The following is a 58604-nucleotide window of genomic DNA, read 5'->3' as shown; positions in this document are numbered from 1 at the left end:
TTTTATAGAGTATTGTATTTGCTTTATGTTTTTGGACATCGACGAAAAAACGTATTCAGGTAAGCCATTTTGTATCAGCTGAGATAACGCTCAGATTTTTTTTCTCGACCCAATATTACAACCTGTTGCTTACCATAGACACCCACACAAAAATACTTCAATATGTGCACTCTTTTGTGTTTTATTTACATAGCGCATAACGCGAATATGGTCCAATTTCAATGTCTAGGAGGAGTGACAATTTGCATTTGTATTAACAAACTTCGGAGATGAAAATAACTATGAAAATGTTTCAACTGCATGGACCATACTATATGCCATTAAGCTATGATTATATGAGTTCACAAAGTCACAATGATCCTGTAGTTACGATTCGTCACCATCAATTACCGATTTTTCAGACTGACATTACAGATTTAACTAAATCGCATCTTTCTTAATCATCATTCGAACATTTTGTTACGGTTGATTCTCTCTTGCGATTATTTTTAAACAATTAATATTGTTAAATACAGAATACAGTATGTTTCCGAGTTCTCAGATCTCGGCAGACGAGGATTCAGATATGCACAACTTTATAAATTTGATTGATAATGCGTTAAACAAATTTCCAATTTTCTATTTATCTAAATCAGCTTTGAATAAAATAATCTGTGATAAGTGTATTAAAAAAGCGTGTTTTATTTTGCAGTTTACATTTTTTACTCCATTTTTATTTTAAATATTAGCTTTATCAGAAGCAATTTCATTTGGTTTCAAATGTTGTTAATCGTTTTTGTTATTTTTATCAAGCGCTTTATACCTTTTGGATTAAGGGTATCAGGGGCCCTAGGCGGAAAGACAAGTTGAGGCCCCCTGTAAATGGTGTTTTAGGGGAGGGGGTGGGGGGACCGGCACTGCTTGCTGTAGGGAGATTTAACAGTAAACTCGAAAAAGTATATTAGTTGACGGCGATAGTCTCGAGGTAGTAAAGGAGTTTTGCTATCTCGGAGTGGTCGTTACTTCGGACAACGACATCAGCAGCGAAATCTGGCGATGCATTGTTCAGGGGAATCGGGCATACTATGGGCTTCACCGACTGCTGAGATCCAGAAGTCTTTAAGCCCGCAAGAAATGTGAGATATATCGCACATTGATTCGCCCGATGGTCCTCTACGGACACGAGTTCTGAACCATCCGAGCGAAGGATGCAAACGCTCTGGGCGTGTTTGAGCGTCGCATCTTCCGAACCATCTTTGACGGTGTGTTCGAGCATGGAGCGTGGAGGAGAAGGATGAACTACGAGCTTGCTGAGCTGTACGGCAAACCGAGCATCCTGACGGTGGGGAAGGCTGGTAGGATACGATGCCTGGGGCATGTCATGAGGATGCCGGATTCATGCCCCACCAAGAAGGTGTTCGACAGTGATCCCCAGTTCGGCATAAGGTGCAGGGGAGCACAGCGAACGCGATGGCTGAATCAGGTAAAGCGAGACCTGACGGAGATCGGGTGTCTGCATGGATGGGAGGCTGCAGCCAGGGACCGAGCATCTTGGAGAATGATTGTTGACCGGGCCATGTTACATCGACGTGCTCTATCGTGAGCATGCCAACAATTGCTGGTTCTCAGGAAAGAGCGGCCACTGCTAACCCAATAAACATTCCAGGTTTTGACATTGGCGATTATGGTTTTGCTAAGGCGAGGAAGAGTGTTATGGCAGCAGGCCGGGTTAATAAACCTAAATCCTGCGTTAGCTAGTCGGTATGCTATTTCATTTCCCTGAATACCTGTGTTACCAGGGATCCAGCAGAATGTGGCTTGGTGTGAATTCGGTATAATGCAGAGTTGTTGGATGTTCGGGTCGCGGGTGGTTCCAGGTTCAAGTGCTTGAAGGACACAGACACTGACGGTGAAGATCACGTTGGGTTTGTCTCTGCGTAGACCTTCGTCAGCTGCAACCAGCCCGAAGCTGATTTTTTATGGTCCAGTCTATTTGTACCAGGGGCGACTACCAATTTGGATGAGTTTGGTGACTGAGGGGAGTGTTTGTTGTGTTAGCGTGGTGAAATCAGTGTTTTTCCTTTGGATAAGGGCATCGGCCTTGATGTTTTTCTCCATCATTCGTCCTGCAGCTGCTACTATCTTGTCAGTTATGATGTGATCGAAAGGTTGAAGACCGCTTTCACACATAAGTGATACTATGGGGCTCGTGACTAAAGCCCCAGTAGCACAGCGGATGGCGGTAGAGGTTAGGAGATTAGAAGATAGAATTCCAATTAAAACTTTAAAAGTGCGATTTGAAAGGAAGCTTTGAAGATACACTGTAATGCGTCCTCAAAAACCCCACATAATGAGCTGTTCAAGAATTGTATTTCGCCAGGTTCTATCAAAAGCTTTTGATAAATCTAATAATGCACAGTCAATGTGGTGCACTTTGGGGAAGTGGGTTTCTAAAAATTCATTAAGTTCGGCAAAATATGTTTCAGTACCTTTTATATCATAATAACTAATAATAATAATCATAATAATAACACTGTGTAGTAAGATTCTTTTAAATACCCTACTCAACACGCAATGTAATTTTGTATTGAACTGTCATTTCTCAACAGCACGGATATATGGACATCCGGATTACACGAAAATAAAATGTAGTAGTTTAAATTACAAAATTCACATTTTTGCTCCAATGTTTTAAGCGCATAAATCCTTAATCCGTACTCGCTGAAAAAAAAAACATTGCAATTTCGCTTATTAGTTCGGGAAAAGATAAACAAACCTATTGTAGCATATCTGCTAAACAAAACTTATTGTAAACCACACTATCAACTATAGACTCATTGTAACACACTTTAGAAAGCCAAACCACACCATTGTAACACATTCATTATAACACATTCAGCAAATCAGATCATACCATAGCACCGCAACCGGAAGAGTTCAGGCCGTCCATTCAAACAAATAACAGACGTGACACATTTATCAAAAACAACCGAAACGGGCAACATAAGCAATTCAAGCGTTACTGCGGTAAAGTGGACAATCAGAGAACGCATAGCAACTTATTGCTAAAAGCGCAGTGTAGGCAAAGATCGACGAACGCACCCGTTCTTTAGCTAGAACAGTTTATACTTTCCAGAACCTTCGTAAAAACATCCAATATAATGTATAAATACTTTCCAGACACCTCACTCCAATATAATGTATAAATTGCACCTCATATCAATAACCTTTAATTAGGACAAAAACACATTCCAAAACCATATGTACGAAACTTATTGAGTATAAATAAAACCAATTCCGACCGTGGCAAGTCAGATTCGTTCGGACTGCCAAGATAGGACGTTACGCTTCCTAATACTTCGCCTTCCAACTTATTTCAAGAGTTTAGTTATGTCCCCCTTCCCAAGGTAAGGCTTCTAAACTCCAACGTTTCCAGTAAGGGAAACCTCCTAAAGGTTTCTATAATCGCCTGGACGATCAAGTGCTGAAAAATCCGTTCGATCGATGTATTATTCCACCTCGACTCATGTCAGTAAAAACTGACCTACCGCGACGTTGTTCGATGTACAGTATGTACCGTATGTCCGCTCATCACATTACATGGCGACCGTGACCTTAATCTGCAATCGACAGGCAGAAGTGTAAGCAAATTATTTGAAGTAAAATGTGATACGTACAACGGTAATGTAAAGTGTAAGTGTCGTGCGACGAACCAAAAGTATTGTGACCATAACTGGCATTCGACGGAAAAAAAAGTGTCAAATGTGCATTTTTTACGGAACATTCATCAACGCAGCTCGCGCAAGTAACCCATAGGTAAAAAAAAAACAATAACGATGAAAGAACAGCTACAAGCAAGTTCGGTGCAGTGCAGAATGAAAAATAAAAACATTTAGTGCAGTGTAAGTGCAAAATGAATGTTTAATTGATGAACAAACATTATCCGTACACAGTGTTGTGAGAACCTATCCCAATGTGTAAAAACGTATGAACGCTCTTGCGATCGATTTACCAAGTAGATTAACGTTGAAATGAGAAACGATGAAAGCTTCAAAAAATGATAATTTTTCACAGTAACCCACAGTACAGCACAGATTTATAAAATGGGTAACGACGCATCAAACCCTAAAGCTAATGTCAATGGCGATAATGATCTTACCATTATTCAAACACAAAATGTTCACTCAGAGCAGCATGAAACCCATGAGTTAAAACTGAATATTGTGCTGATACTTCTTGCTATCATACTTATGCAAAAAGTAATTAAAACCATTTTCAAAATATTGAAAACTCTAGCAAAACGTGATGCAATCAATAACATGCAACTGCCTAACTAATTTTGGTAATCTATACGATTCGTGGAGCAAGTGATATGGAACAATAAAGTGCAGCGCGAAACAAGTTGTGGTCAGCGTGATTGAGAGGTACAACCGTTCCCACCGCGGAAGACGAAAAGACAAGGCGAGCTCACTGCCCAATCTGGATTGGCAGGCGAGAATGGACAAGTGTCCCAACCCCGACAAGACATCGAGTGAAGACTGATGACATCGTAAAAAAAAATTCACATCAAACATCGAGTATGTACCAAACACCGATTAAACACCAAGCACCGGTATAAAAACAGCGTAGCATCATAATCAGCAGCAACAAAATGCACGCCGCACATTCCATTAAGGTATTGTAACTTTGAAATATAATCTAATGGGTTTTAAAGCTAGGAAATAGGAAATAGGAAGTAATTAAAACCAATATGAAAAAGGAATGACTACTATAAGCGATAAAATCGAAATTTTGAAATATATATTTAAAAAAATACAGGATCCTAATCAAAGAACTTGTACAAGAACACAACTACGAATTAAAGCTGAAGAAACATTCAAAGAAATTCAAAATGACATCGAAAAAAAATAGATACAAATATACTTTTAACAAACTATTAGAATTTAGCAAAATTTCTAATGCATTAATACAAAATATCATTGCTATGAGCACATCAAAAACCAACGACGATTCACGTAACAAGTCATCTGATTTTTCTACAAATAGCTCAGAGGATAAAAATATCAATTTAACACTGTTAACAACCAGTAGATTATCATTTAAACTCTTAGCTCAGATCATATTTGTCTTACTAAAGCTGCATAAAAAATCAAAAATGGCCCCGTTCAATCTTAAGGATGCTCGGCAATAGTACCATTATTTAATGGTTCAGCGGATCAAGTTAAATCCTTTCTTAGAGCAATACATTTTGCAAAAAAAATGTTCCCGGCAGATCAGGAGGAAACATTAGTTGAATTCATATACACAAGATTATCAGGAAAGGCCGAAACAGGAATAAAACCAAATTTAATCACGGTAGAAGAAGTGGCGGAAGATATCAAATCGCGATGTGAGGAGAAAATAGAGCCAAGCAAGATCATTGCTAACATGAAGGCATTAAAAACAAAGGATACCAAGTCATTATGTAACGAAATAGAAGAGCTCACAGAGAAATTGAAAGTATTTTATTTACAAAAGAAAATACCAACAGATGTGGCAAGTGAATTGGCAGTAAAAGAGGGTATAGACTCATTAATCGAAAAGGTATCAAATAGAGAAGCAAAAACAGCTCTTATTATAGGCAAATTCGCTACAATAAACGAAGCGACTAAAATAGTGAACGAATGTGAATCTAGGCAGGATAAAGCACACATATTGGCTTATCAAGGTTCAAGTAACAATAGAAATAATAATCGAGGATATCAGAATAGGAATAATCAAAACAACTATGGTCCAAATCCAAACCAACCCTACAGAAACTACTATAATAATAGAAATAATAATAGCTTCAATAATCGAAATAATAACAATAGCAACTACAACAACAATCAGCGAAATAATATTCGCTATAACAACAGATTTATTCAGGGATACAATAATGAAAAATACAACTCCAACTACAATGGTAATCAGAACAGACCAAACAAAAACCTAAGGGCAATAACAAATGGAGAAACAGGGCAACAACAACGCAACATATACCATACTACAGCTCAGATACAGGAAGTGGAGGAAAATAATTTTTTAGACCAACAGGAGTCAACTCAAACCCTAGATCAATTTACTCATTAGAGCTAAATGGAGTTGATTATATAAAGATTAGATTGAGCATTGCAAATAATGAAACATCAATATTACTAGTTGATACAGGAGCATCAATTTCTTTATTCAAAGCAAGCAAGTTAAAGAAAAATCATGGCTCAATACGTTCAGATTCAATATCATTAACAGGGATATCTAACACACCAATTTATTCAAAAGGAAGTACAACATGCACTATATATTTCAACAATCTAGAATTGGAACACGATTTTGTATTAGTTCCAGATGAATTCAACATTAGAGCAGATGGCATATTAGGAAGAGACTTTTACAAACTATACAGATGTTCAATTAATTATCATTTAGAAATGCTTACATTCACGTGTCAGGGTGTAGAAATTCAACACAACATCGAAGAAGATGATGGAAAAGGATTTATTTTACCAATCAGAAGTGAAGTGGTACGTAAAGTATACCTTCCAAACATTACAGAGGATACCATAGTCTTCACACAAGAAATTCAACCAGAAGTATTTTGTGGTAGCACTATTATTTCAAAGGATAATCAGTTAATTGAATTAATCAATACAAGGCAGAGAAATATTTAGATAACAAACGCAGAATTTAAACCCATTACAGAACCATTAGCAAATTATGAAGTGAAACAAGTGAATAACAAAGTAGGAGAAATTAATAATAATAGATTGCAAAATCTATTACAAAAAATTAAAGTAGATAAAATTCCCACTACGGAAATTTATAATTTGAAGAAAATTGTAACTGAATATAACGATATATTTTGCGTAGAGGATGATGATTACTTCAAATAACTTTTACCCTCAGAAAATTGAATTAAAGGATAATATTCCTACGTATATACCAAATTATAAACAAATATACTCACAGGCTGATGAAATACAAAATCAGGTAGACAAAATGCTTAAGAATGACATAATTGAACACTCAGTCTCCCCATATAACTCACCTATATTATTGGTTCCAAAGAAATCAACGGATGATAACAAAAAATGGAGACTTGTAGTAGATTTCAGGCAGCTGAACAAAAAGGTTATACCAGATAAATTTCCATTGCCAATAATTGATACAATATTAGATCAGTTAGGGAGAGCAAAATATTTTAGTACCCTTGATCTCATGTCAGGATTCCATCAAATACCTTTAGAAAATGATTCAAGAAAATTTACAGCTTTTTCAACCGGATCAGGCCATTACCAATTTAAACGTATGCCGTTCGGTTTAAACATTAGCCCCAACAGCTTTCAACGCATGATGGCTATCGCTATGGCAGGATTAACTCCTGAGCTAGCATTTGTATATATAGACGATATAATCGTTACTGGCTGCAGTGCACGGCAGCACATCAGTAACATAGTTAAGGTTTTTGATAGGTTAAGGTCTTACAATTTAAAATTAAATCCAGAAAAATGTTCATTTTTCAAAACAGAAGTTACTTATTTAGGTCATAAGATAACAGACAAAGGTATATACCCAGACGATTCTAAGTTTGAAACAATTAGAAACTTTCCCATACCCAAAAGTGCAGATGAAGTACGAAGATTCGTTGCATTTTGTAATTATTATCGTAAATTTGTACAGAATTTTGCCAAAATTGCTAAACCTTTAAATAACCTAATTAAGAAAAATGTCAAGTTTATTTGGACAGATGAATGCCAAAAAGCATTTAATAGTTTAAAAGAAAGCCTTTTGTCTCCAGCAGTCTTGAAGTATCCGGATTTTACTAAAGAATTCATACTAAGAACTGATGCTTCAGATGTCGCATGTGGAGCAGTTCTTTCTCAAATCACAGATGGAAAAGATCACCCAATCGCGTATGCAAGCAAAAGATTCACGCAAGGAGAAAAGAATAAGCCTATCATAGAAAAGGAACTTACAGCAATTCACTGGGCAATCAATTATTTCAAACCATACCTATACGGCAGAAAATTCACCGTAAAAACAGATCATAGACCATTAGTATACCTGTTTGGTATGAAAAACCCAACATCTAAACTAACAAGAATGAGACTAGATTTAGAAGAATTTGATTTTAAAATAGAATTTTTAGCAGGTAAAACCAACGTAGTAGCAGATGCTTTATCCAGAATTATAACTGATTCTGATGAGCTTAAAGCATCAATTCCTAAAAATAAATCAGATATATCAAATCCTATCTTAATGGTAAATACTAGAGCTATGATAAAGAAAAACAACGTTGTAGAAAACAAAAAGAAAAAGGAAGAAATAATAGAAGAATATAATCCAACAAACATGTATGAAACAGACAGGCCATCTGATACAACTAAAATGTTCAAAATGAAATCAAATATTAATGAAAAAAATGAATTTATTGAGCTCGTGATATACAATCACAATTATTACAAAGCGCTGGGAAAATTTAAAATACCCTTAACTTCTGCGAAGCAAAGTCAAACACTAGAGTTTGTACTGCATGAGTCATGCCTAATCGCTAGAAAGTATCACAAAAATTTAGCAATTGCATCGAATGACAGATTATTCGAATTTTACTCAATGTCGACCATAAAAGAAATAATTAACAAAATGATAACAGACGTTCACATCGTCGTATTTACACCACCTAGACTGGTAGAAGATACAGAAGAACAGATCAAAATAATGTCCAATTTTCACACAACACCATCAGGAGGTCATATAGGACAATTCAAGCTGTATAGTAAGATAAAGGATAAATTCAAATGGAAAAATATGAAAGCGGATATCATCAAGTATGTAAAAAGTTGTAAAGCATGCGCAACTAATAAAATCTTAAAACATACTAAAGAGGAAACTGTTGTGACGACAACACCCTCTAAACCCTTTAACATCATAACGATTGATACCGTAGGCCCTTTACCAAAAACAGCAAATAATAATCGATACGCAGTTACGATCCAATGCGAATTATCGAAATATATCATAATCATCCCGATTCCAAACAAAGAAGCAAATACTATAGCAAAAGCATTAGTAGAAAATTTTATTCTTACATTTGGAAACTTTTTAGAAATGAGATCAGATCAAGGACTTGAATATAACAATGAAATTTTGGCACAAATATCAAAAATATTACAAATCAAACAAACATTTGCAGCAGCATATCATCCACAAACAATAGGATCTTTAGAGCGAAACCATAGAAGTTTAAATGAATATTTACGAAGTTACACCAATGAGCATCATGATGACTGGGATCAATGGACTAAATTTTACGAATTCGTTTATAACACATCAGTACATAGCACCACTAATTTCACAACTTTTGAATTAATATTTGGAAGAAAAGCTAATTTACCACAAGAATTATATAAAACAAAAGTAGAGCCATTATACAATATAGAACAATACTACAATGAAATGAAGTTTAAATTACAAAAATCACATGAAATTGCAAAACAAAAACTTATTCAAGCAAAATTACAACGTCAAGCAAAATTGAATGAAAATGTAAACAAATTAAACATACGAATAGGAGATTATGTATATTTAACAAACGAAAATAGAAGGAAATAGATAAATAGATCCAGCTTATATAGGACCATTTACAGTCGTAGAAATTACAAATACGAACTGCATTATAAAACACAATCAAACAGGAAAAACCACAACAGTACATAAAAACAGATTAAAACATTTTTAGTGAATAATGCACTCTTTCGTATAAACTCAATCGTACATTATTCAAAAAGGGTGGAGGTGTAGCATATCTGTTAAACAAAACTTATTGTAAACCACACTATCAACTATAGACTCATTGTAACACACTTTAGAAAGCCAAACCACACCATTGTAACACATTCATTATAACACATTCAGCAAATCAGATCATACCATAGCACCGCAACCGGAAGAGTTCAGGCCGTCCATTCAAACAAATAACAGACGTGACACATTTATCAAAAACAACCGAAACGGGCAACATAAGCAATTCAAGCGTTACTGCGGTAAAGTGGACAATCAGAGAACGCATAGCAACTTATTGCTAAAAGCGCAGTGTAGGCAAAGATCGACGAACGCACCCGTTCTTTAGCTAGAACAGTTTATACTTTCCAGAACCTTCGTAAAAACATAGACACCTCACTCCAATATAATGTATAAATTGCACCTCATATCAATAACCTTTAATTAGGACAAAAACACATTCCAAAACCATATGTACGAAACTTATTGAGTATAAATAAAACCAATTCCGACCGTGGCAAGTCAGATTCGTTCGGACTGCCAAGATAGGACGTTACGCTTCCTAATACTTCGCCTTCCAACTTATTTCAAGAGTTTAGTTATGTCCCCCTTCCCAAGGTAAGGCTTCTAAACTCCAACGTTTCCAGTAAGGGAAACCTCCTAAAGGTTTCTATGATCGCCTGGACGATCAAGTGCTGAAAAATCCGTTCGATCGATGTATTATTCCACCTCGACTCATGTCAGTAAAAACTGACCTACCGCGACGTTGTTCGATGTACAGTATGTACCGTATGTCCGCTCATCACATTACACTATTTTTTCGTTCAGTATGTTGGTGGTGCTGTAAATTGGAAAAATAAACCATTGATTTTCGGACCAGTACATACAACATCAGTTGAAATCATTCAGTGTTCGATTAAAGTCAATTTGTTTCATTATTTTATTATAATAAGATCCTAATACAAAATATCAGCATGAACACTGTGTAGCCATCCATCCGACCTTTTGTTCTTACAATTTACACTTCATTCATTTGATTACATTTTTCCTATAACATTATTCCTTTATGTTACATTTTAATTTACGAACTATTATAAAAATCCGCTACTGTACACTGCTCTTGATCAATACATCGATTGAAGGACACGGAAAATGCACCCTTGCTTGGCGTGGTTGACTGTTTTGGTTTCAAACACCTATTTTGTACGTATTTCTCGTATTTTCGTAATTCGTTTATATATGCAGTAGGTGAACGCTAACTGAGAGGTAAACAAGCTCCAGTTAACGAACAATGTTCGATAACTGGAGTGACGTTTCTATGGATTGATTGTTTTGATTGGCGTTGAGTGGAATAAACATACCAAACTTTTTTTTCATTTATGTTGATATAAAGTATAGTAATTCGTGTAATAACATAAATTAATAGCAAACGTAGGCAAAAGAAACCTAAATTTGTTTGAAAAATGCACATTTGCGACAAATTTCTCTTCGTGAGATTCCGGATGTTTCATGTTTTCACGTTTAAGTGTTCGTTAACTGAGAATCACTCCAGTTAGCGAACCTCCAGCGAAAAAGCACTCCAGTTAAAACACATTCAATTAGCGGTCACCTACCATTTCACGCGTTCTAATAACATACAAAGAAGATGTTGATTCAAATGGTACACAACCCAAACCATTGCTGATCTTTCACATTCATTCCTTGCGGAATACGCACTTGGAAGCAAGCGCGATAAATAAATAGATACAAATACATTTTCTCCATGTACAGAATGAAGAGCCAATTCCAATCTTCGCGTTATCATGCAGGGCAATGAAATTACGTACGCTCTTCAATAGAATGAGCGTTCAAAAATGGTTGCAACCCTCGAAAAATATTACATTTTTTTTTTCTCTGTATAATATTACCATCTATTTTCTTAATCGATCAAATAATCAATAACTTGTTCATCTCCAATCAATAGTAATATAATAATATCCGCTAACATGTACAATTGCTGTTCAGTCATTTCGTTGCCTTATAACGATGTAATGCTATTTACTGTTGGCTGTTCTACATGGATTATTGGCTTAGGCATGAACTGGAGAGATGGGCATTAGTAATTGTTATTAAGTTTTCTTTTCAAGTCTGCCATGCATAGTCCACTCCTAGCGTAGGATTGTTTCATTCTCAAAATGTTTTTAATAATTGACTTAGTCTTGGTTCCATTCTTCCTTTTACGAATGCTTGCTTAGTTGTTTCAAAACTTTAAGTATAATAAAAGAAAGCCGCTCATGACGCAATTTGTTACTTTCCCTTTGATGTTCATCGTATGAAACATTATTGTAATTATTATTATTATTACCTCTCATTTTCTCTTTAAATGATTATCTATATACTATACTGTATCACATTTTTGCCACAAAATAGCATAGTGGACTCCTGGTACTTACTATTTACCAAAGGTGGTGTAACTTTTTTTAAGTTAATAGTACAAAAGTTTACGTATTGAAGCATCCTACAGTTGTGTAAAAAAGAAAAAGAAAGATATGTTGATGATACTGATAAATTCATTTGAAAGAACCTTTCTTGCTTTGGTGCCCAGTCTGATCACGAGAGTTAGATAAAGCCAGCTTAATGCTTTGTGGCCGCGTTTGATATCAGAGGGGGTTTTTTACATTGTTGTGGATGTTTCAAAACTAATGATCTAGCTTTGTTTCTATAGGAAATTGTTTTTATGCCATACATTAATTAATGAACGGCACATCAAAAATAACAATAATTGTGCATTCACATCCAATAAATACCGTGCTGACATGTATTCAATGACTCACATCACAATCTTTTCTGGTTTACAAAACGATACGATGTGAATGGTAAAATAAAAAAAGCAACAAAACTTCAGTTTTAGCCTTGCTTCACATTTCGTGTAGAAATTGGTAATTTGTGGATAATAACTATTCATTTAACAGAAGTAAGTTTCAAACAGAGTGAGAGAGAGAGAGAGAGAGAGAGAGAGAGAGAGAGAGCGAGGGATAGAGAGATGGAGAGAGGGAGACAGAACGGCAGAAATAATCTTTAAATAGACACACATGGAATAACATAAAGATAAAACATCAATGGTTATGTTCTTTTATATAAAGTTGTATGATATTTCTCTAAATGTTTTAATATAACACGTTGCATGGCAAAATATCGAGATAAGCTAATACGACGAAGAAGTAAATCAAAATAGCTTGATTGTAATACTTCTACTAAATTCGCGCTCTTTTTGTTCCATTCTATACAAAAACACACACACAAACACTGACGGCATAAACCTGAATTACATAATTATTACTCATCATGACGAGTTGTTCTAACATAACTCTTGTACCATGACGGTGTGAAAGTAAACCTAATAGTTAACTGTTTTTGTATAACTGTGAGGAATAACAAAAGCAACAACAATGTATGTTAAAGGATTTCGCTCCATTAAGTACTGACTGGCCAATTGAAACGAACTAAAAAAGAAAAGAAAGATGTGCCGTGTCACAGAGAACCAAAAATGTATGCCCTAGTTGATTGCATTCAAATTAGAGCTTTATTACGCTCTTGTTGCCATTATTGTTGCCATTATTTTTTAACAGCAATTTGCAACAACATACCAATACACATATTTGATCAAAATTTATCAGATTTTACGGTAATTGCACATAATATTAAAATGTGAATTTATATGTTTTAAAAGTGTGTGTTTTTTTTTTTGTTTAGGAACTTCACTTAAACAATTGTAGTTTTTAACACACACAATATTGACATCAATCAGTGCCGCGTTAACAGCATTGCAATAAAGTCATAGTTATTTCCCACTTTATTGTAATTAAAATCACCGCTCCGAGAAAAAACGGTATTGCATAATTATGCAACGGTTCTATTGAATACGTCGGTGATGCAAAAACAAACAAATATTTTGCGTTGAGCGATGAAAGCATGAAAGAATATCATTTGTTCAAAGTTAATGACTGTTAAAAAGTACAAAAAAATCCTCACGGAATATAGAATTGACAAAAAGAAATAAAAATAATAAAAAAAACCTCAGATCAATAACTAGCAAACCATAGGACAATATTCGTGCAGATATGTCACGTCTGATCATACCCGAAGGCTGATCATGTAATATACTACGATTGCAAAGGACATAAAATCAATCATACTATACACTTTCAATTGTCCTTTGTCTTTAAAGCATGATTGGTATCTGAGATCCGGACACCATGTGCGTGTGTGTATGTACGTGTTTTTGATCTTTTCTAGATCTCTTTTGGTTGAAATGAACTTAAATAGAACGGCTGTTGACTGCGTCCTACAGTGTAACAAAGCAATAGTGGTTAAATGTGTGGTGGACTACAAGGTCCTACAACCGAAGGACTGCCTCCCACTACGCCAGCTGAAGTTGCACCGTTCCACCGAGGATGGCATAATCTTCCCGATTCGGAGAGCACCGATATGCGTTTGTCAAACATATCCTTCCCACTTCCATTGGAACAGGGTGTACCCGTAGAGGATACCACTGGCGAGGATAATACAGTACCCCCTCCTACCGATGCCGCGCTTGCTGACGGATGTAGAGATGAAGCCGACGTTTGTGATAATATCACACTATGATGATGATTTTGATGCAGTTGCTGCTGCTGTAACAACAGTGAGGGATCTGTATTGAGCTGCTTCTGTGATTTGGCACGTTGTAATGTCGAGCAGGACGCCATCGTCGATCCATCATCGGAAGTGCTCAAATACAATAATGCACCAGCTGCACCACCGACGCCACCCATTCCAGTACTTCCAGCGCCATTGCTACCTACCGCTGCCGCCGTAGCAATGAGGCAGCCATTATCGTCCATATTTGCTCCACTGAGCAAAAGTGCTGCGGACCCGACACTTCCACCAACCCCACCAGCACTGCAACCACCGGTACCGCCAGCTCCACTGCTACTGACGCCGCTTCCACTTGCAGTTGTTGGGGGTGACGGCATGTTGTTGATGCTCTTATCCCACGTGTTTTTAATCATATGATGCGAACTGTCAAAGTTTGAAAGTGTATTGCTACTACTCCGCTTCTGGCCTGAGGACTGGAGATGGTTGTGAAATCCATTATGGTATTGTTGTTGTTGCTGTTGCGAAGATGAATGGAGCAGAGCACCGGAAGACGTAGACGACGACGACGACTGTTGATGGTGAAGCTGTTGCTGTTGCTGGTGTTGCTGCTGCTGTTGCAGGTGATGATGATGGTGATGTGAGGATGCGGAAAGATTGTGGGAAGCATTTTGTTCATTCTGTTTTCTCGCTTCCGCATCATCCTTTTCCTGTTCCCGTTGGCGCTTGCGCTTGAGACAGATAACGATCGTAGTCGCAATGAACGCCAACAGTGGTGTTGAAATGGAGAACATCGCTATTAAAACGATTTGACCACTGCTCAACCCATCCGCGATGCGACTGCTGGAGTCAACTCCTTCTCCTCCACTGTGCCGTTGTTGCTGTTGCGGATGATGGTGGTGATGATGAAATTCACTCCCTTCTATGTCCGCATCACGTTGGATGACGGTAGCGGATTCTTCCTCGCAGGAGTGTCCGCGATAGCCACCAGCACAAACACATTGGTAGCTGTTTACCCTGTTGATACACGTGCCACCGTTCCGACACGGGGCAGAGTGGCATTCATCCACGTCTGCGCTGCAATCCTTACCGGTAAAGCCTGCGCGGCACTGGCAGCGATAATCGTTTTCAAGATTCGTACAAATGCCACCATTCGCGCAGGGTTTTGTGAGGCAGAGATCCACCTTTTCCTCGCAGTGTGTTCCTATGAATCCGGGCACACACTGGCATTTAAAGTGATTGTCTGCATCGACACACGTGCCCCCATTCAAGCACAGGTTGCCGACGCAATCGTCTACATTTTCCTCGCAGCGATCACCAACAAATCCATCCGGACAGAGGCACATTAGCATTCCAATCCCTCCGTCATTATTATTGTTGCTATTTCCCGATCCGAAAACCGCCGATAACGAGGATGAAGACGATAATTGCGAAGAAGCCATGATGGATGATGATGCGGAGGATGATCCTGCCACGTGACAGGTACCACCATTGGCACAGTAGTTGGAATAGCATTCGCCAGATTTGATCTCGCACGCTGTTCCGCTATATCCGGGTGGGCAGTCACAGCGGAAGTTAGCTGATGTCGATGACGATGAAGATGAGGAAGGCGTCACATCAACGCAGGTTCCTTGATGACAAGGTTTTTCCGCGCATGTGATAGCCTCCCGTTCGCAGTGCCGTCCCATCCAGCCCTTCGCACAATGGCACTGATATTTGCGGCCGTCAGCGTCCATCGATGTTTCGCCATCCACTGTTGAGGTGCAGGTGGCTCCATGCAAACAAGGGTGATCGGAGCAGCTCGTGATGCTCAGCTCACACTCAGTACCCTTATATCCCGGACGGCACTGGCACGTGTATAAACCTTGTCCCGTATTGAAGCAGGTGCCCCCGTTCAGGCATGGCTTGTGGTTGGTACAGTAGTTTAGATCCTGATTGCAGAACAGCCCTCCCCAGCCTTCTTTACAAATGCACTCCCAGGGTTTTTTACATGTACCGTGCAGGCAGCCAGGATACGGTTCACATTCGTCGCACAGCGGACCTTTCCATCCCGATTGGCAACTAAGAAGCGTAGCAAACAAACGAAATATAAGAGAGAAAGCAAGATAAATATTTAAAAAAAAAACTTCTTATTGCTCATTAAAAATGCCAGCAGTAGCGAACAAACGAAAGAGGAGGACAGGAGTGTGCAGATGAAGGGTACATTAATTGCACACAGAGCTTGCATGCATTCGACGCCCCGGGACTGAGAAATGGGAGGAGTATCAGGAAGAGAAAAAGGTAAAGAGTATAAGGAGGAGGGAATTTGCAGGTGAAGGTGACATAAGGCAAAGGTAAAGAAATATATGCTTTGTGAGCGTGTCGTGATATGGTACAAGTTGTAATACTTACATGCATTCGTTCGGCTTGTTGCAGTGTCCGTGAAGGCATCCCGGAGTGCATTGGGCTGTATGGATGAAATAAAAATAATATAAATAACCGATAAATCTATTCGTTCTATTTCTCAATCATTTTTTACGAATTTCTTACGTCCGGGCCATTCTATTCAATAAAATGTGTGAATAAAAGTTTTATCATGTATCTTTAAAAACGGTGGCATATGCTTCACCCTTTTGATTTGATCTTGCTGTTTCTAAAAATTGTGACTTTCTGTTTAACCCCCTAAAAATTTTCGATCAGATTCTCATTAATAGAAACACCGAGTTACTAGTATATTACATTATCTCTAAGCAATATTATGTGATACTGCTACCCCTTCTCGTGCAAGAAGGAGAAAGGGAAACCCATTTTCTTAGCCCAATACCCGCAGCGATGTCTTAAACCGGTGGTTTACACTTTAAACGCGCGTGCCCCTTCACTAAAGCACTTACCAACGGTACAGTATTCTCCCAGCCAGCCGGACAGACAAACACGTTCACCGATCGGTGAGCAGGTGTAATGGCCAAATTGATCGTCCCGCTTGCGGCACAAATTGGCACAGCCTGCACCGTAGTAGTTCGGATCGCACGTCACCCGGAACGCATACCGTATCATCGTGTGCGATGAGTTGTAACTGTCTTCCATCCAGTCGGCCGAAACTTCCAGTATACGTTGAATTGAGAGACGGGAAATGAGGGTGCCTGTTACGCAGAGAAAAGAAATGCATAATTATTAGTTTATAAAGAGTAGCATCATATCAAAACAGCCCGCTTTGTGGAAGTTGTTTTTCTCTCAATTATATTTTGCTGTTGTTGTGAACTTTTACATCAAATAACGACATTAACCTTAACGTGAAGCGGATACATGCGTGTGTTAAGGAACAAACCATCAATACTCCCGAAATGAAGCATCGAATGAATGGAAATTAACCAATTAAAAATTGGTTCCACGCTACATTAAATAAGTCTAACGAAAGCTAATGTAAGTATTTACCTGGAGATCGAGTAGTTGTTTCATTTGTATCATGCCACGCTTCTATGATAAGTGTAAAGTATCCCTGAAAGAAGTAAGAAACAAAAATTATGGATTAAGTTCAGTTTTTGTAGTAACCTTAGAGACAACATCACCACTAACTAACATTCGTTCCCTTATTTAACCCCCTTTTTGACCATGTGGGTTGCTGTACCTCCGTAAACGCTGTAAAATGGTAGTCCGTTTCTGTATCGACAAGACATGCTACACAATTAACAAAACCCCTTACGAAACATTTGGCAAACTGGCTTAAAAATCTACCGCCACCAGGTCCGCGTATCCTACTAGCCGGCAACTTCCACTGAAGGTCGTTTGGACCTTGCTTCGTTGTAGTTTTTTGCGAACAAGTCACAATACACTTGCTAGTAAACCAACCGGCCGTACTTCTTCTCCCACGTTCTATGGAATGTTTGGTAGCCGGCACATGCTAACGAATGACGGAGGTTTGGCAAATTCCATGTGCCGTATTTTGCAAATGCACCATACTCCGTGTAGCACCTCTGAGCGAGAGGAAGCAGCAAACTTATGGTATGCGTATAGTGGGTTACACTTGCGACCCCGTAACCCGTTGATAGGTTCCATAGAAGACCTGTTTTGCAAAATAAGACTAGCTGTACAGAAACAGCCATATTCTGCCCCAAACAATGGTTCGACACTGGATTTGCAACAAGCTTATTGAAAAAAAAACTACATCAACCTATGAAATTATCACATGACTGTGAAAACCAAATACAACGAAAATAGTGAGTGTTTCTCAGTAGTGTTACATTTATACGAAACAAGAAAACTGCTGCGTATTCCATCCAAGCCAAACAGTTAAACTAAGCGCTACGTTCATCGGGGTTTACATAAGTCAAACATCAATTTTAAAACATTTAGTGAAAACCCTGCTCTTTGTGACAGTACCAGAATACAATGGCAGTCAACGGGAACATAATTGTTGTTTGGTTTTGGACATTCCTTATAACACACAAAATGAAAACTGAATGCATCGAGATTAGTGTTGTGCTTCATGAATCATTTGTAGAGATTCATTCATATGAATCTTCAGCGATGAGTGATTCAATTCTCGAATCGAATCTCCAAACGTTCATGAATCAATGAAAATTTATGTAATTTTTGAGATGAATGATTTTTAAGATATTAAATTTCGGGCCGGGGTCCCGTGGTACAATCGTCAATTCGGCACGACTTAACAACATGTCTGTCGTGGGATAAAGCTTTGAATAAACCCCCCCCCCCCCTCCTTGCATTGACTGATGTGTGGTCCGATTGCGTAGAACTTTATTATAAGTCTCGAAAGCCTGTACAGGTGTCCCCCAAGATACGACTGTATTTGGGACCGAAAAAAAGTCCCAACGCAAGGCGTAAGTCGAAAAAGTCGTATGTCGAATATCTGTCAATGTAAAGTTTATAACCGAAGTTGAAGAGTCGAAATCTATGATATCGTATTTTTTATTTGAAACAATGTTCGAAAATGTATTAATTTTACACAAAAAGTCGTTTACACGATATAGATATTCAATATCGGGTAGTTGTGGAATCTTTGGAAATTTATGTGTAACGGTTATCAGCTCAGAAATTCAAAAATATACATCAATTTCTGCTCGATGACAACTTTTCACTGTCAAAATCAAAATCGTCGTATCTGCGAATCGTCGTAACTCGAGGGGGTCGTAACTCGGGGGACGCCTGTATAGGCCTGCATGGCGCATAAGTCGTTACTCAAAGAAGAAGAAGAGGGTCAAGGTGTATGAATCGTTTGAGATTAATGAACCTTACGAGATTCATCAATCTGAGAAGTATACATCTTTTCATCCGAGATTCCGATTCATTTCATTCCGTTAATTTATTCAATTTAATTTAATTGCTCATGAGAACATCGACTATACAATGCTAGATATATCATACTTAATATAAGAAATGAAAAAAGTAGTAAAGTATTTTAAATTCTGATAGGCACACTTTACGTATTTGAGTGAATAACGTGATTATACATTACGCAACGTTTTTCATTTGAACAAACTCAAAACAATTACAAACAATTTTTTATAAAATATTATCGTCGCTTTTTGATTTAAAATATCAATAATCAAAATTGTAGTTGTGTGAATTTTTGCAACAGTACACTCATTGAATTCGAACGAGGTGTGAAATGCATCTATGACAAATATAATTGCCAACGAAGAGCATAGAATGAAATCATTTCATGTATAAAGCTATAAATTATGATATGCAATAAAGCTTGTCGCAGTGATAAACTTCACTAAAATATTTATACGAAGTAAGCACGATAATTTCGATTTCGATTCTTTCTTCAAGTTTATGAATAACATGTTCATTATAAATCCCAGCTGTTTTTTTTACATTTTGATTGCGTTCAATCTTCCCCATGATGTTCGCTCCTTTAAACATGACCTGTACACATATTCAAAATGTATGCCAGTGTCCATGATAGGAATATCCAAAATGGATGGATGCGTTCGTTGATGTGGCGCGTGACATCTGGTTCTGGTAAGGATAGTTAAAGAGCGTAGGTAAATTAGATACAAAAAAGGTCCGTTCCCTAACTAAATATACACTAACACTGTCAATCTGTAGCTAGCAGCGAAAAAACAGAGGAAACCGAAAAGCGGTAACATTTCCAAGGTGACGGAGAATGGAAGATGATACTATATTGGGTGGATGGGAAGCTCAAAGAAGTTCAGAGTGTGGAATTGGCCGAAAAAGGGGGACGAAAAATAATATCAAACAACGCAAAACCTCGATCCTCTCTCTCGCGTCCTCTGTATATGTTTTGTACGTCGCACACATACAACATAAGTGTGTATGTATATACGAGTGTAAAAATAAACTTTTCCATCTGGCTCCATCCAACACGACCCCGACCGACTACGGAACGCCGACGGCTACCAGCGGTTGGTTCGAGCTCAATTAGATTATGCTGGTTGGCTGCCTTTGGCTGCGTCTTCCTGCGTGTGTCGCGCACACCGGTCTGCCTGGATGGATGGTTACTTTGATGAACGACTCAACGCTGTTTTAGTTCTTCTTTTGCTCGGATGGCTTACTTTGATGGGTGGCTGATTTTTGCAATTCGTTGGTTCTATCTCATCTTTTGTTTCTCTCCAACAACAACAAAAAATCGCTGCTGCTCACCTGTGCTAGACAGGAAAAGAGATTGGATTTTTTATTGTTACTGTTGCTGTTTTCAATTACCATTCTGGTCCACTGGAAAACTTCAATCTTCTCCCACTCGCCCTCTCCAACCAGACCATCGGATTTCCTCCTCCATTCTGCCAGCAACCCTTTATCCGTTTGGACTGGAATCCAATGCCGACGGTGGCGACAGATGGACCGCAAGCAGCCTGTCGTCATCGTTGTCGCTCCATCGAATATATGTCGCCACACAGTGCCGACGTTGCAGTTGTCTACTTGTTGCTGGTGATTTGTTTTGTTTTTTTTTTTTTTTGCAGTCTTGTCTACCTTTTTTACAATGCTCGCTTGGTACTGCTCGCTTTTCAGACGCTTCTGTAATTGTAGCCCATTCGTGTGCTGCCGTTTGCACCTTGCACCTGATCGACTGGCTGTGGCGGCACGCAAGTCCGGACGAGATTGTAACAGTCGTACATTCATTTCTTGGCTTTTCATTTCACATCGAAGAATTCATTATGTTCAGAACTCGTGCTTGTCTCTCCCTGATTTCATTTTCCATAGTCTTCTTCTTCTTCTTTGGCTCAACAACCGATGCCGGTCAAGGCCTGCCAACACACTTGTGCGGTTGGCTTTCAGTGACTTATTGATTTCCCCCCATAGCAGGATAGTCAGTCCTACGTATGGCGGCACGGTCTATTTGGGGCTTGAACCCATGACGGGCATGTTGTTAAGTCGTACGAGTTGACGACTGTACCATGAGACCGGCTAGTACCATTTTCCATAGTACATCGCTATAATTCAGTAACTAAACACGGACCGTTCCCTACATAAAAATAACACTTCCAACATACGAAAGCAAAATATTCCTTTTTTCTTTCAGTAACAACAACTAGTAACTTAACAAAAATTAAAGTTTTTTGCCTTATTTTATTTTTATTTTTTATTCCACAAGAATGGCCTGGTACATATACCATTTAATTTTGCAATGAACAACAAAACCACCGACAAACCGACGTGACACTGGCATTACAAAAGTGTCCCACATAAAAGTACTGTCATTTAACAATGAGGCAATCACTTCTGTCAAAGCAAGCTCTGTTCACTGCTCCTTCGATCTAAACACAAATTGTGAAGTAATTGTGAGGCAAGATTTTGTGAGAATTATTGGACAAAACACCCAGGAAAATCATTTCATAATTTTCCAATTTAATGCAAAAGATGTGAGAAGTACATAAAACAATACGCATTGGAATTTGCGAAGAAACACAAAAAGGGGATTTAGCAGTTTCTTCTCTGTGTCAGTGTAGTAAGCGAATCATTATAGAGATGGCGCTAGTGTTTAACGTAGTTTCATTTGAAATAAGGAGACAAGTTTCGAAGCTCATTTTGTTCGAAGTGTCACGTCGGTTTGTCGGTAACAAAACCATTGCCTGTTTTTTTCTGTTTTTAACCTTCTGCATTTGCATGCAATCATTCTTTATTCAAAGTGGGAACGTAAAAAAAAGGTTCAAAAAACACACAGCGTCAAATATACAATTACTATTTTCTGAAAACATGTGTTTTATTGCTCCAAACTAATAAAACATCACGGGGTTCTTTTTCACAAAATCCACAGCTGTTCTGAAAAATTATCCTCTGCACTTGAAACATTTCTCCGAGTGCATCAAACATTCCATTACTATATACTGCATAAATCCTGTTTTATTTGATTTCTTGTTGGCGTAACGACTTACGCGGACATGCCGCCTATACAGACTATCGAAACTTACAGGGGTTTTTTGAATAGACAACGCTGTCCACCACTTGATCACACGTTAGATGGTGTAAGCACCGACAAACCGACGTGACACTGGTGTTACAAAAGTGTCCCACACGAAAGTACTGTCATTACCAGTGAGGCGAACACTTCTGTCAAAGTAAGCTCTGTTCACTGCTGCTTCGATGTAAACAATTTTTCTAAATACAAATTACGAAGGAAGTGTGAGGCAAGATTTTGTAAGAATTATTGGAAAAAACACCCAGGAAAATCATTTTATAAGTTTCTAAATCAATGCAAAAGATGTGAGAAGTACATAAAACAATACGCAATGGAATTTGCAAAGAAAAACAAAAGGGGGTTTAGCAGTTTCTTCTCTGTGTCAGTGTAGTAAGCGAATCATTATAGAGATGGCGCTAGTGTTTAACGTATTTTCATTTGAAATAAGGAGACAACTTTTGAAGCTCATTTTGTTCGAAGTGTCACGTCGGTTTGTCGGTGGTGTAAGCTTCTCTGTTCAATTTAATAGCACAATTGTCATCTTCGATTGCACAACTGTCAGATTCGGCACGCTTTGTTTTGTTTGAAAAAAAAAACAAAATGGATTCAAACACATTTGTTTTATTCAAGCAAGATGCAGTATAAACCATACATTCCAGTAAAACATAACATTAATTTTGTTAATACTGCAACTTACACAACAAACTGATAAATAGATTATATAATATTTAATAAATAAATAAATATTATATTTCTCACGAGACTATCGTTCAACACCTTTATTTCCCCCCTTGCATATTTCACCCGAATTTGTATAGATTATGAATCAATAAAATAAACAGATTCTGCAGATGAATACTAAATACATACTAAAGACACCGACAAACCGACGTGACACTTCGAACAAAATTTGTTTCAAAAGTTGTCTCCTTATTTCAAATGAAAATACGTTAAACACTAGCGCCATCTCTATAATGATTCGCTTACTACACTGACACAGAGGAGAAATTGCTAAAACCCCTTTTTCGTTTTTCTCCCCAACTTCCAACGAAGAATATTTTCTCCACTTCTCACATCATTTGTATTGCTTTGGAAACCCATCAAATGATTTCTCTGGGTATTTTGTCCAATTTTTTTCATAAAATCTTGCTTAACACTTTTTCCGCCATTTGTACATGGAAAAGTTGTTTCCATCTAAGCAGCCGCGAACAGAGCTCTTTTTGACAAAAGTGTTCGCCTTCATGGCAAATGACAGTACATTCTTGTGGGACAGTTTTGTAACGCAAGTGTCACGTCGGTTTGTCGGTGCTAAAGATACGATTATACTGGTTTCCTTCACAACTGCCAAACCGTATTGCTAATGTAAAACAAGGATGCCTTTTGCAACACCGTTTCATAAGTAGAACAAACTTTTTCGATCTACGAGTCACATTTCTATCAAAATTGTTTTGGTGAGCCACATGAAAATTATTCTCGACATGATATGATTTTAATTTTCAACAAATGATTTATACATATACAGTCCGAACTCACTGGTTAAACTTCGTTTCCCTGTCAACTATTGAAAATGTGCTTTTTAGTTGGCACGTTTTTCCATACAAAAAAAAATCTGAACTTTTTCTAGGCATGCCATGAGATTTTTGTGAATTTTTCAAAAACTGGTATTCCCATAGAAACGCATGCTTTTTAATTGAACTGTCAGCGAACTATTCAGCGTTCAACTAAAAAGCATGCCAACTAAAAAGCACATTTTCAATAGTTGACAGGGAATCGAAGTTCAACCAGTGAGTTCGGACCTTATATGTTTGAAATTGTTTAATATAATTTGGATACGGTTTTTATAAAGAGGTCAAAACAAATAGCAGGCATAGACAATGAGATAGTTGAAAGTAAGATCAGTTTAGTAATGGATTTATGAGACGAAAGTTGCTTGTATTGAATCTCGAAAAAATATTGAAAAGAAATCAATGAAAAAATATTTAAAAAATGGAAAACAACGACAAGCAGACAGTTGTTTATTGGATTGTTAAATTTAGTACCACCAGTATTTAGTATCACGCAGCTGGTCTTTGCTACGGGTGTCGGATCATATGAGTTTTGAACTCACGACGGGCATGTTGTTAAATCGTGCGAATTGACGTATGTACCACGAGACCGCCTGTTTTACATGGTTAAATGATGAATTCCACCGAATCAAGCAAGCATCGAAAGATAATACGATATAAATAATGCGAGGATTATGCATACTAATCATTAAATACTATTGATACTTTAGCAAATCAAGGAATATACATTTCGACCCCATTTTCTTTGTACCGCAAATGGCATTCTAGGTCTAAAAGAAGAATGTCGCATAAGTGCCCGAACATCACACAGGGAGGTGACTTTCGAGAAACCCCGTCGTTGTCATATTTGATCACACGCTTTTTCGTGCAAACATATTGAAAGAGCCAAATATGCACATTATTATACATTATTTTCTCTTTCAAAAAAAAAAATGTAAAACTACTGATAATTATATCTCAAATATTTCAAATCTAAACTTTAAATAAATTATTGTGATTTGTGATAAAAATTTTTTTTTGGAAAATCGCAGATAGTGTTACACTCAACAAAATTGAATTTGCTTTAATAAGTTTGCATTAAAATGTGTACTATAATTATACACCAAATTGAATCTGTGAAATAACTGACCGAATATAACAATCGAATGTTTGTTTTCATTTTAAAGAATACCTAGAAGGGTACATATATAAGTCGCCACAGAATACATCGTATGACGAGCAGCTGCAACAGGCGCGATGCCACCGTAATTTCAACACTACTTTCCCTTCCTTGCAACCCAAGGTACAAACGAACGTATAATGGGGTGCGTGCGCCAATGAAGAACCTGGATGCTATCAATACCAGTATAGACTACAATACCAACATTGTGCGTCCAGCATGAGTGAAATCAACTCATCGTATGTCGTGTGCTAAGGGCACACGATCACATTAACGTTGCCAAGGAAACCAACTATATGATAGAGGCAGCTTCTCGGCATTGGTGCAAATAGCAACACATACCTGGAAGATCAAACAAGTTTATGATAATGAACAAATTACAATCCTGGGGCTGTACTAGTACGAATATAAAAATAGTCAGAATTCAAAAGTTTAACGCTTTTTAATTGAACGCTCGATAGTTGAGTGATAAAATTATATTTAAACGCATGTATTAGTACGGAAAACTCGTTTTTGAAAAATTCCCAAAAATGTGAAGGTCCGTTAAGCAAAATCCTAATTTTTTTTTATGGAAAAACAAATCAACAAATCAAGCACCAACTCAAATGAAGGATCGAATTGAAGGTTAACTAGTGAGTTCAGACTGTGCAACATTGTAGTGGTCACACATAAATCCAACCATTCTGTGCAAACATTTCACATGCATGCCACACTCTATGTGTTTTATTATTAACAGGACATTCTCAAGCGCACTCGTAATTTGTTTATCAAAAAGCGTCAGCTTATTTTTCTGGCGGTCTATATTCTTTCCAGTATGGTATGAATATTCGTGTTATATGAATAACAAATTGTTTTCAAACCATAAACAAAGCAAATAAAAACACATTTATATAATTAATCGATTATGTTTAAACTAAATATGCAGTACTCCAACACATACGTTCACTAGTGTACAAAGTATGCATTTTTATGAATCTGGCATCGTTCGCCAGAAGGTGCCATACGACACACCACCACCATACCGTACGAGTTTGCATCGGGTCTTGGGTGTTTCAGAGCAATTTACACGGACATATAAAAATTCTAGCAGTATGAATAGATGCATAACCATGTGTTGCGCTCTTTTCCTACAAAATTTATGCAAATTGCTTAATATTGCTGTGTGTTTTCCTGTTTATTTTTTTATTTTACTGAATTTGAACAAACAACGGTAGTAAGTAATGGTATGTGATAGAAAACTATTCTAAAAAAGTAAAGATTCGAAATCTGAACTGTGCACGCTTTTCCATGTCACATGTCAGTATGGTGCTTATCTATAGAAAAAAAAAGTTTACCACCTCTGCTTTAAACCAACCTAAATGTCGACGAACATTTGGCAGTAGCCGTAGGCACACCGCACACGTTGTAACACACCACGAACGACGCTTCGAAAACCTGAATAGCAGATGTTCCCAACAAAGTGAAGAACACAAGACGTAGCCTGCCTGGCCCTTGCGTCCTGCGTCCTGCGACTGCCTGGGAGCAAACGAACCAGACGACTAGTCCGCCGCCAACCGCTGCGTTATGCGTGTCTCTCGCTGTGTATTTTGTACCTATTACAAGGTTTGTGCTTTTTAGGATTTTTTCATTTTTATTTTGTTTTTTTTTTTATGTCGCTTGTTATTCCCAGCAGTTTTTTGTGTATTTGTGTTGCCACATGGCGCATTTTAAGATCGACCTTTCCCGCTTCGCGCATTGAGTACTCTCTCATTCTGCAGACATGATACACCATTTTGCTGCTTACACTTCTCGGGCAGCAGTTGGCATAACGACTGCTGCGCATCGTTGTGTTGGGTGTTTTTTTGCATTTCCATACACTACACAACACACCAGCATGTCCCAAATGAGTCTCGAACTGTCTTAGCAACCAACACTGCACTTGATTTACTTTTAAATACAATTTCCCAGACTCGGGTACACCGCCACACCAACCTTTGAGAGGAAGAAGGTTGACTATTAGTTTAGGGTGCGTATAGAATGTTGAAAAAAGCATGTATAAAAGTAAACAACGTAAATTGTATGAGGACCACTGAAAGTCTTCATTCTATAATAAAATTGACAGGTCGCTTGCCAATATTGGCTAATATGGCACTGGAATTAAATAATTATAGTTATTCCTTATAAGTATTAGTACTTCCAATGGCAGCAATTATTAAGTGTTCGTTGTTCCATGTTTTTTTTTAGATACCAGCAAGATTTTTTACATCAGCATATCGAAATAGTATTCTCATGTGTGAAAAGGATATTCAGATACGCGACCTAAATAACTGTTAACTAACTACACGACCTAAATAACTGACCTAAATTCACGATGTATATGAATAATTAGATTTCCGAGAAGAGTGAAAGCCACAATCATATCTCACGTTTACAATTAATGCAATTAATGCATTTGCTCGGTAACAAATTTCAATAATATTTGTTAATATAATGTTGCTAAAGTAATCCCCATAATTGCACTGCAACACTAAATGCAAAAAAAAACATCATAGAACATATCAACACTTATAAATAAGCCCAAAAACCACTTACCGGCCAACCGAACTCAAACGGAAATCGTATCGGATTTGTGAAGCCTTCCTTTGCGCCCGAGATCGCTGTAAAGTTCAGTGTCGTTCCTTCCAGTACAGGCGTTATGACGTCACCGAAAGTGCAGGGCGAGGTTGTATCGATCGTGGCCTGGTAGTGCTTCAAGCAAGCCCGAAACCTGGTTTTACAGGTACCGATGCAGCGGCCCTGCGCATCCGCCTTTTCGGAACAGCATTTTTCATTGTGGTCGATGCTTTTTTCGTTTTGAAAGTAACGTAGCTCCAGCTCAAACAGCCCCGATCCGGCAACCTATGGTAAAACAGAGAAAGAGAGAGAAATAATGGAAAATGAGAAATAAAGAAAAGGGCTAGGATATAATTAAAGCCCAAATTTCAGATGCAATATATTCACGCAAAAGCATCACCACAAAGTGAACAGCGAGTGAATCATGTATGCAGATAGGAACATAAAATTGAAGCATACAATAAAACGAGCATATGTGTAAAAGGTCGTAATACTCGTTAGTAATTGTGAAGCAATCCGAACCCCGGCAGCAACAGCAAGCACCGTCATCACATGAAGAGGCAAGCAAATGCCACATTTGGCTTCTCTCCTGCACATTGGAACTCGTTGTAATGACATAGACACACGTTTCACTTCAAAGTCATGCGAAAAAAAGTTCTCTTGATTTAATCATTTAAGTTGATACATAACGACCATCAAAAGGACAATACTATCGTGTTCATATATTACGTAAAATAGAAAAGCAGGAATGAAAAGGAGCTACCAGTTGATAGCCTAGTTCAAACAAAAACTATCCAGCAAAACAAGAAATCAAAAGATGCCACGGCAAATTACCATCATGAGAAAACCATAAACACTTTAAGCTGCACTGGTAATGATAAGGATCGAACTAAACCTCATCGTCGTCCGCTTTTAGGTGGATCCCAATTACTGTCAGATAATAAAACTACCAAATTAAATCCAAAACGACCGCGAATGAGAATGTTCCATATTAAACCGGACAAAAGGTAAATTCCCAGGCAAAAGGTAAGCTCTACAAACAGCTACAGCAAAGCGAGTGAGCACAACGATAAATGGAGAACATAGGTTATTTTTATGTTGTGATATTTGCAAGTTTATGTGCACAAGCAAATGAAAGGGTTTCTTCGAGGTTTGGGAGCATTTTATTTTAGAGGAATAGAATCGAAGTATTACGAAAATAAGAATGCAGCAATAGAATAATAATGGGTTTTTGTATCATTTAATTACACACAAATTGCATCTTCATTACAAAGTAGTAACTATTTCATGTAAACGCTGTAATATAATAACTAAAAATAATTTAAAATCTATTTTTTCCATTGCACAATAAACCAGGTAATATCCTCCACAGGAATCTCCAGGGTTGGATAGTAACCATCAAACACTTAATTATTTCTTTACATAATTAATATTTACACTACTTGAACATAATTGTTTTTATCTGGTATGTAAATTAGAAAGAAACTAGAAGTATTATATAAGCTTTATTTTAATTTGTTTATAAAAAAATAGCCGATCAATTTCTTTACGAAGTTATTCCGGAATTGAGTGTGATTAAAAATCACATCGTTTGAGAAATTTTAAAAAAATCCAGCATAACATTATTTTTTAATACTTCTACCTGTATGAAGAAAAAAGCCCGAATCCTTCCTTTCGCGTGCTCATGGGCTTCTGTTCTTAAAGGACACGAACAGGGAAGACCGGAAGTGGCAGATTTCCTGTTTTCTGTGCGACCGTTTCGAAAGTGTGTGTGTTCCTGTATCTTATTTCCCCGAAAGCACAGAGACTACCTGCAGAACACTGTGTGTGTTTGTGTCTGTCCCTAAAATACACATGCATCTGGCATAAAACTAAATCACCATCACCAGCAGAAACAGCAACAGCTTTTCACCACCATCCGGTGCAAAAAAGCAACCGGAAGTACACAAAAAAGGAGCTGAACTGGCAAACAACAGCTGGTGTGCGCTAGTGTTGGTTTGAACTGATGTGCGCTTCAAGTGTATATATGTATATATATATATATATATATATATATATATATATATATATATATATATATATATATATATATATATATATATATATATATAATATATATATATATATATATATATATATATATATGTATATATATATATGGCCTAGCCTGACAATGGTAATAACCGTGTCTAATTGATGCTGTAGCTGTATACGCAGTCAATACACAAATAATTACACAAATAAATTGTTCCATTCCAATTACACATTCTAACTTAATGGCTAATATGGTCATTGTATGAATGTATAAATGCTCTCCAGATGTAACCATTATCTTACAATTACACAAATCTTTCGATAAAGAACGATAAAGAAAATAATGTTTCATCATCAAGCGCTTGGTGCTCCTGATTTTCAATCTTCAGAATACACACAGAGACAATATTCCACTCAACCAAGAGTGCACTCCCGCAGTGACGATGTTAGAAGGAAAGGAAGATATTTTCGATACATAAACACGACACTATAAAAGATGGCGAAGAAGCCAGGGAAGAATGTAGGAAAATCTGTGTTCCGATGGTGGGAATGCACGGTTTTAGTAAGGTAAGATTTCATGTTAGACCTTAGCTTCTCCTGGCGGGTGACGTGAGCGAGGAACAATCCTCAGGTGCACATTAAAAAACAAACGTCCGAACAGCCAAATGAACAAGGAATGAAATCTGGCAAATGAATGATTACGCGAACCGGTAAGAAAAGTTTGCTTCTTCAGTAGCCAAAGGCCCATCTCCGCTTCTCACACCAGAAACTGGAGTGGTGAAAGGGGTCGAGAAACGAAGGTTATTTCTTTACCTTTTTATGCCTTAATCTTTTCTCACTACAAGTGGAAACACACAACAAAGGAAGAAAACAAAGCAAGTAATAATATCAACCACATCAATAGCGAGAGCAGGGAATGAGAAACAAAAACAAAAAATTAACACTAACAGTTGATTTTCCTTGATCCACATCGTTCGCCCACCCAGCATAAATGATCATATGCTCTTCTACGCCCTTTTCCTCATTTATCTGTTCACTCTGCCGTCGATCTCTCTTCGCCCGATCGCTGTCTGATGAGTTTACTGATCAAATTTACCGGTTCAGCACAAGTCGGTTAACAAACCTCTTCATTTCAATAGGCACATTAATGGCAATTCCATCAATAGTCCAAAACCATCACTTCAGCATTCTCTCACTTCTATTCTTCCACCACCTCTAGGTAAACGAAACTCTAGCGAGGGAGGACTGGAAAAAGAGAGACGACAAAAAGCGAGCGACTCCCCACATCTTCCCACGCACATGCATGCCCTGCCTGCCGCTCCCATTCGATAGTAGGCTGTGGCTCCGCTGGATGGCACGGCCCTAAAAGCAATGTGAATTGTTACATCTACTTAAGGGCGAAGCAGCAGCGGGGGTTTTCCGCCGTTCATTGGTATTTTCATTTTATTTTAAACGCGATTCTGTACGCTTGTTTCACGGTGTTTTTCCTTCCGCTTGCTATTTTGTCGGATGGATTTGGCAGAAGCAACAGACGAATATTCACAACTTGCTCCCAACTTTCCCCACGTTTAGTTTGCTATTCGAACTGCACGCTGCTTAGAGCCAAATTATTTGTATCACAAACAGTATGCAAGCAACGTACACAAAATCATTTCCTCGCCATTTCTCTGTTTCTCTCACAAATACACATGTGCGCAAACACATTTTTCGACCCTCTCTCCCCCATCCTACAGAAACTATAGATACCATCTTCTTTAATACAATCAATTTTGTCGATCGCAATCAACCATCGGCTCTTAACCTTCTCTTCTATACCTTCTGTTACACCTTCCCTTTTGGATTGACCACACTTAACACCATCCTTTTCTCTTCTGGTGTTTCCTCTTCGCTGGAGTATAATCGAGACTCAACACCAAAACACTGCCGACTAAAACATACTGGACGCCCCAATCAGTAGTTCTTGCACAGTCACCCACAAGACACACCTTCTTCTCTCGCCTTTCAGAGCATCCCGAAGCAGCAACACAATCAACCAAAGTGCTGTACATGGCTCCTACCATTAACAACCACTCAATGAAGGAAAACCTGAGATCTTAGGACGCGCGCTGGTTATAAGTTTTTTTCTTCCTTTTGATGTGACGATCAATGCTTGATCAATTTCGTTCTATTAATCTGTACTTGAATAACTACCTATTCACTGCGAATTCTACACGCTACCCGGTGCTTGTTTACCTCTGTCGATTAATTCTTCAGGGTTCAAAAGATGTTTTGTTGAAATTTCACTTTTTTTTACTTTTTTTTAAGTTACCACATTCCTAATTTGCTGCCGGAAAACATATCAAACCAGTTGTTTTTTTATCTGCGAACATTGAATATTATAAACGTGTATTGAACGATGGTTAAACTGTTTTACATCCAAAATTTCGAGAAGCAGTCAATAAATAAAACTAACTTTTAGGTAAAATCACCCTGGGACTCTTCAAAATAAACTGTCAAAGGCAGCTTACAATACACGTTTTTGACACTTCGACACTATCATCAAGTTGCTAGCTTGGTGCTTCATTATATGACTTCAGAGATTAGAACTAACTACAATAAGTAGTAGCATTCAATTAATATCACTGTTTCAATAAGAATCGTCATCGTGATGCAGCCATAAAGTACGTAAACGGATACGTTTCAAATGATGATTCATTCCTAAGCGAACGAGGGGCTATGGAATTCACAATCTGGTGCCGCCAGTGAAGGGAATAACCGGTCCCACTTGGGGGTCGTCTAGCGAATATTTGTGTGTGTGTGAGTTTGTGTTCGAACTCGACGAAAGCTCTCGAGTTGAATTTACATGCTCATCATAATCCTTTGCATCGTTTGCAACAGCCCGAAGAAACTCCGAACCTATTTTGCCAGGTTGGTAGTGCATTGCAGCAACACACACCCGGCGCATACTATCTTCTTCCTTTTTACCTCACACATGCAACTCTCTACCGACCGATTTGACTGGCTTTTGTCCAATCTTTCACCATCGTTTTGTCTAGCGAGTCTCTGTATTGCTTCTTCCACATGCAACAATGTTTTTTTTTGTTAGGAAAACTGCAGCAAAAAGAAGGGTAATACGCCCAACCAAATGAGTAGATGGCAATAGATATTAGAAATTCCTTAGGCACTAACACTAACAACGCTCTCTCTCTCTCATTACTTGGGGCACATCGAGTGTGTGCGTATATGGGTGTATATAAAAGCATTTATAGCTTTGATATTACATAGCATTTGTTTTAATGTCGTCATAAGCTTCTTGTTTCGCTCATTCGCACGCCACCTGCCGCCCATCGCCAGCAACCAGGCTTCCTCCCGCACCGATTCCCCATCTCCTCCTCGTCCTCCTCCTCCTACTTCGTTCCATTCATCAGGGTCCAACAAAAATTCAACATTCGTTTGCGTTTTAGCCGATCGCTCATTCGTTCGTCTTCTTTTGCCTTGTTGCGTTTTATCCGCTCCTTCGTTGCAGGCGACCTGGAGAGCTGATGCTATTTTTATTATTGCCCTCGCTTGGTGCTGCTGCTGCTGCTGCTGCTGTTATTGCTATTCTCGACAGCTTTTGCCGGTTTATTCGTTCATTCGCTCGCTCATCCGTTCGTTCAAACCGTGGGAAACAATTCATCCATTTCATGCGCCACCTTCCTCCGCCACCTCTCTCCTGTGCACACAGCTACAGCTACACGATCTGACCACCGCGCGCTGCCGCCGCTGCTAGTTCTGTTGCCCTTCCACATACATCGGTCCTTATAGCTACACTTCCTTCACTCACGCGTACCGCTCACACCAACACACAAAGCAACTCGATCTCGCTGCTGGCTGGCTCTCCTTCACCTGGCGCATGCTGCTGCTGCTGTTTCGTCTGTTGCCTCTACCTGTGCGGACGAAAACACGCGCGCTGCTGCTTTACCCACCACGCATGAACTTCTAGCGTCTTGCGCGTTATCCGGCCCTCTCCATTCCACTTCGCGCACTCATTCTACCGATTTTTGCCAGCCACACCGCGACCCAATCACCAGCCCGCACGCCCGCCGCACAGCCTGTGCTTCTTTCTCCTGTGGGTAACATCGCGTGCGATCACGTGTGCATCACACTGCTGTAGTCTTGGTCTTTTGCCTTCTCCTGCGAGAAGCATTTGTTCTTCCGTCCGTTCATCCAAACCTGTATTTGTGCACCACGCGGTCGCTAAAGATCGGTCCTTATGATTCTCTTTTAATTTTCGTTTGCTTTTGTTTTTCTTTTCCTTTCAATTCTTTTCACCGTTTAGCATCAATTCCTTGGTTCACATCTTTTTTTTTTGCTCGCGGGTTCCAACGATTCTGATCAGCGACAGATTACTTCTCCTCTCAAGTCACCTCAATCCATGCAAACTAACACACACATAGGCTATATCGAGGTAGGAGCGAATGTTACAAAACGTATATCTTTCTTTTGACTGTCAAATACATCATTGCCATATTCCAATGAGTGCACCGTCATGCCGTTCGAAAAAAACCCAGAAAGTATAGTGATACCTACCACCGTCAATTCAATGATTGTTTTACACCATATATTTGACTATGCGTATGCTTTAATTATGGTTCACATGCACATTTACGATAGTCTATATTTTCATTATTGCACATGATATATGCCTAATGACCCATACTTCTACAAGTAGATGCATGCAGAATCAGTTGAATGATACACTCCAGGTGCAGCAGTGTAATACATCAGTAACAGCAACGAAAAACTGACGCGCCAAACAACAATAACAAGAAAGAGAATATTCAAAAAGATCTTACTATGAGAAAGAAACGAAAACAGAATCAAGAAAAAATGAAATACCCAATTCTTTTACCGCTTTTGCTACTCAACATTTTCCCATCCATTGAAAGTTCACCGAGTTGCGCTCAATGCAAAAAAGGAAGCAAGAGAGATTTTTTAAAAGCTTGAACGAAGCTGCTGTTGAGCAGCAACAATAAAAAAAAGTTTCCAAGCTAACAATTCACGATTACGCGGCCGAAGCGTTCGATGATTTGACACTATAACCAAACGAATTTTCTAAGTAATATCCCCTTCTCTGGGATTGCAAGATCGAGAACATCTCCACAGCTTTTCCGAATTCTTTCTACCATGCTCCATGTATCACATTCCTAGTGCAGTCTTCCATCACAGTCAGGAAAATACAACGAAATTAGTAAAAAAAATTCGGAACATTTCGTTTTAAAGTATTTATGTTCCAAAGTTGTACATAACCGTTTCTAGTGACATTAACCTCCCATCAATCAACAATATGAACAATCATTATTGAAAGTGGATCCACTCAGGAAAATCACGTCTTCTGTATTCCAAAATTGCTTTCCATTAGTGACACAATCGATGACAATTATCTTCTTTCTTGTTGAAATTCTTTTGTAGAGCTGCATTTCCAAATGCGTTATATCAGAACATAATATTAAAATCATCAATATTACAAATTGATATAATATACATAATATTATATAACCACTAGCTGATTTACCCGGTTTCACGCGGGATAAAATTAATGCCCGTTTTTATTAAAAATATAAAAATTTGCAATCCAAGGAGTATAAAACAACGATTACAATGATTACTATGGTTTTATCCCAAAGCTTCGATTCTTCTTATCGGTCGTAATAACAGTAGATAATTAAGATCTATTATCATCCGCTTGGGTACTACTGAGTTTTAGGTTTACCACGAAGTTTTAAAAAATTGAAATTTTGTGCTATTTTAAATGGTTTTTAAAATTTGCCTTAAAGAGAATTTATTTTGAGTTTGGTATTTGATGTGTCAAATTAGTATAAGAACTGTCAAATTAAGAAAATCTAAAGAAAATTAAATTAAGATAAGCTAAAAAGCTATCGCGATTGCAAGGACTCGTGCGAGCTCGCAAACTGCTCGAAGTTGCTTGCGGGGTTTTAACACCAGTGTAAACTGCACTTAACACCGAGTGTCAAAGCGCTGTATACAACGACAACAATACTGCTCTTGGCATGGGATTAGAAAATTGGTTATAAAATAAGTTTAGTGCAACTTCTGAAAATGATGTGAGTCTTAAAACCTATTCTTATATCACCATAAGGTGTGTGCAAAGTTTCGTTGTAAATGATCCAGCCGTTTCGGAGCTTGCTCGCAACAAACACCCAGACACGAGATTTTTATAGATATAGAAGAAGAAGATAAACAAATGTTGCATGTTATGTGAAGCAATTCAGCACCTATGCATATTAACATCTGCAAAAAATAGGCTTTATTGTAAAGTTCTTCTTCTAATCGTATGTTTAAGAACTACTATTTCGTTCATGTTTTTTTCGGTTTTCTGAAAATTTAGAAGAAAAAAATCCTTTTGCTCACCATGAACAGTTCGCGAACGAGCAGAGCAGAAACAAAAAAAAATAAAAAAAAAATAAAATAAAATAAAATCTATCCAAAAACTCGGGTAAGGTCGAACCTTTGTTTGGGCAGGTAGACAGAATGAAGCTCGAAGGATTTTTCTAAGCAAATTATTTGCAAAAGAAAAAAAGTTTAAAAGCCTTTATCCTTACAAATGATTTTAAAATGTATCTTTTTGATAATGTACTCTTGCTTGAGTTTGAAAAAAAACGTCGGTAAAATAGTTTATACAATATTTTACAATACAAATATATTACACAACAGCAAAACGTAAATGTTGAACATATACAACCATTGTTGCAAACATTCCCCCCCTATCCGAAAACATCTTGCTTTGCTACTGTTAATTAAAACTAAGCATATGTTTTCTCCCATGTAAACATAAAAGCCATGAGCAAAACAGTATATGAATAGTTTCTTTTGATTTTTTTTTCTAAACTCTGTTTCAAATACCTTTGTTTATTTGAGAAAAAGTTATTAGCTTGATCAAACTCCGTGGGTTGCAACCGTTTTTTTTAAATAACTCATCATTAAACTATCTTTTTTGGAAAATGTTAAAACTAATTCTACAAAAAATAAACATTTTAACCACCACATTCTTGCCACTAGGTCGCTTGATAAAATATAGCTTATATAAAACGTTTAATACTGTGTGCATTGTATGATTTTTCCTATTTTAAGAATATCGCGTTTCTCCTAACTCATGGAAACAACGCTAGCAGACGTTTTACCATCCACCATGCCAGATATTCAACGCAGAAATCCTGCTGGCAAGCGGCGTGTCTGTTAATGTATGTGTGTTAATGCTTATACGGTATCCGTCGCCGTACCCACACAGCTGTAAGCCGGCTCGCTTGTTTCGCCATGGCACGCACACATTGCCGGGTAGACAGCATTTGTTACTCATACCATCCGACCCATAGCCAGGTGGCATCGTTTTAACTCTCTCGCGAGGTGAATGCTGACATACTAAAGTACACCTTTCTTGTGAGCAATGGGTAGAAAGAAACCGGGGGAGAGGAAAAAACGCAAAGAAAAGGAAACATAAAAAACCCGTATAAATACATTTGTGAATGATGATGCAAAGGGTTGGAGTTGGAGGACTAACGAAATAAGACGAAAAAAATTGCACCATTCGCATTGGATGGAAGCATTCGAGAAGGCGAATAATACAACCAAACGCAAAAGAAGAGACGTATCAAAAGAGAAATGGCAAAGACGCTTTCCTCACTATTTGAAAATTAAAGGTAGAGCTCGTTTTGGGTGAATTTTAGAGTGTGCCGTTCATCCAACGCTGTTGATGGATGCATATAGCGTGAATTGAATCGTGCATTTCCTTCGCAGCGATTTTTAGCTCTGGAATATGTTTTCCAAATGAGAGAAAGAAAGAAAATAAATCTTTTTTCCTTGTTCGCCCTTTTCTTTTATTTTGCCATTATTTTCTTCACATTTCGGAATGCAATCAGCCAATCATTCAATCCTTGTTACTTAAATTTGATTTTTACTTTACTTCACCCTCCGGTAGTCCCGCTTAGATCAACGAACCCAGGCAGAATCATAGAAGGCGAAAATCAATGTAAACGCTATAGACAGTCGTAATAGTATATTGGCGGTTATGGGCCAAATGTTTATTAACTAACACCTCACAACTTACCTTGAGCAGCAGAAATTGTGATGATACATAAATGCAGGCTAAGATGTAAATCCAATTCATTGTATGTGTCTTTAACGTTAAGCCACGGCGTGAGCGCGCGCTTTGACGGAAATGTGGGGAAAGGGAATTAAATTCCAATACGCGGTCAAAACTTCACAAACACAGAACACCGGGCCCTCGGCAGCAAGATACAAATAGACAGAAGGGGAGAGAGAGAGAGGCGACGGAAAGTAAAAATGAAAATACAAGCAAATGCAGAAAAATGCGAGCTATGGTTCGCCTTTCCGTTTTCCGCCTCACTTGTACCCGATTGCCAGCCCTTCTTGCCTCCTTCGCACGAGCTCTGATCGACCGTTGCCAGGGACTGGAGGATCGATTGCCGTTGCCCTGCGTGCACGATTGCACACTGTGGGTCACCCTCGACACTCTCCCTTCTCCCTTCCACTTAAACAATGCTCACTTCACTCGCTTACGCACTCACTTTGCAGCTCTCTACTGCTGCTGCTGTTGCTTCTCCATACTGCACACATTAACAGGCAAGCCAAGTAGGAAAAAAAAGATGAACACGTTTTAGCTATAGCACTTTTTCTCTTTTTTTTTGCTTTAGCACCACATGGCCGCTTTCTGGTGGCACTTGGATTTCTTCCCGAGGCGCTTTTGCCTACTTTACGTTTTCGCTTTAACAACAAAATACAATGCCGCGCGCGCACTTTAGTGAATTTCACCCAAAATTTTCACACGAATATCTTCACTGTATCGTGGCGTAGGAGGGTAAAAGGGATCGCACCCGCAAACTCTAACACTAACGTTGATAAGCGTGAACGGTACGCGGCTTCGGAAAGCAGTTATCCAGTTTACCGCTAGGCCAGGTTAAAAGGACCACTCTACAAACGCTACCCCGAAATTGGCCACAAGCGGTGTAGTAAAATGTGAAACTGATTGTCTCACCCTTCTTTCAACGGTTGACTCTAACGATGACGGTTATTATGATGCACACGCATATGCACTTTCAAATTGCTCCCAGTTGAGTACGCGCCACGCTATTTTCATTAGCCCACCCTTAGCTTCTTCGTTTCACCACTCCCGGCAGCGGCAGCACTGCAACCTTCTCTAATAATGATGGCCGCTAAGCTCATCTAAGTATACCGTTTTTTACCGAGCGCGTTACGTTAACTTCTTTAAAGTGCTTGTTTTCGGCACCTTTTCAACACTGTATTTCATAAGCGATGATATCCAAGCGAAAAATATCTAAAATACGCACACTTTTTAGCTTCACGGCACATTGCAACAGTTGGCGTTTTGGCTGTAAAACGCAGGCACGGCACTGCACTGTGGTAGTCTGGAAAATTTTACTTCCACTTTTTTAACGTCATCAACAAGTACCCTTGTGTTCGGGAACAGCACCGCACAACAATGTTCAAACTACAATTGGCCGGTCGCACGGCTAGGAAGAACGGGGCCCTCAAGTTGGCAAAGCTAACGAATCACTTGCAGCGCTCTCTGTCTGAATATCATTTCGTCCAGCAGCTGCACACGCCGTACGGAGGGATCTCGATTCGTGCGCGATCGCTCGTAGCAGTACAGGTGAAGTAATTTAAACGCCATGAGCGCAGCATCTACGAACTGGCAGTGCAGCCGTCATTTCGCTCACTCTTTCGCAGAAAGCGGCACAAAGGCAAACAGAAAAAGAACAACACACTCGGTGCTGTGCTGATGGTCAAGAAAACTACAAATCAAGCACAATTAAGTTTTACTACACTTAATGTACTGAGAGGTTGATGGTATAGTGAAAATAATATGCTAGATATATTATGCTATATATTTTATCACAATTTTATTCTTAACTATTTGGTGACTACGATTTAAAATTTTCATTTTTCAGGAAAATATGTCCAAATAAGTGTGAAATATTGGATCATAGTTCATAGTGAAGCAAAAAGCGAGTAGCCAACGTCGCTTAGAACGAGACATATATAGAGCACTTTCGACATCCCGTATAACAATCCGAGTCCGTCAACATTGCTTTTTCTCGCTCTTTCTCTCAGTTCTTTCTGTTCATAATACGGACGTCACACGAAGCGTAAACTCAAAAAATGTACGCTTGATTTGTATGAGAGAGCGTAGACTTCCCGTCAAAAGATTATATCCCTACCAGCATTAAACGGCTTTGAAGGCATTCAGAAGGCATTTAAGGCCTTAGTCGCCTTAGAAGGCGAAAAAGAATTCAACCGAAACTTTCACGGCTGTAACGGGTTCTCTTCGAAATCTTTCAATTTTTTTATTCAACCAGAACAGATAGCTTGCCGCCATCTTAGCTTGTTTATATACTGAATTTGCACCTATACCAATGTAACTGCCAAATAGAGCAGTGACAACGCTTTTGGTTCCGAACCGAGAAAGCGTGTGTTCAAATCCAGATTTTTATGATCTTTTTTCTGCGTTTATTTCTTTTTAAATTAATTTTTTCTTACTATAATTACTTGAAACAAAATTTATGTGAAGCGAAATTAAAATAATACCTTTTTAAAAAAACATAATAATTACACTATGTTCACCGTTCATTATCAGGATGGGAGAAATATGTATCTCATTTTCCTTTTATTTTAGTTATCGAAATGAGTTTGATATATTATTACCTTTCAATGAGTTGGTATTTAACAACCGAATAATGTAGACCATCTTTAATAAAGTGAAATAGCTCAGAGCTTAACGCAAGAGAACATAACACGTAAATCGTGCTATCGAATCTCACGCTCATATCTGGGAACACTACAACAGTGCAGTGCTGAAGACGCTTGTAAGGTTTTCTTTTGACAGTTGCAATTTCAAATCAAAAGCGAAATTTTTCATTGACATATTTCAAAGGCATTTAATTACTGCTAAATGCACTGCTGATCGCCTTCAATTCGATTACAAGGCGATTAGAAGGCATTTAACGGAAATTTGCGGGTAGGGATAGGTTTGTATGGCTGAAATCTAGTTTACGCGGTTTTCTAAATTCGACAGTACTTTCAGCAAATTGTATTAATTTGACACATTAATTGTCAAATGCCAGATAATTTCCCTCTTGATCGAATATTAAAAACCATTTCAAAAGGTTGAAAACTGTTAGGCCGCAAATACACGACGTGCGTTTCCGCGGGCGCGTTCAAACGCGTATAACAGTTCCGCAGAGTTATCCAGCAAGAGCATCTCTTCGTTTCCGCGGTAGCGCGTTCGAATGACTTTTCATTTACAGTAGAACGTCGATTATCCGGGCAGCTCGGGACCGGACGGTTGCCGGTTAATCGATTTGCACGGATAATCGTCCAAGAAATGGCAAATTCATGTAAAAATTATAAAATTCACTAGTTTTATGATTAATTCCCAAGCGCCACAGATTAAGCTTAAACGACTGGAAAATTGAATATCCATAGAAAAAAAATGAAAGCTCCACAGCTTCATTGGTTTGATAAATAGATGGCGTATTACAACTCATCATTATATTGCTATCCTTTTCTTGCAATGTGTTTCGACAAGTTGCATTTTATTATGACCTATATAGCCTTCTAACTTTCTGAGCAAAAATCTATATAAATGGTCGTGTGGTTAGATACGTGGGTATCAACACCAATGACCATTGCTCAAATCTCACTTGCTTCAGTGCTGGTGGTTTCCGTTGGAGTTTAGTATTTAAACAATCGTATCGCCGTTCTAGTTCTAGCGATGCATAACTTCAATGCGAAACCATACAACAGTACAGAGGAAATGAGAAAGCTCTCCTCCAAGCGATGAAGCTTAACTGGTTGGGGTATCCCACCAACAGATAGCGCCACCAGCTTTTTTGCTATTTTTAGAATGCATGAGTCGTTTGGCGTCTGCTAAACGAAGTCTTTCTATATTCCGTTTAGGTAGAGAACTTGAGTCGTTTAGAAGCCGTTTAGTGGTCGTTTAGTGGATTTGTGGCACTTGGGTTCACTTTGAATTAATCGATTAATAGTTAGCAGAATATTATTTTAATCAATAACTACAGATTTAACAACTGTTCATGAACAAAAATGAATTTTGAAAATACCATTGGACACTACAGAGCTGCACAAAAAACTGGTTGCCCACTTGACTATCGCTGCAAATTTTCGCCGTATGTTTGAACAGCTGTCACATTTATGCGCACGGTTAAGCCGCCCGCCGGTTAATCCGCCCCCGGATAATCGACGTTCTACTGAATTTGGCTGGATTGTTATACGCGTTTCCGCGGGCGCGGAAACGCGCGTCGTGTATTTGCGGCCTTATATTCAGTCAACAGAATATAATCACAAACATATCAAAGAATTGATTGAGTGGCTAAAACCACCCCCTACTTGCAAAATCATACAAAAAATAGTAATTATTTGGCTGGAAATCACAAAATTACGCCAAAATTCGAGATACGCGGTATTTTGCAAACCCGATTTATCCCGATGCATCTTGGATTTCATCCTCTTTTAATCCCTTTTAAATCACAAAAACTTCATGACCAATTGACAAAAAATAGGGTATTTTTATGTAAAAACATGCCAACTAACAACCCTACCAGTATTAAACGGCTTTGAAGGCATTAAGAAGGCATTTAAGGCCTTACTCGCCTTAGAAGGCGAAAAAGAATTCAACCGAAACTTTCACGGCTGTAACGGGTTCTCTTCGAAATCTTTCAATTTTTTTATTCAACCAGAACAGATAGCTGGCCGCCATCTTAGCTTGTTTATATACTGGTTTTGCACCCTTACTAATGTAACTGCCAAATAGAGCAGTGACCACGCTTTTGGTTCCGAACCGAGAAAGCGTGTGTTCAAATCCTGATTTTAAGGTACTTTTTTCTTTGTTTAATTCTTTTAAAATTAATATTTTCTTGCTATCATTAATACAAACAAAATTTATGTGAAGCAAAATTAAAAAAATACCTTTAAAAAAATAATATTTACACCATGTTCACCCTTCATTATCAGGATGGGTGAAATATGTATCTCATTTCTCCTTTTATTAGAGTTATCGAAATTTGTTTGATATATTAACACCTTAACGGGTTGGTCTTCAAAAACCGATTAATGCAGACCATCTGTAATAAAGTGAAATAGTTCAGAGCTTAACGCAAGAGAACATAACACGTAAATCTGCTATCGAATCTCACGCTCATATCTGGGAATACTACAACAGTGTAGTGCTGAAGACGCTTGTAAGGTTTTCTTTTGACAGTTGCAATTTCAAATTAAAAGCGAAATTTTTTCATTGACATATTTCAAAGGCATTTAATTACTGCAGATCGCCTTCAATTCGCCGGCAATTACAAGGCGATTAGAAGGCATTTAACGGAAATTTGAAGGTAGGGAAGCACCTATTCAATAGTTCACATGCAATCGAAATTCAACCAATTAGCGCGTGGTCACGGAGGACACAAACCGGTGAATACAAATTTCAGCTTTGTCAAAACTGCTTGTCAACGGCAGTTTGTCACAGTAGTATCACAGTAGTTTGTCTTGTTCTTAGGTTTTAAAGTTGTAAGTCATTTTGTATGTCTCTTTGGTGTTGTCTATGTAATGTAATGTAATGTATCGTCTTTGTATGGTGTGTTACTCGTCTGTTCTTTTGTTTAGCAAAATAAGAGAGTGTATAATTTCTTTTTTTTCTTAGTTTTCTTTTTTTTGCACTATATATATATATATATATATATATATATATATATATATATATATATATATATATATATATATATATATATATATATATATATATATATATATATATATATATATATATATATATATATATATACATATGGCTAAATTGTGTGGCTACATGTGTGCTAAATTTATTGGATCTCAGAAGTGGGATAGTGATCCGAAAATGTCTAAACCGATAAGAAAGAGACCAAGGACCAGATGTAGTGCGCCCTTGAATCGGCCGACATTACCGTTCCAAACACGGCAACGATATCACAGATTCGTACAATGTACCAGCAAGCTTCCCCTGATGTTGAACAACATGGTGTCCTGCTGAGCGATTCCAGTCAGCCCGCATTAAGCGAAAGCACAACCGACACAAAAGAAAATGGCGGAATCCTTAACCACGTCATGGGTACAAATACGAACAATGAAGCTGCAGCAGAAATCGCACTCCTAAAACAGCGATGCGAAATATTGGAGCTGCGGAATAAACTAGCTGCTCTTGAAGCACATACCAACGTAAGTACCGCTCACTCGTCAAAACTATTGCACCCCGAAGAAGTGAAGCAAACCATTCCCCTGTTCGATGAGTGTACCAATTGTATTCAGTGGATAAAAACTATTAAACAAAGTGCTGAAATTTATGGCTGGGATGATAAAATAACGATGTTATATGCTACCAGCCAGCTAACTGGTGCTGCCAAAGAATGGTACAATGGGTTTCGAAGTTGCATATCATCGTTCAAAGAATTTGCTGACGGAATAGAAAAAGCTTTCCCAAACAAACAAAATGAAGCTGCTATCCATAAGCAACTGTTGCAAGTAACAAAAAAGAAAGACGAGTCTTATACAGCTTACATTTTTCGCGTGAACGCCCTTGGTACTACGGGAAATGTGAGCAACGAGGGGATAACAACTTACGTCATCCGAGGACTATCGCGCGATCCTATGTACAACAATCTTGTGGCGAAAGAGTACAAAGACATTTACGATCTCATCGGCCATGTGATGCGGTGTGAGATGCATTACCAAATGCGTGAGCTTCCAGCTCCCATGCCTCGCATGCTACCAGCTAATCGCTTTACATCGACACCATCTGTGAATACAAAAACACAGCCAGCCAACAAGCGTGAAGAAGTGCGTTGCTATAATTGTTCCAGTTTCGGCCATTATTCCAACCAATGCCGAAAACCTCGCCAGCCAGTCCAATCATGCTTCCTGTGTGGTGATCCTGACCATAAAAGACAGGAATGTCCGCGAGTAAGCCATCGAATGCCTGCTGCAGTATTTGCGCCGTGCGATCAAGAGATTTTTACAAGCCAACAACCAAATGAAAGCAACACATTGAGAGGATATTCGCAACCACAATCACCGCTTTACTCGATCAATGATGGTTCGCGTCGTAATCAGTCGGTAGCTGTTGCAGTTGAGGACAATTATCGTGACGATAGTGGAATTCACCATGCTGAAAGAGGAGTTAGAATAGATCCAGTTCAAGAGGTAAGTGTCGCATTTAAGAATAATAATGAATTAGGCAAAGTGTATTTACGTGTGTGTTGTTTGTTTGATTCCGGTAGCCATACAAGTTTTCTTAGCGAGCAGCTTGTGCCAAACCATAAATTTAATCCTCGGCTGTCCGGATTCCGTGGCCTAGGTAATCAGCAACTCACATCATTGGGCCATGTAGAAGGTACTATTGGTTTTCGGAATACAAACGTTACTCATTCGTTTATTATACTGCTCAAACATCAAACAGCTTGGCCAATGATTGTTGGAAGAGATTTATGGAAAAGAATGTGTGGTGACACAACGTGTAACCGCTTCTTAAGACACGTTACGCATAGCAAACACATACAGAACGCATCGCGCGTAACGTGTAGCACTCTTTCACTCACTAACACTAACAATAGCAAACGATTGCACTACTACCATTAGATATAGGATTAGAATTATATTTTATATTAGAAATAAATTCATTCTACGAGTGACCACCAAGCGAACAACAAGCCAACTCATTACGTGCACCCGAAAGTAGTGAAATCAGCTAGAACATTCCCATAACTGGTGACCCCGATTGAACAAATATCAAAATACGTTTATCCGAAACGTAACGTAGCAATCGCGAGTGATCATTTCACAGTGACCGTTTTTCATTTGCATTTCGCTCGCCGCGTTTTTAAGTTCAATAATCGAACATTGACCATCAAGTGTCGACCGCGTGCGAAACAAAATGACGACCAACAACGAAGTTGAACAAAATGGTGCGCTGATTGTGAAAAGTGAGGCAAGCGAAGCTACAGTGATTGCCAAAATAAATTTTCCAGACTTCGACCAAGAGGATATTGAAACCTGGTTCATATGCCTTGAAGCCTCTTTTCACGTCAACGGCATTAAACTGGACGAGTTTAAGTTCAACACAGTGATCGTCGCTCTTGGTTCACGAGCAAAATACGTGCATTCAGTTATCAAGCAGTGCCAAAACGAAAATAACAGCAACAAGTACGAAACACTAAAGGAAGCTGTTATCGCTCATTTCCAACCATCGGAAACACAGCGACTGAGCAGTTTGCTGTCCGGCATGTCCCTTGGAGACCAGAAACCCAGCGTTTTGCTGTCCGAGATACGCCGCTTAGGAGGAGCAGGTTGTACCGACAACATCCTGACCAACTTATGGTTGCGAGCCCTGCCCAACACAACTCGTGCCATCATCGCTGCCATGCCAACCGCAACACTGGATGACCAGGCAAAAGTTGCTGACAAGATTCTGGAGGCACCCCGCGAGCAGATTTCCTCTATTCAACATCGAGGAGATGGAGCTACGATAAATTCGCTGGAACAACGTATCGAAGCCCTTACGCAACGCTTAGATGAAGCACTAACAGGTAACCCTCACAGACGGAACCGTTTTACTAATATACGTTCTCGTCCTTGCAGCCGACGGGATGGAACGCCAGCCAGAAATAAACGTGGCTGGATCTGCTGGTTTCATTTCCGGCACGGTTCTCAAGCTCGCAAGTGCGAAAAACAGAAGGCTGACAACCCGAACGTACCGTGTATTTTTTTCGACGGGAAGATCGAGGTGTACTCTCGACCGCGACCGATGTAAGCCCTAACCCGCAAACCGCCCACGCCGCTGCTGCATCTGCCAGCAATCCTGCGTCCGCCACGGACAACGACAGCAGCGACAACAATCGCTTACAACGCATACACATACACGACCCGAAAACATCGAATCGATTCCTTATCGACACCGGAGCGGACGTTTCTGTTGTCCCACCAACCTTAAGAGAACGTAACTCACCAAAGCACTCACAACAGCTGTTTGCCGCGAACGGTACCCCAATACACACGTACGGTACCAAGCGTATCACTGTCGATCTCGGCCTACGACGATCCTTTGTGTGGGTGTTTGTCATCGCAGATGTAAAGTCGCCAATCATAGGTGCCGATTTCTTAAAACATTACGATCTCCTTGTCGATCTCCGGCGATGCAAACTGATCGATAACACGACCCGTTTTGAAATCGAAAACATTAACGCAGTGACCGAACCTGCTATTACCACATTCGACATGAATTCACCGTTTTCTGACATTCTTACCGAATATAAGGACATAACTGTTTTAAACATGAAGCACAAACCAACCGAGGCGAACACCGTCCATCAGATAATCACTAACGGACCCCCCGTTTTTTGTCGACCACGACGATTGCCCATCGACAAATTAAAAGAAGCCAAGGCTGAATTCCAATTTTTAATGGAACAGGGGATTTGTCAACCCTCTAAAAGCAACTGGGCAAGCGCTTTACATCTTGTAAAAAAATCGAACGGCAAGTGGAGACCATGCGGAGATTATCGGAATCTTAACGCGATCACCATACCAGACCGATACCCAGTACCGCATATTCAGGATTTTTCGAATATCCTGCACGGCAAAACAATATTTTCATGTATTGACTTACAAAGGGCATATCATCAGATTCCAGTAGCCCCAGAAGATGTCCCAAAGACGGCCATAACGACCCCTTTCGGACTTTTCGAATTTAAATACATGACCTTTGGCTTAAGAAACGCAGGACAGACTCTACAAAGGCATTTGCACGCTATCTTAGGCGACCTCGATTATGTTTTTCCTTACGTAGATGATCTCTGCATAGCTTCAGAGAACATAGAACTGCATAAAAGGCACCTTCGTGAAGTTTTTGAACGCTTGAAACAGAATGGTCTCGTCATAAACGCAGCTAAATGTCAAATAGGCCAACAAGCTGTGGATTTTCTCGGACACAGAGTCACAGCCGAGGGTATACAACCGAAACTCGCCAAAGTTCAAGCCATTATTGATATACCTAGACCCATTAACGCCAAGGAACTGAAAAGATTTCTAGGTGCCATAAACTTTTATCGCCGATTCATACCACGCGCAGCTGAAAACCAACGCATCCTACAGGCAATGATATCAGGCAACATAAAAAACGACACGACTAGCCTCGAATGGAATGACACTACCAACGACGCATTCCTAAAGTGCAAACAGGAACTATCAAATGCTACTCTGCTTGCACATCCTTCACCTGAAGGAACACTAGCCCTTGATGTGGATGCTTCGAATACGTGCATCGGTGCCGTTCTTCATCAGATCACCGAAAAGGGACTACAACCACTTGCATGCTTTTCACGCAAGCTGAGTGAGAGCCAACAAAAGCTAAGCACGTATGATCGCGAGCTAATCGCGATGTACGAAGCAGTAAAGCACTTTAAAGATACCGTACAAGCCCGAGAGTTTTGTATTTATACAGATCATAACCCACTCGTCACCGCTTTTCAGCAGCGTCCAGAAAAGGCTACACCTACACAGCAACGCAGACTTAGCTACATAAGCGAATTTACAACCGATATTCGGCATGTAGCGGGTGATGCAAATAAAGTTGCCGACATGCTGAGCCGCATTAACACCATTACTGCAATAGATACAATAGACTACAATCGCATGGCTAAGGAACAGAAAACCGATCCAGAACTCAAACATTTCCTAGAAAACCCACCAACAAATACTTGCGTTCATCTTAAACAATTAAAATCACCTCTAGCCGATACTCCCATATATTGCGATATATCCACAGAGGCGATTCGCCCTTTCGTACCAAAGCAATTTAGAAAGCAGATTTTAGAAAAAATGCATAGCACATCACACCCTGGTATACGTGCTACCACTCGTTTGGTATCTGACCGCTTCATTTGGCCTTCTCTTCGTCGAGATTGCAAAGCATTTGTAACGAATTGTATGCCATGCCAGAAATCAAAAATACAACGCCATAAGAAATCGCCAATTGATCAAATCAAAACGCCTGATCGCCGATTCGCACACATCCATATGGATCTCATAGGACCCTTACCGCCATCTGAAGGCAATTTATATTGTCTTACCATCATCGATAAATTTACCAGGTGGCCCGAGGTTTACCCTATACCTAACATGACCGCACACACCGTAGCGCGTGCTTTCATCAGTGGTTGGATTTCGCGATTTGGTGTACCGACGAATATTACAACCGACTGTGGCAGGCAATTCGAGTCAGAGCTTTTCCGTACCCTTACAAGTATGCTTGGCATAACACACTTGCGCACTACCCCATACCATCCGCAAGCAAACGGACAAATCGAGCGTACACATCGACAGCTCAAGGCAGCTATAATGTGCCACCAAAACTCGAGGTGGACTGAAGTCCTACCTATCGTCCTCTTAGGCATGCGATCTTCTCTGAAAGCAGATCTAAATGCAACGGTTGCTGAGCTTATTTACGGCGTACCACTTCGACTACCTGGTGAATTTTTCGTGCCAAGCGAAGATAAGAGAGCAACATCTGAGTTTGTAACACAGCTGAAGCAGCAAATGTTAAAAATAGCACCAAAACCAACCAGCAACCACAACACACGAGAAGCTCCATTCATCCAAAAGGAGATAGCAACATGCACACACGTTTTCATCCGAGTGGGTGCAATCAAACCGCCTCTAACGCAGCCGTATGATGGACCATACCGAGTGGTCCGACGGAAGAAAAAGGTTTCCCAGTCCCAGTTTCCATCGACCGCCTTAAAGCAGTATTTACCCAGGCAGTGGATGAAGATTCACCCGCGAAAAATGATCAGCATTCCAATTCACCACCAATTGTAAACCCTTCGTACAAAACACGCTCAGGACGCCGTGTTGTGATTCCGAACCGCTATTAAAATCTAAGGGGGAAGTAGTGTGGTGACACAACGTGTAACCGCTTCTTAAGACACGTTACGCATAGCAAACACATACAGAACGCATCGCGCGTAACGTGTAGCACTCTTTCACTCACTAACACTAACAATAGCAAACGATTGCACTACTACTAGTGGATTAATATAGGATTAGAATTATATTTTATATTAGAAATAAATTCATTCTACGAGTGACCACCAAGCGAACAAAAAGCCAACTCATTACGTGCACCCGAAAGTAGTGAAATCAGCTAGAACATTCCCATAAATGAATATTCATTTGAAATATATATGTGTTGTGATATGTTGCGGCCAATAACGCGGGAAGGGTTTAAGCTTAAGATGTAGGTAAAAACCGTGTATTCGCTAATAATGTCTTTGCCCTTCTGTCTGCCCGTACCGAGTGCCCGACCGCCGCTCGGTTCCCGCTTGATGCCCTCTCATTCTCCCGAGAGACAAGACCTCCTACACTCACACATCACACGAAGACCCTTGCCTGTCGTCGGTGAGTGGCCTAATGTGTTAGGCAGGTTGGGCCATAACAATATGTTATCGTTACTCGCGTGAAAATTTGATGAGTTTATTGAATACAAATAAAAGCACTATAGGAACACGTCTTAATTCGTTGGGTTCGTTAATTCGTGTCTTAATTCGTTGGGTATTCTTAAAATAAATTCAAGGGAAGAGGCAGACATTTTTTGCAATCCATTAGTATACCAAAAAAAATCTACCTGATAGCCAGCTCGTAATTTATAGCTGATTTAGGGCTGTTTAACGAAAAATCGTTCCGATGTCGTACTTTGTGGCTGATTAAGAGATAGACGGTACTTTGCGGAACTATGGAGCTTTTTAACAGGCACATGGTACTCTTTGAAACTTTGCGGCTGATTAGCACTATGTGTAGGGTTCATGGTGGAACTTGAAGGCTTGTTAAGAAAGCGCACCGAACTTGGTGGAACTTTATAGCTTTTTAATGCATGACATCGGTACGAGATGGCTCTTGTCAAAGTGTCAAAGACGGACGCCGGCAATAGTCTCATTGCTGCTGCACAAGGTAGATTCGTTAATTGAAGAATGAATATAGAGTGAAGTGATTGTGAATTATCAGTAAATTGTGTAAAATTTTGTGTAATTCATCAATACAAAAGTTTTAAAAATATACATATGAGTTTAAACGAAACAAATTTTGTTGTTTATTTCATCGATGACGCTTGCTTGAAAATAAAACACAAAGAAAAATAATCCCTGGCATCGTGGAATAAGGAAGCTGCTTAGGCGCTGTTTGAAAGACCCACATAGAACTTTGATGCTGTTTATCTACTGCAAAAGGCGAATTAAAGCAGCGATCTTTAGCGTGCCAAAATGAGCTGCTTAAGCAATTCTGGCTATTTGGGTGATAGTGTTATGAATAATCATAATTATTCCAAAAGCGAAACCATTTCCAAAACTTTTTTATGTAGACCACCTGGACTACATACACTTTGATTCTAGATTCCACCATGTGATCTCTTTAATGCATCTTGGGATAAATGTAAGCAACACCTTGTTTTCGAGCAGGTACTCGAATATAATTCTAGCTTTGTGGCTAGAATAATCTAGACTGAAAATTGCAGGCTAGTTTGTTGTGTGGTTTTGTATGGAGTGTTTACATGATTTCAGCCTCCAACTGTCAAACTCCATACAAAAAACTAACTAGATTCGTGAAGGGCCCCATCATTTGAAAATACTAGCAACGGTTTTGACAACGCTTAGAAAAAACGGAATAGAGTTGAGGCTAGATAAATGTAAATTTGCATGCAGCAGTTTGGATTACCTTGGTTATTTCGTAACTTCTAAAGGAATTCAACTAAGTGACCATCACCTTAAAGCTATACAAAATTATCCCATTCCCAAAACCCCTAAAGAGGTTCAACGTTGTTTGGGTCTCTTCTCGTATTTTAGGCGATTTGTTCCGTCATTTTCGAGTGTTGCCATTTTCGAGTGTGCAAACCTCTCAGCAATTTGCTTAAAGAAAACGTATCTTTTAAGTTTGATGACAATTGCTTAAAAGCGTTTAATGATTTAAAAACAAGATTAATGAATGCTCCTGTATTAGCTATTTATGACCCCCATCGGGAAACTGAATTGCACTGCGATGCCAGTACCGTTGGGTTTGGTTCGGTGCTACTTCAAAAGCAGAATAATGGCAAATTTCATCCAGTGGCATATTTTTCAAAAACTGCTTCTCCTAGTGAATTTAACCTCCACAGCTACTAGTTGGAAACTTTGTCAATGATCTACGCTCTCAAACGTTTTCATTCGTACGTACATGGTATACCTCTGAAGATAGTGACCGATTGCAATCCGCTTGTGGAAACTTTAAAAAATCGAAATTGTTCCGTCAAAATTGCAAGGTAGTCTTTGTTCTTGGAGAACTACCAATATACTATGCAATATCGACCTGGAACGACTATGGGTCATGCCGATGCACTTAGTCGTATCCAAACACTGGGAGTTGTTGATGATTTGGACATTGTACGCAGTTGCAAATTGCTCAGTGCCGTGATCCTGACATCTCTAAACTTAAATCTGATCTGGAAAATAAGCCAACCGTAGGATACCTTTTAAAAGATGGTGTTGTCTATCGTGAATCTCCTCAGAAGAAATTGCATATGATGGTTCCAAAAGAATTAATTAAAAGCATTATTCGTAATGTTCACGAAAACATTGACCATTTAGGCGTAGATAAATGTTGTTCTCAAATTGCCAAACATTATTGGTTCCCTGGTATGAAAAATCATGTACAAAATTTTATTCAAAATTGTCTTAAATGCATTCTCTTCTCTGCCCCTCCAGAAAAAATAAACGCAACTTGCACACTATACCAAAAAGTATATTACCTTTAGATACTCTTCACATCGACCATTTTGGTCCGTTACCATCTATAAGATCGAAAAAAAAGTATATTTTGGTGGTAATTGATTCTTTTACAAAGTTCACAAAATTGTACCCCACTAATTCAACCAATACTCGAGAAGTGTGTTTAGTTCTAAAGCAATACTTCAATTATTATAGTTGTCCCCGACGGATAGTGAGTGATCGTGCTACTTGTTTTTCTTCTCATGAGTTTAAAAAGTTTCTAGAGGATAATAATATAATTCATATTCAAAACGCAGTTTGTTCTCCTCAAGCCAATGGCCAGGTTGAGAGGGTTAACAGGGTAATCAAACCTTAGATAGTAAAATAACAGATCTATTAGATCATGCAGATTGCCCAAATAGCCAGAATTGCTTAAGCAGCTCATTTTGGCACGCTAAAGATCGCTGCTCTAATTCGCCTTTTGCAGTAGATAAACAGCATCAAAGTTCTATGTGGGTCTTTCAAACAGCGCCTAAGCAGCTTCCTTATGCCACGATGCCAGGGATTATTTTTCTTTGTGTTTTATTTTCAAGCAAGCGTCATCGATGAAATAAACAACAAGATTTTTTTCGTTTAAACTCATATGTATATTTTTTAATCTTTTGTATTGATCAATTACACAAAATTTTACACAATTTACTGATAATTCACAATCACTTCACTCAATATTCATTCTTCAATTAACGAATCTACCTTGTGCAGCAGCAATGAGACTATTGCCGGCGTCCGTCTTTGACACTTTGACAAGAGCCATCTCGTACCGATGTCATGCATTAAAAAGCTATAAAGTTTCACCAAGTTCAGTACCCTTTCTTAACAAGCCTTCAAGTTCCATCAAGAACCCTACACATAGTGCTAATCAGCCGCAAAGTTCCAAAGAGTACCATGTGCCTGTTAAAAAGCTCCATAGTTCCGCAAAGTACCGTCTATCTCTTAATCAGCCACAAAGTACGACATCGGAACGATTTTTCGTTAAACAGCCCTAAATCAGCTATAAATTACGAGCTGGCTATTTGGGTGGTGTTCTAGATTGCCGGATGTCGAATATGCACTCAATAACACAGTACACTCTTCGACAAACTACACACCTTCCATTTTACTATTCGGTGTTGAACAACGCGGAACCATAATTGATGAATTTACCGAATACTTAGATGACAAAAACGTACATGCTAGAGATCTTGAATCTTTTCGCGTCGAAGCTTCTGAGAACATAACGAGGTCTCAAGAAACAAACATGGTTCAGTTCAGCAAAAGACACAAACCTGCGGTAGAATTTTCCGAAGGAGATCTTGTTGTTATTCGAAACGTGGATAACACACCAAATGCTAACAAAAAATTTATTCCCAAATTTAAAGGCCCTTATATAATTGACAAACGACTTCCAAATGACCGTTACGTGATAAAAGATATCAATGGTTTCCAACACACACAAATTCCTTATGATGGTATTTTAGAGTCTGATAAACTTAGGCATTGGATTGCAAGAGATGCTGACCTTTTTCCCGAATCGTATGATGTGACACAAATTGATTTAAATATAATATAAATTGAGGGCAATTTTAGATGTCAGAATAGGCCGAGTTGTAAACCTTGCAGATGAGAAAATGTAAACCTTGAGCGTGATACGTGTAAATGCTACCTAACCACACCTCATGTCGCGTGTGTATAGACCTGGTCGATGACAGCTGTCACCGGCAGACTAGACCAAGGTTATTAGACTCTATACAGGTCAAAGTGGGTAGAAAGGAGGTGTCGTCATGTAGAACAATTGGGCATCGAGGCTTTAGAAAAAAGCACAAAACCAGGATCGACGGCAGTTGTCAAATGCGACGAATGTTGCTTGTATTTAGATATGATATATGAATTGTTTTCGTTTAATACACATTTTTTTAGCATTAAAAATTCGTATTTTGCATCCACACTCCATAAATCGACATTTTACACGTTATAATGTAGCTGCTGCCTGTAAACAAATATCGACGCCTGTTGTCAAACTGAATCTCAAAATGGCAACATGCCAAACGCTAAGAAGACACCTCCTCTATATTCCACCTTGATACAGGTTACGAAAAAAGCCCGTTTTGGCCGATTTCCAATAAAAGAATGAATGAAAAATTTTGACAGAAAAATTGGAATGGTTTGTTTACAATTGGACTGGTTTGTTTACAATTTGTCTGGATTGCAATCGTGCAATGGTATGGTGTTTGGTGTTGAATCTTGCAAGCTATAATTTATTTAATTATTTTGTAATTTTATTATTATTAATATTGTGATGAATTAACAGCTGTGACAAGTGAGAAATCGAGTAAATGAGAATCCAGTAAAAATAGCAAGCGGAAGATTGCTGCAAAATCATTCGCTTCTCAGCATTGTCAGTGTTACGCACACGATTCTAAATTCCTTTTTTTTACCAATCTGATCATAGTAACCATTATTTATCCTTCCACGTGAAAATAAGATGTTTCTGGAAACACGAATTATCCCGTCCGAACGGATATTCGGGTAAATTTGTGAGGATAAATTTAGTATGAAAGTAGGCGATATTTTAAATAATGAAGGATTCAAACGCAGAAGCTCTTGGAGTAAAGAGGTTTAATTCTAAATATCCTAAATAGGACAGAGCCCCTGGATTTCCGAGCCAAACACCCACTTCCGTCTGGATAGGCTTCCCAACCTTGGATCAGAAGCAACTAGCGGGAAGGACTGGTTAGTAGGCGAAGTATCAAATACTCTGTCCACTCTGCTGCTGTTTGTTTCTCCTCCGTTACAACCCTGCAACTCTTGCTGAGGGCCAAACCTTCGCGTGGCCTGCCGGAGAAGCTCGGTTCGTAACTGTTTTCTCCAGTTAATATAATTCATTTATTTTTACCCCTGGGGATTTAAAACCTTGTTTTTACAAATTTTCCAAGAAATGTATGCATCCTGCTGGTACATGCTGCTCTAGCGATCGCTTAGCCCTTGGCCCTTTTGCCCTACGCCCTACGCTATTGACATTTGTTGTTGTTGTTGGTTGGTAAGCCTTTGGCCCTTGATCCTACGTCCTACGCTGTTGACATTTGTTGTTGTTGTTGGTTGTGATGTAGATTGCATACCCTTTTGGCGCAGCCTAATTACCGCTGTCGGCGACATTCCCCCTCCCGTAATTCCTCTAGGAGGTGTTACAATAAACTAGCCGACGGCGGTTGCCGTTATTGATAAATGGCTATCGAATATTCTCAGACTAACGACTGCTGAACACTCGGGCTCAGTTCATTTACTCTGATTTACTGGAAGATTGAGACATTAAATTGACGCTCTATGATTAAATTGACCAAATACTAAAATTATAGAATAATTACTTAACGATAACACATTAAAATTGAATAAATAAGCATGATAAAATAATAAGTTAAATTGAATATCACAAGATTAAAAACATAAATAAACTCGCCAGTAATTAATTCACTTAAATCCTATTATTATTATTGCATGTACTTCCACACGAAGATGCACCTAATATTTAACGCGAATGTGGCTGCAAGAACAAAGCTATTTTCTAATTACTATTGTTGCTACTATTATTGTGTTTTTTTTTGTTTTTCTTGGAATGGACTATTGCACTTTTTGCTGCACCTCAGCTATTATGGATTTTGGAAGTACATCTAATTTTGCGACCTTTGAAACCGGACGATTGACTGTTGATAACCCGGATGTGATGGTGACCGACCTAACCTGCCCGTCCTTTGCTTTATAGATCTTTGCTACTCGACCCTTTTGCCATTTACCGTTAATCTGTTCATTTGGGAAAACCACTATATCGCCAACTTCAATTGGAGACACCTTTTTCAACCATTTCTCGCGTTTGTTCAATTGTGGCAAATATTCTCTAATCCACCGTGTCCAGTAATGTTGCGCTACTAATTGAACCCTTTTCCAGCTGCTTCTGGTAGCTTCAGCACATGTAGCTTCTCGAAGTGTAGGGACAGCTTCTCCCGATGAACCCAATAGGAAATGATTAGGTGCCAACGGTTCATGATCTTCATGCTCTAATGGTATATGTGTTAATGGTCTGCTGTTAATAATGAATTCAATTTCCACCAGAATAGCGCGCAACGCTTCTTCACGATAAGACTCTTGCTTGAGAGGGAGTAAACTTTTTACTTCGCTTACCATTCTCTCCCATGCCCCACCGAAGTGAGGTGCAGCTGGGGGGTTAAAATGCCATTCTATGCCATCGTTTGCACACCTTTCTCGCAACCTTTTCATTTCGCGTTCAGCACCTATGAAATTTGTTCCATTATCGCTATACATGTGCGTGATTTTCCCTCTTCGGTGTTGCATTTTTCTCAGGCATGTTATAAACGAAGCAGAACTAAGGTCTGTGGCCAATTCTAGATGCACTGCTCGTGTTGAGAGACACGTGAACAGCGCACCCCATCTTTTTTCTGATCGCCTCCCTATAGTCACGGTTAGAGGACCGAAATAATCGACGCCCGTATGCGTAAAAGGTTTGCAGAATACGGCTGCCCTGCAAGCGGGTAAAACGGCCATTTGGGGAACTTTAGGTTTAGCTAAGTTATTTTTGCAACTCTGACAGGTCGCTCTTACTTTTTTAAGTACTGCTCTGCTATCTATTACCCAGAAACGTTGCCTCAAGGCGGCCAGTGCTGTTTCGAACTTCTTGTGGTATAATCGTTCATGGTAGTGCCGTACAATTACATGGGTGATTTCATGTTTCTTTGGTAATATTATGGGATTTTTTGCGTTTTTTTCGAGAAATGATAACCCAGTTAGCCTTCCTTTCATTCGCAACAAACCATCTGCATCTAGCACAGGATTTAAATTTCTTATGGGGCTTTTCATTGATATTTCCTTTCCAATCTTTAATAACATTATGTCTTCATTAAACGTTTCCATTTGAGCCTTTTTTATGAGCAATTTCTCTGCCCTATCTAATCGTTTTTTAGTTATTTCCAACGACATTTTATATTTCTGAGCCTTTGATTTCAACCACTCCATGTATAATAACCCAATGGCTAATGCTCGTTTCAATTTAACCCAACTTCTACCCAAGCGCCACAGATTAAGCTTAAACGACTGGAAAATTGAATATCCATAGAAAAAAAATGAAAGCTCCACAGCTTCATTGGTTTGATAAATAGATGGCGTATTACAACTCATCATTATATTGCTATCCTTTTCTTGCAATGTGTTTCGACAAGTTGCATTTTATTATGACCTATATAGCCTTCTAACTTTCTGAGCAAAAATCTATATAAATGGTCGTGTGGTTAGATACGTGGGTATCAACACCAATGACCATTGCTCAAATCTCACTTGCTTCAGTGCTGGTGGTTTCCGTTGGAGTTTAGTATTTAAACAATCGTATCGCCGTTCTAGTTCTAGCGATGCATAACTTCAATGCGAAACCATACAACAGTACAGAGGAAATGAGAAAGCTCTCCTCCAAGCGATGAAGCTTAACTGGTTGGGGTATCCCACCAACAGATAGCGCCACCAGCTTTTTTGCTATTTTTAGAATGCATGAGTCGTTTGGCGTCTGCTAAACGAAGTCTTTCTATATTCCGTTTAGGTAGAGAACTTGAGTCGTTTAG

The 58604-nt window shown here is 38.9% G+C and overlaps 3 protein-coding genes and 1 long non-coding RNA gene across 4 annotated transcripts; 3 read left to right on the top strand and 1 right to left on the bottom strand.

Annotated features, from left to right (window-relative positions):
* Positions 1–12859: 12859 nt before the first annotated feature.
* On the bottom strand, positions 12860–39871 carry LOC121595215 (neurogenic locus protein delta). The gene is made up of 6 exons (XM_041918988.1): positions 38187–39871; positions 28046–28351; positions 17803–17866; positions 17262–17510; positions 16783–16837; positions 12860–16452 (listed from the first exon to the last, which is right to left on the bottom strand). Exons 1-6 carry the CDS (start codon positions 38244–38246, stop codon positions 14127–14129), a joined length of 3060 nt encoding a protein of 1019 aa, XP_041774922.1. The 5' UTR covers positions 38247–39871; the 3' UTR covers positions 12860–14126.
* LOC121595218 lies at positions 36084–37944 on the top strand. The gene is made up of 2 exons (XR_006005140.1): positions 36084–36186; positions 37214–37944. It is a non-coding gene; the product is annotated as an uncharacterized LOC121595218 (long non-coding RNA).
* A 4771-nt stretch (positions 39872–44642) lies between the features above and the next one.
* Positions 44643–45500, top strand: LOC121595216. The gene is made up of 2 exons (XM_041918989.1): positions 44643–45364; positions 45442–45500. Exons 1-2 carry the CDS (start codon positions 44813–44815, stop codon positions 45457–45459), a joined length of 570 nt encoding a protein of 189 aa, XP_041774923.1. The 5' UTR covers positions 44643–44812; the 3' UTR covers positions 45460–45500.
* A 594-nt stretch (positions 45501–46094) lies between these two features.
* Positions 46095–48020, top strand: LOC121595769. Its single transcript, XM_041919977.1, has 4 exons — positions 46095–46746; positions 46799–46879; positions 46938–47287; positions 48006–48020. Exons 1-4 carry the CDS (start codon positions 46095–46097, stop codon positions 48018–48020), a joined length of 1098 nt encoding a protein of 365 aa, XP_041775911.1.
* Positions 48021–58604: the final 10584 nt, after the last annotated feature.

This window comes from Anopheles merus, chromosome 3R, assembly GCF_017562075.2.
Source record: "Anopheles merus strain MAF chromosome 3R, AmerM5.1, whole genome shotgun sequence".
NCBI classification, from domain to species: Eukaryota; Metazoa; Arthropoda; class Insecta; order Diptera; family Culicidae; genus Anopheles; species Anopheles merus.
Note: the sequence above shows the minus strand (reverse complement) of the source record. Positions and strands in the feature narration are given on the sequence as shown.

What these genes read in the sequence shown, in the direction of transcription:
- LOC121595769 (XM_041919977.1), top strand. Translation starts at nt 46,095, where the DNA reads ATGACGACCAACAACGAAGTTGAACAAAATGGTGCGCTGATTGTGAAA. An exon ending in CTTAGATGAAGCACTAACAG is followed by an intron (nt 46,747 to 46,798) that starts GTAACCCTCACA and finishes TCGTCCTTGCAG; the next exon opens with CCGACGGGATGGAACGCCAG. An exon ending in CACGGTTCTCAAGCTCGCAA is followed by an intron (nt 46,880 to 46,937) that starts GTGCGAAAAACA and finishes TTCGACGGGAAG; the next exon opens with ATCGAGGTGTACTCTCGACC.
- LOC121595216 (XM_041918989.1), top strand. Translation starts at nt 44,813, where the DNA reads ATGTACAACAATCTTGTGGCGAAAGAGTACAAAGACATTTACGATCTC.
- LOC121595215 (XM_041918988.1), bottom strand. Translation starts at nt 38,246, where the DNA reads ATGAATTGGATTTACATCTTAGCCTGCATTTATGTATCATCACAATTT. An exon ending in AACAACTACTCGATCTCCAG is followed by an intron (nt 17,511 to 17,802) that starts GTAAATACTTAC and finishes TCTGCGTAACAG; the next exon opens with GCACCCTCATTTCCCGTCTC. An exon ending in GGGAGAATACTGTACCGTTG is followed by an intron (nt 16,838 to 17,261) that starts GTAAGTGCTTTA and finishes TCATCCATACAG; the next exon opens with CCCAATGCACTCCGGGATGC.